Here is a 72,089-nt window from a genome sequence, read left to right as displayed (position 1 = left end):
TCTACTTGTTTTTTCTCTTTACAATAATCTCAACACATACATACACTTCTTCCAAATAAGATCTTACAATTATTTATACAAAACCTATGACCTAACCATTCGGTTGGCTCCCAAAAGATATTATATTTAAATCAATTATAAAATAAATCTTGGTGCAATACAATATGCCGACCTGAATACAACTACACATTATCCAATCAATAAATCATTTCTAAAACGTGTCGTGCTAATTTGGAACATGTTTTCTTATGCTGGTTAATAAGCTAGACCTGTCTGTTGGTCAAGGCAAATACGTGAACCAAATCAATCCAATATGAAAAACACCAAATGCAAACATCCAATCCATGTCTTAGACATAGCAAAATAATCTCTAGATGATAGAAAGTCATCATCAACTTCCTGAGGTGCTGGTGAAACATATACCGGTAATTGTTCATAAGCCAATATCCATACCGGGACCACAATGTATGGATTCATGAACAAACCAATATAACTAGAGTGTGAAATCAGCAATGTAGACCTCCAAAAAGATAAGTGTTGACATCAATGATAAAACCAATGCAACACATGATGAAGTCATCCATAATACCAACACTTGATGGCAAAACCAAGCCATTATTGATCAAAAATCACCTAGATGCTCAAACTAAAATCATGCCAAAGCTAGAATACCAACCAAATGCTAATTAGAAACCAAATGTGTCACTAATGCAATGATACAATGTTTTTCAATGAAATCAATGATGCCACAATGATTCCATAAATAAATGATGCGATTATCTCACCATTTTTATCTCAAGGAAAAAGGGCCAAAACAAGTTGATAACAAGAAAAATAATGCTGCAAAGTATGACAACTAGTAGCAAATTACCAAGGAAAGTAGCAAAATGTTGCTTGTGGAGAGTTATGCTCCCCATCAACTTGTTCAATAAATTAGGCGATAACATATTGAGAGATAACTCCCAATATTTCCTTAAATCTTTCAAAGACCACCTTAGGAAAATCCTTTGTAAATATAACTACAACTTATGCTTGTGTAGGAACATACAAAACTTGCACTTCATTAGTCAATACTCTTTCTCGCATCAAATGAAATTTAATGGCTACGTGCTTATTGCGAGAATGCATAGTAGGATTTTAAGAGAGATTGATTGCACTAGTGTTATCACAAAAAATTGAAATAGGCTTAGTAACAGAAACACCCATATTTGAAAGTTGGTAGGACATCCAAATCAATTGGGTATATCATGTTGTAGCTTCTATATACTCTTATTCAACAATAGATTAGGTAACACATTTTATTTTTTTGCTATGCCAAGCCACGAGACAATCACCTAAGAAGAATGCAACACCAGTAGTACTTTTTTTGTCATCTAAATATCCAACGCAACCAGTATTAGTGAACCAACAAGAGTAAAATCACCATTTCAAGGATACCACAAACCAAAGTCTAAGGTACCCTGAATGTATTTTAAGATTCTTTTCACAACATTCAAATGTGATTGTTTAGGTGTAGATTGAAAATACAAAACTAAGCAAACTACTTGCATCAAATCAAGCCTAGATGTTGTCAAACAAAGTAAACTGCCCATAATGGATCTATATTCAGATTGATTTAGCTCGGGTGAATCATTGGATTTGGTTAAGTTGCAACCAGTTATCATCTGAGTACTCACTGGTTTGCAATTAGCCATTTTAAACTTTCTAAGCATTTCTTTTGCATACTTGTTCTAAGATAGAAATATGCATTGCTCAAGTTGTATAACTTCAAGACCAAGAAAGAATGTTAAGTTACCCAACATAGACATTTCAAATTCAGATTCCATAATTTTAGAGAACTTTTCGGACAATGAATCATTGTTACAACCAAAACTAATATCTTCCACATATACCGCAACAAGTAGAATATCATTACCTTCGATTTTGTCATACAAGTTGCTTTCCACTCCACCTCTAATGAATCCAATAACTATAAGGTGAGCATCCAACCTGGAGTACGAAGCTCTAGGAGCTTCTTTAAGGACATAAAGAGCCTTTATTAACCTATAAACATGATCTGGTTTATCTACCAATACAAAGCCTTCCGATTGTTCCATATACACTTCTTCGTCAAGATAGCCATTAAGAAAACAAGTCTTAACATCCATTTGGTAAAATTTAAAAATTTGGTAGCAAGAATAGGCTAGAAAGATTCTGATTGACTCTAATCTAGAAATAAGTGCATATGTTTCACCAAAATCAACACCTTCCTGTTGTGCATTGTTGGCATTTGCATGAAGATTGCATTAATGATATGTTATGTTGTCATTGATGGCAATTCAACTGGTCATGATATTATTGATATTGTTATAGTAAGAATTTGTGGAATGAACCGGTAACTAGTGTAAACCTTATCTATTGATGTAGGCAATAAACCCTAGCTGTTATTTTTGATAAATCCTAACCAATTAAGTTTGGTGAATTGTTTATATTGGTTTATGATCTGATGATGATCGATAATGATTATGACATATAATTATTGTATGAAGACAATTCAAAGATATTTTAGCAAGTTGTTGTAACATTTTTTGTCTAGGGAATGAGAGAATGTATTACATCTAATGCAAAGCGCATGATGAGTTACAAAGTTTGATGAAGCGGTGATCAAGGAGCGATCAAGGTTTTCTTGATTGATGTGCAGAGATTTCTATGTAATCCATTAGTCATACTTAAACTGATTTGTTCATAATCTCTATGAGAATTAGGTTTTTGTTGTGTTACCGACCTGATTAATTTGTATTTAAGGTCGATTAAGTTGTTTAATTTAATGAGTTGGTAAAGAGATAGACACAGTTCAATTGAGTGTGTGGTTTCTGAACAAGATGATGTATCTATAGTTTGAGTAAAGTTAGATAGGTGCATGAAATGGATCTGATCAAGCAAGTGTAGTGCTATTTAGACAAATTAGCAAACTCATGTTGTTTTCTAATAATTACAATAGAATTAAAATCCTCTAACCTGGTAAGCTCTAAAAAACTTGGTGATATTCAAATCCTCTAACAAGGTGGTCCATTACATTGGATTTTCAAATCCTCTACCAAGGTTACTCCTCACAGGGTATTGCTTCTAACAAGGCATTTGTAGTCAATCCCTTAACCGGGTGATTCCTTATAGGATCAGTTCTTAAAAGGAATTTTTATAATGCTTTAACAAGCTAGGCTCCTAACAGGGTGAACTTCAGAAGAATTCAGATAGTTATCTTGTGAGTCTCATCTCATCGTAGTTTTTACCTATTTTGGTTTCCACATCAGAAATATTTGTGTCAAGTGGTAAATTTTTTTGTGGTTATGTTTTCATTGTTGATTTACTTAACTAATTAGCTATTTTTGATAAGTTATGATAACCGGAAGTATTGAGATATGAAGAAGTTATTTACTGTATTTACTATTAAATTTTTGTAACAATCAACAGGTTTATCCTATCAATTTTTATCTTGATAGAGGTATTAATCTAAGTTTACTTTGAGAGATTGATTTTTGAGATTGGTGAAGTTTGTATCAGTTTTTATATCTACTGATTCACCTCCCCCCCCCCTCTCAGTAGTTGACGAGATACTTATTCTTTCATCATACCATCAATTGGTATCAGAGCATTTCAGGTCCTCTAAGGTGTAAGCCTAATAGCTTGAGGTAAAGATTTGAAGATCATTATGAAGAAGGAAGGTCCGAAGTTTCATAGAAAGAACTATAGGATATGGAGTGACAAAATGAAAATTTATATCAAGAGTTTGGGAAGTCAGTATTGGGAACATGATGATACTAAGTATGTTTCACCTACTGGGGTATTGACTGATGATCAGAAGAAAGAGAAATAAGAAAATCATTAGGCATTGGAGGCTATTATTAGTTCTTTGTCTGATGTAGAGTATGTAGATGTTCATGGTCTTGAAACTGCGTATGAGGTATGGAAAAAACTTGAAGAGATTTATAGTGGTGATGAACATGTTAAGATTTATAAAGAAGAGAGTCTAAGAGGAAAATTTGATGACATGCGGATGGTTGAAGGTGAGAATATCTAGTAGTATGATCAAAGGATAAAAGAGATAGTTGGTGAGATTAAGAGTGCAGGAGGTAAAGTGGAAGATTCCATAGTGATGCCAGGAACAATTATGAATACATCTATGAGGAAAAGTAGAGATACTAGTCACAGTTATGAATCCAAATCCAACAGAGAAGCTAATTATGAAGACAATTTAGTTGATCTTGAAGCATTGTTGGCCAAGCGGTTGTCTAGAGGTATAGGTAAATATAAATGGAAATTACCTTTGAAATATTTTGCATGCAACAAGATTGGAGACATTGTTGCTAACTGTCCTAATGGTAATAATGAGCACAAATGAGAGAAATTAAAGAAGCATAAGGGTAAAGGAAAAAGAGATTGTCTTATTATTGTTGATGGTGGTATCAGTGATGAGGAATCTGATGGTGATGCTAATGAAGACATTATGTTTGTATCCATTAAAGAAGAGATGTTAGACCAGAAGGCATTAGTATCTAGGATGGATAACTTTGATGATTGGATAATTGATAGTGGTTGTTCACATCACATGACCGGTGATTGGAGCAAATTCATTTCTCTTAAGGAATTTGATGGTGTAATTGTAAGCTTTGGTAATGACTCACCCTACATGGTTAAAGGTAAGGGAACTATTTCTCTTAATGAAAAGAGTAGTGCAGATGATGTCTACTGGGTTGAAGGTTTAAAGAATAATCTTTTGAGTGTGGCACAAATCAATGATAGAGGATACCCATTGGAGTTTAAAAATGGTATGTGCAAAATCTATGACAACAAAGGTGAACTAATTGCAATCGGGAAGCAAACTAAAGGTAACTTGTTTCACCTTAATCTTAAAGTCAACAACTATTTAATTACAAAGATAGATGATAGTTGGCTTTGGCATAGGATATTTTTTCATATAAACTTTGAAAACATTGTTAAAGTGAGTAATTCCAAGATAGTGAGAGGTTTGCCTCAGTTAGACAAACCGGTTAATGCTCTGTGCAAAGAATGTCAGTTGGGAAAGATGACATCCTCAACTTTCAAGATAAAATCCTTTTCGGTGGAAAATTTCTTAGATTTGGTTCCTACAAATCTTTGTGGACTAATAAGAACAAAAAGTATTCAAGGTGATAGAGATTTTCTGATCTTCACTGATGATTTCTCAAGGTTGATGTGGGTCGCATTCTTCAAGGATTCTAGACTGAAACTTTTGTAAGTTCAAGGCATTCAGGGCCTTAACTGAGAAATAAAGTGGTAAGAAGATAAAGTGTCTAAGGACAGATCAAGGCGGTGAATTTACTTCTGAGTAATTCACTAGGCATTATGAAGAAAATGGTATCAAATGACAACTTTATGCACCAAACACACCATAATAGAATGGTATCATAGAGCGAAACAATCGATCAGTTATTGAAGCTGCTAGGACGATGTTGATACAAGGAGGTGTAGCGAAAAATTTCTGGAGAGAAGTTGTCAACACAACTGTCTACGTCGTGAACAAGATTCTGGTAAAGATAGGTAAGGACAAGACTCCTTATGAATATTGGTATAGTAGATCACCTGATGTTAGTTATTTCAGAATATTTGGAAGCAAATGTTTTATTAAGAGAGGTGATTATATTAGCAAATTAAAGTCCAAAAGTGATGAAGGTATATTTCTTGTATATTCCACCAAGAGTAAGGCCTACAAGTGTTTTAACAACTGGACACGGAGAATTATTGAGAGTGTTGATGTTTGAGTGGTTGAAAATACTGAAGGCTCAAAGGAGACCGGTTCAGAGAAAAAGGATGAAGATCCTTGCATTTTGTTTTTGGAACCAGAAACTGTGAAATCTGAAACCAGCAAAGCAAATATTCATGTACGAGTTCAAGTAGAACAGATAAATTTAGAAGAAGATGATGATAATGAAGAAGTTGAACCTGAAGATAATGATCATGTTATTGCAAGATATGTGAGACTGAATCACAATCCTGAACAGATTATTGGGGATAAGGATGCTGGAGTACTAACAAGAAGAAGAATCAGAGAGAATTCTTGCATGATCTCCACTATTGAACCAAGAACTTCTAAGGAAGCATTTGGTGATGATCATTGGGTGAAAGATATGGAGGAGGAATTAGATCAAATTGAGAAGAACAACACATGGACCCCAATACCCCGACCAGTAAATAAAAATATGATAGGTACTAAGTGGGTTTTCAAGAACAAGTTGAATGAAGATGGTGTTGTAGTTTGTAATAATGCTAGGTTGGTTTGACAAGGATATGAACAAGAGGAAGGAGAAGATTATGGTGAGACTTTTGCACTAGTGGAAAGACTGGAAGGTGTCAAAACTTTACTTGCATTTGCATTACAAAATAAATTCAAGGTATACCAGATGGATGTTAAGTCTGCATTTTTGAATGGATACTTGAAGAAGTATACATTAAGCAGACAGATGGTTATGCTCTGACTGATATGAAAGACATGGTATGCGGATTGGATAAATATTTTTATGGATTAAAGAAGGCACTGAGAGAATAGTGTGAATGGCTTCATACACATCTAATGAATATAGGCTTTCTAAGAACCAATAATGATAGTACCATATAAGGAGATAAAATACTAGCCAGTGAAGTATTTTTTGATGATATCATATTTGGAGGTAATGATGACATGAGAAATAGTTTTGCAGATGAAATTAAAAATGAGTTTGAAATGTCTTTAGTTGGAGAAATAAAAATTTTCATAGGCTTGCAAATACAACAATTGAAGAATGGTATTTTTGTCACATAGTCTAAATATGTGAAAGAGGTCTTGAAGACATTTGGCATGAGTGACTATAAACCAGTTGGGACACCTATGGTTATAGGTTGTAAGTTACCTAAGGAAGATGAGTCCAAATCTGTTGATGAGAAGGAATATAGGTCAATGATTGGAAAATTGCACTATGTTGTTCACAGCAGACCATACATAGTTCATGCAGGTGGCATAGTTGCTAGATTCCAGAAGAATCCTAAGGAAACACATCTAATAGAAACCAAAAAAATTTTGAGATATTTGAAAGGTACTGTTGATTATGGGTTATGGTATCCAAATGGAGGAAATTTTGACTTGAAGGTGTATATAGATGCAGATTGGGCAGGAAATGTTGATGACCGGAAAAGCACAACCAGTGGAGAATTTTTTCTTGGAGGAAGACTCAAGTTTCATGGAGTATTAAGAAGTAGAGTTATACATCACAATCTACTATTGAAGCTAAGAATGTTGTAGCTTACATGAATTGTACATAGGCTATATTGATGAGGCACATTTTGGAAGGTTTTAAGATGAATATTTCAGAACCTATAAAGATTTTATGTGATAATACAAGTGCCATAAATATTTCCAAGAACCCTATTTTGAACACACGAACCAAGCATATTGAATTTAAGTATAATTTCTTGAGGGAAAAAGTACAGAGTAAAGATGTGATCTTGGAGCATGTTTCTACCAAGGAACAACTTGCGCATATTTTTACTAAACCTCTACCTAAGACTACTTTTGAGTATCTTAGAAGTCAGCTAGGGGTTGTCTCTCTTCATGAAGTCAGTTAAGTATGATGTAGATTACATTAGTCCCAGAGCTACTTGCAAAATTATACAAAAGGATTGGGGTAGAAGTGGACCTATTCCACAAGGGGAGCATCATGTTGCAGAATGTTGATGATGCATAGTGAAATTTGGCATTACATGTTTTAATTTCAATTTGGCATTGCTCTCAAAGGGGGAGAAGAATTATGTGATTATGAGAAGGAGAACCAGCAACAAGCTGAAGACATGGAGAGCATGGTGAATACTTGGTAATTTAAACCAGGATTCCTATTCACAATCATAGAGCAATCAATAGTATTTTTTTTTGTATTGCCATCAATTCCAAAAGGGGAGATTGTTGGAATTTGCATGAATATTCCATTAATAATATGTTATGTTGTCATTGATGTCAATTCAACCAGTAATGATATTACTGATATTGTTGTAATATTGTTACTATAACTGGTAGGAAGAATTTTTGGAGTGAACCAGTAACTCATGTAAAACTTATTTATTGATGTAGTCAGTAAACCCTTTCTATGTTTTTCATAAACCCTAACCGATTAAGTTTGGTGAATTGGTTATATTGGTTTATGATCTGATGATGAGTGGTAATGATTATGACACATATGATTATTGTATGAAGATAATTCAAAGAGATTTTGGCGAGTTGTTGTAACATTTTTTGTCTAGGGAATGAGAAAATGTATTACATCTAATGCAAAGTGCGTGATGAGTTACTAAGTTTGGTGCAACGGTGATCAAGGAGCGATCAAGATTTTTTTGATTGATGTGTAAAGATTGCTATGTAATCCAATGGTCATACTCGAACCGATTTGTTTGTAATCTCTAAGAGAATTAGGTTTTTGTTGTGTTACCGACCTGATTGATTTGTATTTAAGGTCGATGAAGTTATTTAGTTTAATGAGTTGGTAAAGAGATAGACATAGTTCAGTTGAGTGTGTGGTTGTCGAACCAGATGATGTAGATGTAGTTTGAGTAAAAGAAGATAGAAGCATGAAATGGATCCGATCAAGTAAATGTAGTCCTATTTAGATAGATCATCAAACTCCTATTGTTTTCTAACAATTACAATAAAATTGAAATACCCTAACTGGGTAAGCTCTAACAAGATTGGTGCTATTCACATCCTCTAACAAGGTGGTCCATTAGATTAAATTTTCAAATCCTCTATCGAGGTTAGTCCTCATAGGGTATTGCTTCTAACAAGGCATTTGTAATCAATCCCTTACCTGGGTGATTCCTAATAGGATCAGTTCTTAACAAGACTTTTTGTAAAGCTTTAATAGGCTGGGCTCTTAACAGGGCAAACTTCAGAAGAGTTCAGAAAGTTATCTTGTAAGTCTCATCTCACCGTCGTTTTTACATATTTTGGTATCCATGTCAAAAATATTTGTGTCAAGTGGTGAATGTTTTTGTGGTTATAATTTCATGGTTGATTTACTTAACTACTTAACTATTTTTGATAAGTCATGATAATCGAAAGTATTGACATATGAAGAAGTTGTTTACTGTTAAATTGTTGTAACAGTCTATCAGTTTATCCTATGATTTTTTATCTTTACACAGGTTTTATTCTAAGTTTACTTTGAGAGATTGATTTTTGAGATTGGTGAAGTTCATATCAGTTTTTCTATCTATTGATTCACCCCCCCCTCTTTGTAGTTGACCGGATACTTATTATTTCATCATACCATCATGAATATCCCTTACAAACAAACTGTGGCTTATTTCTAACAACATTTCTAGATTCATCAAGTTTATTTCTAAACACCCATTTTCATCCTACAACATTTTTATCATCTGATCTAGGTACTAGTTCCCAAGTTTTGTTTTTCTCTATTTGACCAATTTCATCTTTCATTGCATTCAGACAACAATCATGAATTAATTTTTTAGAAATATATTTAGTTTCAAAATTAGTTACGAGGAAATAGTGTTCAACCATTTGATCTTTCTCATTAGCTCTTGCTCTACTTCTGGTAAGAACCCCTGCATCCTTGTCACCAATGATCTAATGTTGTGTATGGTTCTTGATGATAGCTTTGGAGGTTGTCTTTGGAGATGTAATGGCTTTGGAACTTGAACCAACTTTCTCATTTGATGCATATGCTTCAACATATTTGGGAGCTTTGTCAAGTCCCATCGGAGTGTCCTCCTCAACATCCTGCAACCCATCACCTAGAAGCAACTGCTAATCAAATCTTACATTAACTATTTTAACAATTTTTTTCAATCTGTTATTGAAACATCTATAATCTTTACTATGAGTAGAGTATCCTAGTAGAATACCCTCATCAGTTTTAGTTTGAAAACTACCTAGAATTTGTTCATCTCTTTTATTATAGCATTTGCAACCAAAATTTTTGAAGCATTTAATGGAAACAACTTTACCATACTAAAGTTCATAAGGTGTGAATATAGATTTTACCCTAATTTGCACACGATTAAAGATACAAAATGTTGTATGAACAACTTATTTCCAATACTTGTCAAGTAGATTTGCCTCATCGAGCATTGTTCATGCCATCTCCTTGATAGTTCTATTCTTTCTTTCAACCACCCCATCTGTTGAGGTGTTCGCGCAACAGTATATTGCCTTTTAATTTGATTTTTTTTCATAATAATCCACAAATTATTGTGATGTGAACTCACCACCCTTATCAGATCTTAAACATTTTAGTTTCAAATTAGATGCACATTCTACCATCTTTCAGAATATTTAAAATCTCTCAAAAGCTTCATATTTGTGCTTAAAAAAAGTGACCCATACCATTCTAGTATAGTCATCAACAAAAAACATGAAATATTTCTGACCATTGATTGATTGTGTCCTTGTAGGACCACATAAATCTGTATGCACGAGTTGGAATGGTCTTGTGGAAGAGTCTTCTTTGGATTTGAATCACACTTTTGTCTACTTCCCCTTTAGACACTCTTTGCATACTGAATTTGTAGGTTTACTTAGGATAGCCAAAACTCTAACATTATGGTTCTTGTTGATGCAGACCATGTTTTAAAATTTTACATGCCCCAAGCGTTTATACCACAACCAATTTTCTTCAACTTGACCCATAGCAATTGTCTTTCCTTTGCTACTTTTAATAGCACAACCTTGAGAGTTAAAGGACACATTGTATCCACTATCATATATTTGACTTACACTCAGAAGGTTGTGTTTTAAACCTTCAACATAACACACATCATGAATTGGAGAGCAGTCCTTTAAAACAAAAGTGCCTTTGTGTCTAATGTGAATACCTGAATTGTCACCAAAATTCATGAAGCCTTTACCATAATCCTCCAAATGAAGGAAATTATCTTTATCTCCTATCATATTCTGTGAACATCCATTGTCCAATACCCACATTGCTTTCTTATTAGAAAGAAGTACAATTTGCACTAGAATTGACTGCTCTGTGTTGGGTACAAACTTAGGTTTCCATACTTTTTCAACATCTAGCTTTAACTTGCACTAATTAGATGTATGTCCAAAAGTATTACACTTGAAACACTTCACTGTTCTTGGAAAACCATAGGCTTGTTTGTGTCCAAAAATAGGAGTTCTATGCATCAGGATTCTACAAGTCCTGGCCTTGTGGCCAAACTTGTTGCAATAAAAATAATAGCCACTAAATAAGCCTAATCTAAATGGTGTTATGTTACAAACATAGGATTGTTTTTCTGCTATCTTAAAACTCTTCTTTGATATTTTGGTTCTTTCATACTGTTCAACTTGTTTTTGCAAGGAACTCACTTGTTGTTCTAAAGTGTGAACTTTCTTGTCACTATCAGTAAGCAAAGTTTTCAAGTTTTCAATTGTCTACTTTGAATTATTCAATTCAACTTGTAAAATATAATTAAGACTTTCATGTGTAGCGAATAACTTTTTAATCATTTTGACTTCTTGAAGAGCACAAATAAGTTCTCCTTCTAGATCTATTTCACAATTTTTAAGATCAGACAATTTTTCTGCATTGCTAGATTTAGTCTTTTCAGGGAGTCCAATTTCAGTCATAAACAGTGTCTCATCACCTTGACAAGGCGAGTCATCTGATTCATCTTTAGAGTCTTCTTTAGTAAAGAGACTCTTTGTTTTCTTCAAGGTATTAAACTTCTTTTTCAGGATTCCAAGTTTTCTTTTTGTAATTTTTTTAGGTTTGTCCTCCTCAGTGTTTTGCTCACCAACAAGATATTGAGTAGCAAAATGTCCAGCTTTACCATAGTTAAATCATTTTAAGGGTAACATACTAGAAACCCACTGAAATCAGCCAAATAAACCACCAATCAAATCCTTGGAGCTTGTAGAGTAACATACTAGAAACCCACAATGACATTTTGCCACAAAAATGCCCTATACCTGTCACAAGCAATGTCATGGTGGCAAACTGAGCTAGGTTTGTAATATGAAACAAATGAAATATTGTTTACCCTTTTGCTCATATTACATCGAATCAAATAATAATGAAGTGTAATTTGAAGTCCACGACAATGCAAACATATGAATATCGAGTCATCACAAATATCATATGTTGAGTCATCATTATCTACCCAGTCAACATGAAAGCTTGAACCATATCATTACATTGTTAAAGATGCCAAGTATGTGTCAAGTTGTCAATGTGAAGTGTTGAGCATACTTTTTGTTTAGCTCAAGTATTCTAAAGAAGTTTAAAAAATAAAATTATTAACTAGGAGTCGGTATTTGAAAGACCCACAATACATTATAAATGTGCTATAAAATAACCAATATATCCATGCCGACAAGCACTAGTGCTTGATAAAATGTACACACTGATGGCATATTAAGTGCTTATTTAAATCATAGCCAAGGTTATAAATGTCGATAGAAAAGAATTTCTATATATTATGTAAGTGACTATGCACTAAGTGTTAATATGTAAACCAATGTGTATCGTGCAATGAGCTCTCTAGGTGCTATATCACCTAAATAAATGTGATCAAAGCCAATATCATAAAGCCATGTTTATGTGAGCAGAATCACTATTCAATAATACCAAAGTATGTATCATTGCCAAAATATCATTGTGTCTCCCGAAATAATCAATGCAATGTATAAGGAGAAACCACGGTGCAGGGTACACAATATCAATTGAAATAACATGTCATATACCAGAGTAATATGAACCTGTGAATTTGTAGACTTGTGCTAGTGATCAAATAGTCAAGTCACCTCTACACATAACCCAATTCATCAGTAATAAATGAAATCAAATCAAATAAAAGTACCTTAATAAATTATCACAATACCAATGTCACTGCTTGACCAAAGAAGGCCTTTTTGTCATCAAGGATGAACACAAAGGGAAACAACTATGACACTTAGAATCTTGTTAATTTTCCCAAAGGTAGGAATGACATTGGATGAAAGTGGGTATTTAAAATATGTTTGGTGCATACAATCAATTAGATTTGCACAAGGCTAGAGTGGTTCTAAAGGGCTAATCCTACAGTATGCGAGGTGATTTTAGTGAAATGTTCTCTTTTTGCTAATTCCACCTCTATTATTATCCTATTATCTATTATTGTTGTTTTGTATTTTTGAAATTAAGAAGGTCACTATTAAAATTTCTTTCTTATGTGGGGATCTTCAAGAAAAACTTTATATGCAATAACCTATTAGTTGTTTTAGGAGAGGAAACTAACAATTGCTTTGCATGCTAAAATGGTCATTGTATGATATTATGTAGTCAGTCAATATGTGGTAATATAATATTTATGCCTTTGCCTTAAATTTGAGTTATAAATGTAATGCATGCTAGAATTCATCTTAAAGCTATCAATTAGAAACACCAAGGAAATCATGAATCCCTGTCTAATTAACAAATCTAACAAACTAGACAATGAAATAATGCAATCATCAAGCAAAATAGGAATTAAGAATGAAATCAATTCAAATAAAACTCCCTATTCCAAGATGTGCATATTGCTTCCATTGCTCTTCTTCTCTTCATGGTATGATGGCTCTCAGATATTGCACTGGTAACCTGCAAGTGACACAAAGATTCGAAGTTTGTGATTGTTGAAAATGGAGATTGGATGCTCAATTTATAGAAAATTGGAGAAGATTGATTGAAAGGTGGAACAAAATGATCAACAGCTGTAAACTCAGGTGAGCTCAAATGCAATTTGATAGTTGAACTATTGATTGTAGGAGTGGAACTCAATAGATTGAATAGATTAAATTAGTCAACTGATTGATGAAAGAGTTAACTGAAGGAAGAAAAAGAATGATTGGAGGAAATAAAGAGGATGACACAGAGAGCTAAATTTAGAAAAAGCTAACTGAAGGATGGAAATAGAAGTTGGAGAGATAAATGATTTAATTAATTAATTGATTTAATTAATTAATTTAGCATGTGCTTGCATTTAGATTTAAATTATTAATTTAATCTTTGCATGAGATATTATTCAAATAATTGAATTTAATAATTCAATTTAGTGTTTGAATATATTTAGAACTTGACTTTGATTTTCAATTTGATTTTTGAAATCATACACATGTGATGAATTTGGAAGAAATTAGAAGAATATGAAACTAAATGAAATTAGAATTTGGGGATTTGGAATTGGAAGAATTAATTAGCTAATTAAATAATTTAAAGAAAATATTTAATTATTTAGAAATGGAATTTAATTAAATAATAAAGACTATTTAATTTAAAGGATTAAATCACAATTAATTAAATAATAAATGTTTAATTAATATTTAGAAGAGAGTTAATGATTAGATGATTAGAGATAGAAATTGAGAATTAATTTATTTAAAATAATAAAAAATTATTTAAATTGGGAAATTAAACATAATTAATTAGCTAATTAAATAATTTAAAGAAACTATTTAATTATTAGAAATTGAGTTTTATTAAATAATAAAGATTATTTAAATTAAGGGAAATAAATCACAATTAATTAAATAATAAATATTTAATTAATATTTAGAAGAGGGTTGAATGATTAGATGATTAGAGATAGAAATTGAGAATTATTTTATTTAAATAATAAAGATTATTTAAATTGTGGAGTTAATCATAATTAATTAAATAATAAATATTTAATTAATATTTAGAAAATGATTAAAATGATTAAATGATGATAGAATAGGAAATAGAAATTGAGAATTAATTTATTTAAATAATAAAGATTATTTAAATTAGGGAATTAACCATAATTAATTAAATAATAAATATTTAATTAATATTAGAAAATGATTAAAATGATTAAATGATGATAGAAATAGAAATATAATAATTAGAAAGATTATGAGGAAATATGAAATTAGAAGAAATAGATTAATTAACTTAATTAAATAATTAAAGAATTATTTAACTAATTAGACGAATAATTAGTACATGATCAATGAGACATTTTTAGGTGTCTACATTTGCCCCTCTTTGAGACAATGTCAGAATGACGTTGTTTCAAAGAAAACAAAAAAATTTGCCCCAGTATGCGTCGGTGATACTTAGGGTGTAATGCCCCCTCGAGAGATTGTTTATGCATTAAAGATATGAATGATCTCTGCAAAAAAGAAGAATGTGAGATGAAAGATAGAAGAATGGTTAGTATATTAGAGATAGAGATAGGTGATGTGAAGATGATATTAAGATAGAATATGAGAAAATAGATTGATGAAATAGAATAATGTTAGATGATATAAAATGATTAAGAAAGAGATGATGAGAAAAGAATATTTAGAAAGAATACGATTTAGAGAGAAGATGGGAAATCAACAAACTATCAATAAGCAAATGAGATGAGAATGAGAATGAAATTGAATGAATCATGAACCTGTGTCACATATTTTATTACATCAATATATATTCATCACTGAGCCTTATTATTGAACAATGGAGCTTAGCACATCAGGGTATAAGGAACCAAGATGTAAAGATATCTCATTGAAGAAACAAACACATAGCAGACAAGCAACAAACAAAGAAAAAGATAATGCCCATCATGGCTCCTCTAGTCACTTGTGGACATCCTTGAGTAGCATAGGAACATAATCTATCACCAAATGATAAAAAGAGAAAGACTGACCTGGACAAAATTTAGCAGCTATACTGACCTTGTGCCTTCATTCTCAGTTGTTTGATGTGATGGTTGATAATGTCTGATCTCATAAAGTTGTGGACCCCGTTTAAGATTGACCTGCCTGATTTCGAGTGTATCCTCTTCTGTTTAAGACAAGATAATGATCACTTTGATATGGATATGATATGATTCATAAGATAGTTTGATCAGTTGATTGCAGATGTTTGATTGGATAGTCGTATCCTTTGTTAACTTCGTGTGAAGTGTTTGCTAGATATCTGCTAGGGTATTTGTTTCTCACAAGACATGTTATTGCAAGTTTTTTGATTGATTGATTTTCAATTTTTAGATCTTTTCCAAGAGCTTTTTCGATGTTTTCGGATTATGTAGGTAAATTTTTGAATGTTTTTGTTTGATTTTTTTCAGGATTGTATATGGATGTTTTTGGTTGATCTTTTTAGAACTGTATTTGAATGTTTTTGGTATTTTAATTTTTTTCATTATTTTTGGTATATTTTTTCAGGACATTATACGGATGTTTTTGGTTGATTTTGAGGTTTTCAATGTTTTTTTTTTTGGACTTTTTCAGGACTTTATCTGATTTTTTGGATTTTTTCAGGACTTTATCTGATTTTTTGGATTTTTTCAAGACTTTATCTGATTTTTTGGATTTTTTTAGGACTTTATCTGATTTTTTGGATTTTTTTCAAGACTTTATCTAATTTTTTGGATTTTTTCAGTTATGCCCCCAGTGTGCAGACCTGTATGACATAATGATCTACAGAATGTATGTGGAGATAAATGAATTTTTGACATGACCTACGTCAATGCAACATGTAGGATGAAGATGCCTTTCCTATTCAAACAAAGGTTAACTATGTTTGTTTTTGCATTTGTAATACACCAATAGAAATAGAGGTGCAAAACATTTCATAGATAAATGGTCAATTGATCTTTAAAGTCCTTCGGAACATTTATCTCAACACACTTAGTGACTAGGATTTACAAATGGAGACACGGAAAACTTCCCCACTGGTTCTTCAAACTTTGATCTTCTTTTGCCCATGTGTGTGCAGATGAGTTATTTCCCGCTCTTGTGTTCACTAAAGATCCTTAGCATCCTATATGACTAGCTACATGGTTTTTCTAACTTCAAAAGCATCTCAAATAGAGCCTCGCTGCCAGCAAGCCTTGAGAGCTCCGATGAGGTTATAGACTGTAATTTCTCAAATATTGGTCCATTGCCAATAGGCGTTCATAGCCCTGATGGAGTTACTAGCATGTTCCCATAGTCAAGCTTTTTATCGTATTTGTATACATGATATTTTAGTTATATATCATTGCTCTTTCTGCCTTTAGATGGATGTTTGGCATAGCTCTTTTTATTTTTATTTTCTTGCCTTGACTTGTAAGTAATGAAACCTACTTGGGTGTGACAATTACAGTGGCACTGAAGTAGAATATTAGATTTTTCACTAGTCATATGATCAACTAGGTGTCTCGAGTAAATTAGAGATTTATTGTGTTTGAGATATAGCAATTGATAAATTGTAGGTTAACAAGTCTCAAATAGTGAAGCCACTACCCAACCATAAGTAAAGCGTCATCACAGGGTAATGTTGAAAATGAATGATTTTAGGACCTCAAAGACTTCATGTCCGAATATCTAAGAAAGGAGATGACCCTTGCTTCTCTTGAATGCAAACAAATGATAAACTTGAACAATTGCCTTGTTTTATTGATGCTGCTATATGAAAATTTGGAATTTTTGAGAATGTGATGCATTTGAAAAGAAACTATTTGTAATGCAATGTTTTGAATGATATGATATGTAATGCGGAAAGTAAAACCTAAACTACACAACCCTTTAGGTACAATATTTGTGTAGGTAGTTCATTGGTCTTTGTTTGAAGAGTCGGATAAAGATGTCTTTTCCAATAGGATATAAGGACTCAGCTAAGTGTATATGTTTAGCATCTCCAATGTTGATTTTCTTACTTTTTGGATTTTGTGGATCATCATAAGGAAATCTAGCTCTAGAACCCATGAATTTAGCTATAGCCTTATGCTTTTCAATGAAATCCAATTGTGGTAGGTTCTCTTGCCCCTGGTCTTTCAAGTGTGAGTGTATAAGACAAATTGTTTTTGGTTTTAAAGTTGTCACATGAGTGAGTGTTATGTCTATTTTTATTGATGCACTTGAAGAGGATGATGAAACAATTATTGACAAGTTGTTCTGTGTACTATGATCTGGATTAGTGATTTCATTGATAAGGGGTTCATGAACAACTTTTGTAGAGGGATTGGGATCACAAGGAGAAATGGTAAGTTCGTTTGAGAGAGAATCTTGTGAGGAACATGGAGGATTATGACATGGAGATGAAGGGATCGAGGGACCTTGATCAGGATTTGGAGAAATAATAGGATTGTGTTTAGGACATGAAGGTAAAGGTATGATTTCATCTTGGTTTGTAAAGGGATTATTAGGGAGGATGAAAGAGATATCTTGATCTTGTTTAGGAAGTGGATGTTGGATGGGACTTGAAAGGGTGTCATTATGAATGGAATAGAAAAGAGCAAGGGGATCATCATAAGATTCTTGGTCAGTGGGATCTTGATCAAAAATTGGGTTAGATAAAAGTGGTTGTTCTTGATCTTGATTTGTTTCAGGGTCCATTTCTTCTGATTTTGGATCATCATCTTGACATGAGGAAGGAGTTTGGATATTCATGGGAGATTGTTGGAATGTTTCAACCTTTTGATTTGATGAGAAAGGATTTTGAATGAGACTCTCTAAATCATGACTTGGATTGGATTGGTTTTGTACGATGGACTGCCCTTGGGAGTTTGTGTTACTAGATAGAGATGGCATGGATTGGTTTTGTGTGACTTCAAGGGATAACGAAATGGTGGATAGATATGGTTGATTTGGGCTTTGGTTGAAAGGGATTTGATTTTGGGTGAAAGATGTTTGATTTTGGGTGAAAGTTGTTTGATTTTGGTTAAATGAATTTTTATTTGGACTTTGATTGAAAGGGGTTTGATTTTGGTTGAACGAGGTTTGATTTTGGTTGAATGAATTTTGATTTGGACATTGGTTGAACGAGGTCTGATTTTGGTTGAATGAGTTTTGATTTGGACATTGGTTGAAAAGGGTGTGATTTTGGTTGAATGAGGTTTGAATGTTGGGTTGATATGAATTTTGATTTGGAATTTGGTTGAAAAGGGTGTGATTTTGGTTGAACGAGGTTTGAATGTTGGGTTGATGTGATTGGTATGATTGATGTAGTGGGTTGAAAGAAAAAGAAGGTTTGAATGACTCTAATGTTGGTTGAACTGAGGTAGGAATGTTTTTGTTGAAGAATGAAGGTTGGCATGTTTGAATGGTCTCACAAGAACTAGAAGGTTGGTCTGATACTGATCCCCTCATGGCTATCACTTCTCTCATCATGTTTTCTAACCAGCCTCTATGGTTGTCAGGACTAGTCATGTCTGTCACTTGTTGTTGCAAAGTTTTGATTTGTTGAGATAATATTTTTATGGATGGCGATGGAATAGGAATGGAAGGGATGAATCCTCCACCTTCCCTGCAAAATGTATAATTCCAATCCATGATGTTTTCTTGTTTGGTTTGGACCTAGGATCACAACATGTAAAATGTTTTCTCCATTTCTCTGGATGTGATAATGTTTGATTTAACTTGACCAACTTGTTTGAGTTGAGGTTGATTTTGATTGATCCTCTGATTGTGTTTTGGACATTTGGGGTATGATTTTATAGGATGATTGTGCAAATGATGATGAACTAAGATAGACGTATATGAGGTCTAGATGAAGACGTAGATGATAATGTAGGACTATGTAACTAATATGGATGATAATGCAAAAGACTTAGGATGATAATGAGGATGTAAGTGGTACTTATGCAAAAGACATAGGATGATAATGAGGATGTAAGTGGGACTATGCAAAAGACGTAGGACGATAATATGGACATAAATGGGACTATGCAACGACTATGGATGAAGACATGAATGAGAACTATGCAAGGACTTTAAGATGATAATGAGGATGTAAATGAGGACTCTGCAAGGACTTAGGATGATAATGAGGACATAAGTGGGGACTATGCAAAAGATGATGTAAGGGACTGCGTGTGGTCACAAGTATGTAAGGACTTTTGAGGATCGGTTTCAAAATGGACTTTGTTTTTGGTAACCTCGTGTGTAGGACAATGTTTTGCAATTTTCCAAATTTGAGAACAATGGTAGGTATGTATAGCTGACTGACTCAAATTTCATACAATCTCTGGAAAATTCAGAGATATGTGGGATAGGGCTTGAAATAGCCCAAGGGACTGACTCAATACCGGTCTAGTACAACGATACATAAAAAAGCACAGAAAACAATCTTAGGCTGGATATTGGACACCATTCAGTGAGGCCCTTACAATAAAATACCGAAACAAAATGAATAGATAGAGAGTCTGGCAGCACTGGCTCCACTCCATGGCACACACTTCTCAGGCATGCCAGTCTCTCTTACCCCGAAGATCTTTTAGCCGAGGGATTCCTGTATCATAGTGTAAGGTACATGAAGGGTATCTATGGGGTACGATCTACACTCCCAGAACCACTGAATGTAGGATTTTTGGCAACTAATTTGGTTCTTAGTATTAGGTTTCGAGGGATCCCAATCCAACGATGGATTCTCAGAGAAAGCCACTTAAGCCTTTAGTTGAGCTTATCGCTGCAAGGAATGCCCCCACATATGTCAAATTCACTCAACACTCTAGCCACCTGACCAGTATATTTATATAGCAGCTTGAAAAACCTACTCGAGAGTATGCTGGGAGAGATGATATCCCCAATGCATCCCAATTCAAAGTACCTCTATGGGGTGATGAAATCCCTAGTCAAAGATACCCCTCAGTATGTAGAACAAAAAGAAAATTTGGATGTCATTGTCACCTTCCTTCTTTCTCCCATAGGCCTGATGGCAGGTAGAAAGGCAGTTAGTGCAATAGTAGGTCCACCCCAGACACAATAAAAAGTTCTTCTCCCTTAAGAAAATGAAAAATGATTTAATCTAATGTAGCCTGATTCACGTTCTTTTTATAGCCCAAATTTAGGTGTTAGATCCGCATGTGCATGTCATTTTTAAACACCAAATCCAAGAATGAAGGCATACATGTCAATTTTAACCATTTGTTTGGTTTTTAAGCACCAAAAACCAAGTGTGAGATACACGCATGTCAATTTTAGCCCATGTTCATTTTAAGCACCAACAATGAAGTGTGAGATTATCCATGCATGTCAATTTTAATTGTTGTTGATTTTAAGCACTAAAAATTAAAGTGTGAGATGTATCCATGCATGTCAATTTTAACTGTTGTTGATTTTAAGCATTAAAAATTGAATTGTGAGATTTATCCATGCATGTCAATTTTAACTGTTGTGAGATGTGCATGCAAAATTGCTAATCTAATCCTCTCTGTGAATTCGCCACAGGCTATAAATAGAAGATTAGTAGCAAAATAAACCAATAGAAAATAGAAACTGAAAACTTGACAGAGGCGATTGCGTAATACTACCTGAGCGATTGCATGATACTTACTGAGTGAATGCGTGAATCTGACAAAGCGAATGCGTAAATCTGACAGAGTGAATGCGTGACTTTATCTGCTCGATTGTGTATCACTAACAGGTTGATTGCATGATAGAATGTAGACAGTAAAAAAATAAAATAAATTAACCACTAAAGAAAATTAAACTCTATCAGGAATCTGCACAACCAATTGTGAAGCCCTAACCAAATCTCGCATCATCCACTCAATATTGATTAGATCATATTTAACTATATAGGAAAGAACTAGGCTATTATATCTATCTAAGGCCAGTTGTTCTTCTGAATCCTGTATCAATTTTTCTGCTTGGATAAATTTTTGATATCATTTAGCTTCCATCCTTTGTTGTTTCGTCCTTCTCGCACCTAAAATTTTGAATTGAACTTTTCTTGCCATAAACTGTGTTAATCAAATCCTGAAATAAAAAAGTAATTTTGATCCCTGATTAACCAAATTTAAGACAGAATTATACAGAATTAATAACAGACAGAAGAAAAATAAAACAACAATTAACCTTGCAGATGCGTGACCCAGAAAGGGCGATTGCATGATCAGGACAGGGTGATTGCGTGACCCTATCTAGATGAATGTCTAACCCCGAAGGGTCGAATGCATGATTCTGTCTATGTGATTGTGTGACAGAAAATCTTTTCTCGAAATTTGTGCAACCTACAAAAAAAATTAAAAATCCGCACAATCTGCAAAAATACAACATAACACAGAAAAAGGTTAAATTGTTGTTAGTTCACGTCGGGTTCACCAAAATGTAACGCGTGCTAGAATTCATCTTAAAGCTATCAATTAGAAACAACAAGGAAATCATGAATCCCTATCTAATTAACAAATCTAACAAACTAGACAATAAAATAATGTAATCATCAAACAAAACAAGAATTAAGAATGAAATCAATTCAAATAAAACTCCATATTCCAAGATGTGCATATTGCTTCCATTGCTCTTCTTCTCTTCGTGGTATGATGGCTCTTAGATATTGCGTTGGTAACCTGCAAGTGACACAAAGATTCCAAGTTCGTGATTGTTGAAAATGGAGATTGGATGCTCAATTTATAGAAAATTGGAGAAGATTGACTGAAAGGTGGAACAAAATGATCAATAGGTGTAAACTCAGGTGAGCTCAAATGCAATTTGATAGTTGAACTGTTGATTGTAGGAGTGGAACTCAATAGATTGAATAGATTAAAGGAGTCAACTGATTGATGAAAGAGTTAACTAAAGGAAGAAAAAGAATGATTGGAGGAAATAAAGAGGATGAAACAGAGAGCTAAATTTAGAAAAAGCTAACTGAAGGATGGAAATAGAAGTTGGAGAGATAAATGATTTAATTAATTAATTGATTTAATTAATTAATTTAGCATGTGCTTGCATTTAGATTTAAATTATTAATTTAATCTTTGCATGACATATTATTCAAATATTTGAATTTATTAATTCAATTTAGCCTTTGAATATATTTAGAACTTGACTTTGATTTTCAATTTGATTTTTGAAATCATGCACATGTGATGAATTTGGAAGAAATTAGAAGAATATGAAATTAAATGAAATTAGAGTTTGGGGATTTGGAATTGGAAGAATTAATCAGCTAATTAAATAATTTAAAGAAACTATTTAATTATTTAGAAATGGAATTTAATTAAATAATAAAGACTATTTAATTTAAAGGATTAAATCACAATTAATTAAATAATAAATATTTAATTAATATTTAGAAGAGAGTTAATGATTAGATGATTAGAGATAGAAATTGAGAATTAATTTATTTAAATAATAAAAATTATTTAAATTGGGGAATTAAACATAATTAATTAGCTAATTAAATAATTTAAAGAAACTATTTAATTATTAAGAAATTGAATTTAATTAAATAATAAAGATTATTTAAATTAAGGGAAATAAATCACAATTAATTAAATAATAAATATTTAATTAATATTTAGAAGAGGGTTGAATGATTAGATGATTAGAGATAGAAATTGAGAATTATTTTATTTAAATAATAAAGATTATTTAAATTGGGGAATTAATCATAATTAATTAAATAATTAATATTTAATTAATATTTAGCAAATGATTAAAATGATTAAATGATGATAGAATAGGAAATAGAAATTGAGAATTAATTTATTTAAATAATAATGATTATTTTAATTAGGGAATTAACCATAATTAATTAAATATTAAATATTTAATTAATATTAGAAAATGATTAAAATGATTAAATGATGATAGAAATAGAAATAGAATAATTAGAAAGATTATGAGGAAATATGAAATTAGAAGAAATAGATTAATTAACTTAATTAAATAATTAAAGAATTATTTAACTAATTAGATGAATAATTAGTACATGATCAATGAGACATTTTTAGGTGTCTACAATAAATATAGAAGAAAAGAGGATCGTAGTGTTGATATTAAGCTTATTGATGATTAGAAATTAATTATTGTCTTATTTATTGATGACATATTATTTATTTGTAATAGAAAGATAATAATAAAATAGATAAAAATTTAGTTTTTTGACATATTGATATTGAGGAGTTGGGTGCTATTGCATACATTTTTTATATGGAGATAAGTAGTGATTGACTTCACAATTTTTTTTGTTAAGTTAGAATAGTTATGTTGATACCATTTTGTATAGATTTAAAATAAAACAGTATAAGGTAGTAAGTATTTCATTTACAAGTGTTATTAAGTTGATTTTAGAAATGTGTCCTAATTTTGAAGATAATATTGAATCGATGCCTAGTGTTCCTTATGAGAGTATTTTTGCTACCTAAATATATACAATGTTTTGTACTAGATAATATGTAGCCCCAACCAAGGGAGCTCTAAGAAAGTTTATCTCCAAAACAAGTAAAGATAATTGAAATTTTTAAAAATGGTTATTTAGGTACTTGCAAGTTACTTTTTATCACTCTTTCATTTATCATTGTATTTATTAGGTGGATAAGTTATTACATGTATAGGGTTTTATTGATGTAGATTATATAGGTGACTTCAACAAACAAAGGTCCACCAGTGTCCTTTTGTTTACTTTGTTGGATGAGTAAAACACGACCTAGAGTTCTATTTTCCACAACTATAATAGAGTATATGGTTGATACGCATTCCTCTAACAAGATGGTATTACTAGAGATACTTAGAAATAGTATTGGTTTTCAATGTAGGAGAGTGAGGATTAGATGTGACAGTTGGAGTATGATATATTTGGCCAAAAATCACACATATCATGCTCATACTGAGCATGTTAATGTTCAGTATCACATTGTCTAAGGGATTGTTGAGAGTGGATAGCTCTTGATAGAAAAATTTCACACTATGGATAATGTTGTAGATTCTCTCATGAAGCTAGTGACCATTGATAGGTTATCTTCATTTAGGAAGTCCATTGGCATTGATTATTATACTAAATTCTATATTTGTGTGTCACTATGTGGTAATTGATAAATTTTGATGATAAGTGGGATAATGTTAGGACTTAACTGCCTTAAACATTTTAATCCCTTTAATTAATTCTTTCTTTAAAACCATTTGTAATTTACCTAGAAGAGGTGAAACCATTTAACCAATGGTGGTGAAATAACTCATGTAAAGGCAAAGTTAAAGTTATCCTTTTTGTCTTCTATGAAAATAGAAAAAAATTATCAGAATCTAGTTTTGCATCTCCTATTTTGAGGTTCTGGAACACATATTACAAGTTGAACTGATATTAAGACTTTTAAGTGAATGTATGATGGTTATGATAGTTCTCATGAGTCCCTATGATATAATATTTGACAAAATATTACTATAATGGTCTATAGGTCCGAAATTATCTCGATGCCTTATAAAAACTATAAAAGAAATATACAAGAGGATATTTCAAGTTGCTGGCATGGATTTTTCTAAGGTATGTTTCTTCCTGTTATTTTGTGAAATCATTGTTGTATTTAGTCTAAATAGTTATTTATGAAATGGGGCTAATTTGAGCTAGTATTCTCAATCATTTTTTGTTCACCTATGTAGATAATAGAGTGATAATAAATTATATAAACTTATTTAGAGAAGTAATCTATTATTGTATTCGATCATTATATTAGTAAAATGCATTTTTTGATAAAGGAAAAAAAGGCTTTTACAGGGAGCCGAAACCATAAAGTTTACAAACCAGAAGAATAATAAAATAAAGTCCACTAAAATAGGAAAGTTGCGTAACTGACAAAAGGGCGGTAGTGACGAGTCAAAAGACAACAAAAAGCCAAAACAAGACAAACACAACTATCCTTAGGACTTTAAATTTTGAATAATTTCAACTTCAAGGTTATTCATCTCTTGAGACACCTTCTTTAGTTCTTGAATCTCCTAAATCAAGGAATCCACTTTTCTCTTCAAGTTGGCTCTTATCCTCCTTGAGGGGTAGGAATCCTCTTTTTGACATTTGTCCTTATTAGCTTCCAGGTCCACTAATAGGGTTCCCTGTTGGGTTTTTTCCATCTTATCTACCAAGATGCTCATAGAAGTGGCAAAATTCTTCACAATTATGTGGCTTTGCTTCATGATGGTGTTCATTGTATCCCAGATTTTTCCAATTTCCTCTTCTAGATGCTTAACCCTTTTTTCATTTTATTTCTTCATCTTGTCCATGAGCTCAACTATTCTTTGAATGCATTTAGCCATAAACATCTTGTCTTCTTCAGTCCACAAAACTCCAGCTGCATTTTGAAAAACCCCTTTAGTAACAACTTCATCTAGTTTACCAGACACCACCTTGTTCTTAATGTTAAGGTCCTTTATTTCATGAAAGACCCACTTAATAACCCTAAAGAAATACACAACACCATTTCTATTAATTGTTAGAATGTCATCAAGGAATGTCCGGTCTGGTTTGAAGTAGTGATTTTTAGGCCTGAGGTCTAGGGAATCTAGACCTATTTTCTCTATTCGTGGAAGGGTAAGATGTGAATAAGCCATTAGAGGGATCAAGGTGAGCAGGGGAATCCTCTAGTGAACCCTTTGAGTAGGAGACTAGCTTAGTCTTGAGAGGGGCCTTCTCCTTAGTTTTACATTATTTAGAAGAGCCAATAAGGGTTTTTGCAGAGGATTCTTTTTTGACCAAAGGCTTTCTCTAAGGGTTTTTCTTAGACACATTCTTAAATGAAGGGGACTCTTCCTCTTCCCAATTAGTATCCCAATCATCATTACCCTCAGAGGCTGAAGCCGAAATGGGGTTGGAAGGGGCTAGCATATTTTGAAAATTCTCATGGATTAACTGAATGAGGCATGCATGAAAAATGGGTTACTTCCTAGGGTTATTTCAATATTCATAGATACAATGTTTCAGAGAAAAAAATAGGTAAAAGGGGAAAGAAGCCCTAACCTTGTGCCAGAAGTGATTGAGGAGGGCGAAATGGTAGCCATAGACTCTAGTAAATCTACCACCCACCATCATGTATTCCACGATGACTCTAAGAACTTCCCTCCATTACATATTAATCTTTCCAGCCTCACAGTAACTATTTGATATTTTGACAAGCGCCGCCCTTTCCTCGTCAGATTTTGGGAATTTGATGACTGCTTCATCTGAAAAATTTCTTCCACAAATTAATTTCACCCCCTTAGTAGAAAGCCTAGTAACTTTCCTTATAACATTCTCGTCAATTTTAACCAACCTTCCAAAGAGTACAATTCCATCTTCCTTCCAATTTTTGGCAAAATACTTAATATTTTTCGGGTTAGCACCATGAAGTTTCTCTAGGAAAGGACTTAGCCCTCCCCTCTCAATTTGCTTCTAAAATTTAGAGTTTTCCTATGCTACTCACAATTTTTTGGCTCGACTCTCTTTCTGCTTCCCCCATCTTGTCATAGACTTTCCTTCTACGAGTAGCGAAACAAATTAGCTAAGTAGAGTACCAACAAGGATACCAATTCACTCACAATATGTGTCATCTCTCGCCACCCGAAAAAGTAATAAATGTGCCACCACTATATCGAATAATGATATAGTAACAATTTGTAATCTGCTTAATCATTATTAAAAATAGCAAGTTTCCCATGAAGAACATCATAGTCTAATAATGTTCTAACATCAGCTTCTATCTCATTATAGGCTTGCCATGTTTGATAGCCATTGAACTTCACACCCTTATTGGCCAAATAATCAGCCACTACATTAGCTTCCCTATATGCATTGGATATTCTAACTTTATCGAAGTTGGATAAAATATTTTTAGCTTTATCAATCCAAATTTTAATTGTCCATGAAGGGGAAGAGTTACCTAGAAGGCACTTGATAATGTTGTTTGAGTCACTCTCAATCTAGATCAATTACTTGGAAGACTCCTATGGCATTGGCTATGTGATTTTTACCTCAGATGTTTCTCCATGTAAATATGGTGTGATATGTGTTATGATTTTCTCCTTCTTTTATTGATTTTTTTAACCACAAACATAAAGGCTTAATATTTAGATTTTACATTTTTAATTATATTTAAAGATAAAGTTCACATTGCAAGATTTATTCACCTTGTTTTATAAAAAAATAGTCATCGCAAGTAGCAACTTTGGGAGATAGGATATCTAGATACACTCAATCACAAGAAAGAATGAGCGTACCAACAAAAGAATCAATAAAAATAATACTAAATAGAGAAGGTGGAATACAAGGATCAAGAACTAGATCATATGTCAGAATACAAAAGCTCATGTAGCCAAAATTATCTTCAAATTTTAATTGTCAACACCAAAATATGATCATCCTCCACAAGATCAAAGCCACCATTAAGAACAAAATTTTAAAAAGGAATACAAGTGAGATGCATGATCAACCACCCAAATAGAAATAATATATTTAACCTCCATGTCTCTAATTAAAAAAAAATTAGGAGTGAATTGCATAGTTTTCTATATTCCACCATGGGTAATATAATACATAGGAAGATGATTGTTTGAAAAATAAGGTATAAATTATATCATTCAGATATCTATCCCTAATATCTTTAGATCTATTCCCAATTACATGCATATATGTATTATTTCTTATCAGGGAAAGGTGATGTGAAACAAGTCATAAAAGAATGGAATATAGGCTATAAAGATTCATATGATGGTATATTCCTAGATCTAGAAGCCATCAACATAATACATGGCGTATAAATACACAAAGAGATCTTACCTAGTTCTTACAGAATGCAAAAGAAAAAATTTCTTGGTTTTTTCACTTATCAAATATTTTCATTCAAAAGAAGAAGAAGTTAACTTTAAATTTGTAGAAGGAAGAATAATTTGATTCTTATTAGGAATATGTTTTAACTCATCAATGTCCTTATAGAATGGTTTCTATTAATGTACAATATTCTTGTAATATGGTCAAATAGGATTCTCCTTCTTAGATGAATTCTCCTTTGAAGAGGATTTGATTTATACTTCTTATATATGTGGATTGTTCTTCAATTTATTCTATTTTTTACCAGATTAATTATGTTATTTCACTTAACTAACCAAAAAAATACTATATTGTGTTGACTATTTGTAACCCACAAAAATAATCTTCTCTTGAGCATGAATTAAGATATTAGGATAAGATAAAAATTGAAACAGTATATGTGGATCCCATAGATACCATACTAGTATGAAAGCTTGAAACAAAAAGAAACATATTCAAGATCCAGTTTGGTGAATACATGATACATAAATAAAATATCCTTTTTTTGTATTATATTTTTTTTTAATTGTGCTCTTACATCATTAACCCTGGTTATATAATTCTCGATGGTGTAAAAATGATTTGGATTAGGAGTAGTCAAGTTATTATCAATTTGATATCCATTGAATTCATTTATATTATCCTATATTTTTTCATTTCTCCCAAGGTTCAATATAATATTTAAATATTAATACAATTTGAAGCATTAGATCTTGTGAAACAAGGCAATGATGACATTGAAGAGCTTTAGTATGTTCAATCATCCATTTTTTCTTTTTCTCCTAATCTGTAGGTTCATTTACATTTTCCACTATAGATAGATAAATGAAAAAGATTCAAGATGGTATTTCATGCATGTTTATGCCAAGTTTCATATTTATATTTTTGTAGAAAGGGAAATTTTCAATAATCCAAATTTCTAAAAATTGATACCCATATAGCAATATACGATGTTGGAAATTTATGTTTGATGCAATTGCAGGTCCTGGTTACAAATAACTACAAACTAAAATTGATCTTAGTATATGTAGATGCTAAATTTAGTGACAAAATTAAATGAAACTCTCTATGCCTGAATAGGATTAGTAGTGAACATCAATATAAAGTTAAAAAATAAATCATTCACTTTAAATAATGAATCACCAAAAAAATGTTAGAGTAGTCCTAAGTAAAAAACGTTGTCCTAAATTATTTTGAAATGAGAACCACTTTGTAATAGATATAAAAAATTATAATTTTTAAAATTAAAATAAAAAATTTATTGCACCAATAAAAAATGAATGAATTATATGCCCCAAAAGAAAAATCTAAAAACTAAAAGCCTAGATGATTGAGATATGGTGATTTGAAGTTGAACTGAAAAATCAAAATGTTAAACAAAAGAGTGCGGTAGTTTAGAAATATCTATTGATACTAATTTGGCTATCACCTAAATCACAATGTCTTCTATCTCTTATTTTGTCATGAAATTTAATACAACATCCCATTAATGATCATTTGATCATCAAATTTAAGATAGTCATGTACAAACATGCTAAACCATTTTTTCCCATGAATAGATGACATAAAAATAGAAGTTTTTGTTGGCATATGTGCAAAGCTTGATGACACGATGATAATGTATGTTGTCATTGATGTCAATATGATGAAGTATGAACTAGTATGTTGACGCAATTAAATAGGAAAGTGAACCGGTATGTTGAAGTAAGTAAATTGGCAAGTCAACCAGTATATGCAAAGTTTGTATTAGGGTTTTATTTGATATGACTATTGGTTGGCAGTCTTAGCTTCAGGGTTTCCAGCTGATGCATTCCAAGTCTGTGCGATTCAATTGATGACATACTATGATGAGTTAGCATTGAAATGAACATTAGATCGCATTGCCATGTCAGCCTTGTGCATGTGAAGGATTTCCTTGAGGATCTTGCATGATAAGAATGATTCTATCTACCTCGAGAATGTGCAAAATATTAGTAAATGGTGGAGAGAGGGTGATGAGTTATTAGCTTCCAGAAGTGGTGAAGAATGGATGATGTAGAACGTCTTGAGATTTACTCAAGACTATTTTACCCTATGTATTGTGATTAAATGGTCAGGATTGGACCGACTGTATTGTTAACCTAGAAGCTTAGGGTTTTAGGTTTTGGCCACCGACCTTATTGTTGTCTATAAGGTCAATGATGATTTTCATTTGAAGTTGTTGGCAAATGAATGTATGTGAGGTGATTCTTGCTAGATCGGAGAAGTGAGTAGAGATCAACAGAGTGTAATTGCAGATGTAAAGGAATTGAAGTTGATCTGCCTTGGCATTGAGTGTTGTTATCAGATCAGTGTATTACCTGTTGACTTCTAACCGTTTCAGCAATTGGAAAATCCCTTTACTCGGTAGCTTTAACGGGATTTTTGTAAATCCTTTAATAGGGTGACTCAAAATAATTGAGTTCTTCAAATCCTCTTGCGAGGTAACCTTTAATAGTGTTTTAACCTCTAATCGGGTATTTAGCCATCCCTTAATGGGTGATCCCTAGCAGGATCGATTCCTAGCAGAACCTGTTGTAAAGTCTTTAACCGGACTAGGCTCCTAATAGAGTGGACTTCATAAGAGTTCAAGAACAACTTGTGGGTATTCATCCCCGCCGTGGTTTTTCCCAGTTGGGTTTCCACATGAAAAATCATGTTTTATGTGTGATACTTTTTCATGTGATGATTTAGTGTTTTTTGTTAAAGCGGTAATGCATGTTGATCTAATGGTCATTGTATTTCTGATGTGTTACTTTCTTAAGCATATGGGTGAAGTTGAGATGAGATATTAGGTTTTGAGAAGATCTAAGTGTTACTGGTTTATGTCTTTTAAAGTTTTATTGTGTTTTACTGGTATTATCTTGGTTTAGGTTGGTGATGTTGTTTGCCAGTTAGTGCACTCTTTGCAGTTTAAGTTTTCAGAGAAATTTTTGTCTGTACTGATTCACCCCCCCCTCTCAGTACCTATTGAGTATTTATGGTTCATCATTATTCATCAGTTTTTCACATTATAAATTCATTAGAGGGGTCTATAAAGATATATGAAATAAAAAAATAAAAAATTTCAATATAAAACATTGAAAAACCCCCAAATATGCCATTTGTATGACATTCTATTTGCTTCTTGAGGTCCTTATATGATGTGAGAGAAGAGTATAATCAACTTTTGAGGATCCAACAATAATTTCATCCTAGCAATAGGTTATACTTGATTATATCATAGATCTAAGAAGGGTCTTTCAAATTTGAAGCACTAATACTATTTTAGCTTGGCACTAAAGGACTCAACCTCCTAGGATCAACTATAAAGTGAAAAATTACTTCTAAAAGGGAGAAAAAGGTCATAAATTTGTTATAATGGAGACAAAATATGTTAGATCAAATATTATTAATGATATGGATATATCATACATCGAGTAACTAGAAGCAAGTAGGATGGTGACAAGTGTATTAATCATATGTCATCTAACAATTGGTGATAAGATAGGATAAGATCACATGATACGTAATACCTTATAGAAAGATTCATAACTCACTACATAAAGTTAACATATGAACCTATGCAAAATGGTCATAACTAGTTACTAGTTGGATAATGTCCCTTGTTCAAGATATGAATAGAAAAATGGATAAGAAACACCCCCATTCAAATATATAATATAAAATAATGACAATATTGAATCGACTAATATTCAGACTTACAACCTATTCACTGCTAGTGGGACATTCCACCATTACATCACATTTAAATTCTATGGAAAATTGTATTTATATTTTAATACATCATTTCAATGACATTAAGATAATACAATAAGAAATAAAAAGAAAAAATGATAGGATAGAGTTTATCTTCAAGGAAATATTAAAAACTTAGTTCTAATGATTTTTCATTAATAAACTATCAATGGAAAAAAATTATATTGAAGATTTATAGATTTTCATTCTAGTTATTGTTTTTAGGTTTAGTATAAAATTGCTTGCACTAGAATTTTTTTTTATCAGCAATAGATGATTATTTAATTAATAGTAAGTATCAAAAGGTACATTTGCATATAGATACTAGATCGACATTAAACCATATTTGAAAGGTGAAACATACACCCAAGAAACCATAAATACAAATCATAATTGGATCTATACAAAATTCATAGAACCTCATCAAACTATACCCTATACACCACATACAAAATTTGACCATTGGCAAGTATATTGAATGATAGAGACAATGGGAAAAAATTTTAGACTATATTCAACATATTAAACAAAATTTTACAAAAAAAGGAAACCCAAGGGTCTTAGTTCACTTAATTTTCATCCTTGGCTCCAAAGACCTATTTACCCAGTGATCCTCTAGTGCAAATTGTAGGTGTTTCTTTCTATTCCCTGTCACTCATTTTGCACCCTCATTCAACTCCAAGTCTTTCTCCCCAAGGAATTATTTTAGTACCTCCCATCCAATATGTGTCTCCACTCACCACTCATCCTTGTTGGATGTAACACTCCCCTTGATGAAACAAAACATACATGGTTATGGGTCACTATTCAACACCCAATCACTATTAAAAGCCAAAACAAACAACCCCAAGGTTTACCATTTCCAATAGCACATTTATCTTATAAAAAAAATCCTTGCTAACACATTTCTACATCACCCAACCAATGTGCTACTTATTATCGAATTATAGCCCCCACACCATGACAATGTATACTATATTCACATTGGTTCTATTGATGTGTAGTGTTCATGAATTCCTCACCAATGAGGATGTCGATTATCTACATAAAAATGGGTTCATCATATTTAAAAATACTTCACATTCCCTTCTCCGACACGAAGCCCACAAAGACAATAATTCTTTAGGGGTTATCATAGAAAAAATAGACTCCATCCTCCACACACCATTCCCACCCATCACCTTCCTCTATCAAATCTCACTCAATCTATTTCTATGGTATTAAAGAAGCTCCATCTTGGCCATAAATAACACCTCCTAGATATGCACAATTCTTATACATAACCTGACTTAAGTGTCATCAAATTTTGGTATCATGTGATATCCATCTTATCGGACCTCCCACCTCGACGTCCCTTAGAATTCAAGCTTTACATCTTTAAGATCTTCCCAAATATCTCTTGTCATTCCCCTATTAATTATCACTTCCACCTTAATCAAATTTTCCACCATGATATTCTCCCCCCCCCCCCCCCCCTCATCATATGGGACATGGAAATTTTTAAATTTGCAAGGTAATTTCTAATAATTTTAATAAATTTATTATTTTTTCATGCAATTCAATCACCTTTGATAATGGCATTTAAAACCATTAGAGAGTTATTGGGTAAAATCACAATGGTGTGTCACACTTTTATAAATGAAGTGCCCAGCACAACTAAAATTATTTTACTTTAAGCGCATAAAAATCGCATTTCTATATTAAATTTCAAAATGATGTAAATTGATCAAATATAGATATATTAATGAAATTTAAGTGTGCTATTTTTTTTTTCTTTAAAATTGACATTTCTTTATATATTTAAAGATAGATTTTTTATTGCTGAAAAATGGTGAAAATCAAGCGTTCTAGTCGGTGTCATCTAGTGAAAAATATATTTTTAATTTTTTTTAAATATCATGTATTATTTTTTAATTTCTAATCAGCTTCTTTTCGAACTTAAAAAACCTACTCACAATGTTTAATTAATGAAAAGTATTAAAATTAATCAAAATAATAATAAAATTTATATGTCCAGATTCGTGACTTTGAGCTCTACAAAAGGGTATTTTTAATTTTTGTCAAAAAATATTATGCCTGAAGGAAAATTGAGCTGAAGTGAAATGTTTCAAAAATGCAGACAAAATAGGTGATTTCGTTGCCACATCACCTACCACATTCATGAGTTCAGCCAACCTATTTTGAATTATTTTGAAATATTTTAATTTCAGACACTCACAAAAATCAAGATAATGTAACCAATAGTTTGGCCAAAATAAGTTTGGTTGAACTCGGTTTAGCCTAACTCTTAGTGCCATTTAAGCTCCATGCCTACACCACTAGGTACCATGTGGCAGGGGAATAATCCGGCCAGACTTAGTTCAACTAAAATCAATCTGATTGAACTAAGTTCGGTTGGAATGCACCTAGTTAGCCCCAAGTGTGACACATGTTTGTGCTTTTTTCCTATCATATAAATGGAGATTTGAAACTTCTAATTTGTTTGCCATTTTAACCTCCAATAGATCTACCTAGGCTTTAGCTTCATTATTCATGTTCTCTGCCAGCTTCTTGGCATCCATTGCCAAAATAATACCATTCCAATCCCTCACAATATATTGTGCCCCTGATGGACCCATATTACCCTTCAATACCCAATTAAAATTCACCTTGATACATCCCTCTACATACCTCCTCCACTCATCATCCTTCACCCTCTTATCACCAGGATTAACCCAAATAGACCCATTAATAGGATACTTGCACTAATTCTTATCTTATAAATAATCCTTTAATAGGATATATAAATTCCATATCATTATTCATGTAATTAAGAAGCTGATTATAAAAAATTACCAAACTCTAACAATAATTTATGATATTTTTAAGACAATCAATTAAACCCATAGGTTAGGTCCAATTATTAATAATTATATATCATATTATTTTACTCTCAAAAAAATTAATTATTTCATTAAAAAAGAAATAGTTTTATATTTCACGTAGTTAGACTACAGGATTTCCTTAGGTGAGAAATAGACGTACTATTAAAGTTCTGAATAAAGGGCTAAGTTACTAGAGATATAAGGGTATAAATTTGATATTGGTTAAAAATCTATTTACTTTTCAACTTGAATAATTATTAATTAATTTATAGTAGTACATTGATGTATTGCCAAAGTTGGAAAAAGAGTGATATTTGCTTACTTTTAGATTGAATTTGGTAGTAGTACCTACTTAGAGTGTTGTTAAACTTGTATTAGAATCTTTAATGTGCTCAAAACTTTGAAGACAATATGAAGTAGTCAATAATTTTATCTTGATGAAAATGATAAAAAAAATTGTATATTTAATAGGCATTAACAAAAATTATTCTACATATATTTCAATAGAAGAACATATGACTCTTGTTGTAGTACCCCTTTCTCAATCAGACTTTTAGATTCTGTTTGATTTTAGTTGACATTTTCAGTGGATACATTATGGTGATATTTTACCTAGACATTATGCAGTATGGTGATATATGCTTTAATTTGATTTGCAGTATATGTCTTTCATGCAGTATTTCCTTATGGATGTTAAATGTGATTTTTATTGGAATACTATCATAGACTGACACATTTACTTTATACATGCAATGTGTTATATTCATGTTTTGTATATCTAAGTGTATGGGGTGGGAGGGAATAATTTTACTTCACTCACTTCGGTGAGACAAGGAACATCACAATTATTCTTCATCAGTGGGTGTGTTGTGTCTTTTATATATATATGTCTATATGCACATGTGGGTCTTTGATGTAGGACATTGTAGGTACAAGTATCGGGTAGGTACGTGGTATCGACTCCACCTGGTTTCACAGGTATGAGCATTCCTTTTTTGTTCAATGGGAGTGGTGGAGATAGTTGTTAGACCCTAAAATTGATCCGCAGTTACACTCATGTGAGTGTCGTCAGTCGGTCGTCATTTCCCATTTGACCTGTATGCGAGTCATGGTTCTTTGGCCTTTTCATTTTGTGAGTTGTCCTGTGGTTATTTCTCATTTTGTGTGCCTCTATTTAGTTAGAAAAGTTAGTTTGAGTAAATAGTGTTATTTCCTATTGGTATATTTAAATTAAATTAATATGCCTTTGTTATTTCATGTTGGTGTATTTAAATTAAATTAGTATGCCTTTGTTATTTCATTTTGATGTATTTAAATTATATTAATATGCCTTTGTTATTTCATGTTGGTGTATTTAAATTAAATTAATATGCCTTTGTGATTATTGATTTAGTTAAATAAATTCAGTATTAAATTTAAATGGTTAAAGTGCATGCTATCTTTAAAAACAGATAATTGTATTTATTTGAGAAAGGAAATAAAGTTAAAAAGTATTCTTTTAGAATTTTTAATTTCTATGTTGAGTTATTTTAAATTTTAGGAAAAAGAAATGAGAAAAAGAGAATATCTCCATTGACCTTTTGGAGGAGATTAGATTTTAACTTTTTGGGGAAATTTTCTATTGGTTGAATGAAACTTTAACCTAAAAGTTTTTTAGGTAAAATTTTTCATATATTACCTGAGAGTGGGAAGAGAGGAGGAAAATTTTTGGAAGCCAAGTTTTGAAAACGAAATTGGAAATTGGATTTTGGATTGAAGATTTACTGTGTAGGTTGAGGCTCATTTCAATTTTCTTTCCAAGACTGTTTACAGGTTGGATAGAGTTTTTTCTTTCCTTTTGTTGCAAAAATTTAAATTGCTTGAAAACTTCTTGGGTGTGTGTTTGGAAATTATGACATTTTGATTAAAAACTTTAAATTTAATATAAGCTGTAGGAATGGAGGGATTTATTATTGTATTAGTCTTTTCCCAAATCAAATTTGTTGATTGTGAAGAAATTGCTTTTTAAAACCAAAGATTTAATTTGCCTATGTGTATTTCAAGTTGAGCAAATTTTTTTAAATCCTTTCATTTCATGATTGGGAGTAAAAGATTTATTTCCTGTGTGTATAGAGGTTTTCAAATTGTTCAAAATCAAGGGATATGTTAGGGAAATTTTTGAAATTAGACCTCCCTGTGTGTGTTCATGATTATTTTCCTGTGTATGTGAGCAATGAAAATCTGAATTAACCCTCTATATTTTTGTTAAATTTGTCATGAATTTTGCCCAAAATCATTTGATTTGGGTCTTATATGTATCTATTTATAAACAAAATTTTAATTAAGAATTTTCCTTCAAAGAATTTCTTTTTGTTTAAAGTCTATTTATTAGAAGAGTTATGGTTTTTTGTGCAAGAAAGAATTTTATTAAATTTATAAAATATATATATATATATTGACCCACGTGGTAGGGGATCCACCTTCCCCCACCACGTGTGATGGTAGCCGCGCTACCATTGGTAGCAGCGCACTACCATATGGAAAGCTCTACTAGCATATGGTAGTAGAGAGCTACCATTTGGTAGTCTCTACTACCATATGGTAGCAACGCGCTACCATTGGTAGTCTCTGCTACGATATGATAGTAGCACTACCATTCATAGTAGCACTACCAGCTGCCAATACAACACTCCATGTTAATTAAACCACCTTCTAAACATATGCCTCTCTATGCTTTTTGGCAGAATAGAAAAAATAAAAATGTTTCACCCAAATTTATGTTATGCGGATTTATATATTTTATAATATATATATATATATATATATTATTTTAAATGTATTTTTCCTTTATGATTACTATTGGTTATTTTGAGTTATCAGTAATTTAAGTTATTTTTAGATATTATATATATACATAATATGATATGTGTATATAAGTATATATTCATCGAATATATAATTATATACATATATTTATACTATTATATATATAATTAATGTAATTTTTAATATTTTTTTTAGAAATTGTATTATTTGGGAAATTAAATTAAATGATGCTTTTGTGGAAAAAATATTATTTAATATGGGATGTTTTATTCATTAAGCTATTATGGATTTTTTTTATTCAACAAGAAAAGGGGCAATTGGTTATTCGTAATAAGTTTAAATTCTAGATTTATTAGGTTAATGGCGGCTTTGAATTTATTTTTAAAGGAGTGGTTGTGTTTTATAATATCTTAAATGTCGAATTGCAAGTATATAATGATTTTAGTTATTTTTAAAAGATTGTTTGAATTATGATCTTCAATGAATTTGGTATTTCTTAGCAAGAGTTTGATTTTGTTGCAATTCTTGTAAATGTTTAGTCGTCATGTGGTAGTTATTGTTGTACCCTCTTGATCAGTTGTTGTCCTTATAACCTTTTTGTTTTAAACCATGTTGTGTTATGTTCCATATAGTTAACCAAGGGTTAGTAAGATTGTGTTTTCGTCACCTATGTTTGGTAGTGGTTATATGGCTATTAGTATTGCCATAGGGTTCTCGTAGAGAGACCGTGATACTATAATGTCCTATGGGAGAGTGGATTTCGAGTGGGGGACGTGCATGAAGTGGTTGGCTAGATAACCCCTTGAAAATGAGTTAATAAGTGATAACCTAATAATTGATTAGGGGGTGGGTAGTTCTTAACATTATATAAGATATTCTACCCCGCCCATGGTTGAATGCTCATATAGACTCAAGATGTAGTGGGAAGGCTTGGAATGGAAAATTGAACACCTTATCTTCATGAAGGGTTGGTAGGGTCTGCATGAGTCTTGGATGGAACTGGGGTTTTGGAAAAGGTGACCAGGATAACCCAGGTTGGGGTTCGGGACCTATGGAAGACTACCTAGGGTAACCATAACAAGTTATGTAATGATACTCTCTCTTTAGGGTCACTAGTGTATTGTGATGTTGAGATCACTTGGAGTATTCTGGAGTCACACTTGTATTGTCAACCATGTTTTACTTGTTCTTTCTTGAGGGTATTCTGATATCTCCTAGAACTGTGGGGTGATTCTATTTTGGGATCACATGATCGGGTGGTATTGCCACTTCCCATCGGATGTTTATGTTCGTGCCTTGATCTGAGGATTGGCTTCACAGATATTTTTATGGTTCGTGATTCTTGTATCATCTCATTTTGGAGATTTTTGTATTTGAGATCTATGTGATCATTTATATCAGTGGATTATGTTACCTTCGCATTTGGTAAAGACGTAAATTTCTATGTATTATTGGAAGCCATGTAATAGATGATTAATGTAATCTTTGTTTATATTGATATTTGTTATATCAATTATCTTTATTCAGTGTGCAAATATTTTCTTGAAAAGAAATATATTGTAATACTTTTAATCTTCTAATGATGAAATTTGTTTTATGAATATGGTTTATTTGTGTTCAATAAGTAATTGATAGGTAACTGGATTAACCTTAATAATGAGATTTAATCTTTTGAATAATTCCTTGTTGGTAACCCTTTAGGAATTCTTTGTGTTAGACATCCGCTTGTGTAATAAATGTGCAATGTAGTAATTAAAGCACTTTTTGTAGATTAAACTTTTAAAAAAAATTATTTCATCCCTAGTTGGTTAGTTTGTGTGGTTTTCCTGGTGGGGTATTACATTTGGTATCAGAGCCAAGTTTCAACATTAGGTACTCTGGTTTTAAATTGAGCCCATTCAACTTGACCTTTTAATTAGGTCTTGGTGTTTGTGTTTCCCTTGTCAGTATCCTTGTTGTAGATCTAAACCGTGTTCTCTTGTGCAGTGATAGGATCATGGCTAGGAAAGCCAAAGGTGGTGGTCGTGTTGGTGGCCACAATAGAGGTAGAGGTGGGGGATGCAGTCAAGGTATAGGTCATCATACTCCTTTCCCACAACCCACTCATGTTAGTGTAGAGCAGGATCAGTTTTTTCATCAGAATGAGCAACATGCAGTAGAGCAAGTTCCCGAAAGGGAAGAAATGAGACAGATGTTCTAGGAGGTGTTAACTAGACTAGGCCCTAGACCTGAGGCTAAACATCCTATCCATGCTCAAGTGGGAGAATCGCATCATCAAAATCTTGAGGAGAGGGAGAGAGAAAGAGAGAGGTCTCCCAGGAGGAGAGAGGTCCTAGTGGACTAGGAATCAAATACTTTGGGGCACATGAGAGATTTGATGAGATCCCATCCTCCTTCCTTTGGTGGTTTGGATACTGGTCTTGAGGCAGAGACCTAGTTGATTAGTTTAGATCATTTTTTTTCCATGCATCCATATGGAAGTAACACCAAGGCCAGATGTGCCATCATGCATCTCAAGAGTTTTGCTTCTATCTGGTGGCGGTTGGAGAAAGAGAGGATCGGTTTGAACATTAACACCATGTCTTGGAAGATTTTCGAGGAGAGATTTAGGGCACGCTTTCTCTCACCTGAGTAGAGACAGTCTTAGGCAGATGAGTTTTATGCATTATGCCAATTTGGCATGTTTGTGGATCAATTTGAGCATAGGTTTTATGAGCTCAAATAGTATGTTGGTATTGGGAATGATGAGGCGATGCTAGTCCAGCACTTCTTGAGGGGTCTAAATGACTACATCAATGGAGGAGTGAGAGTGTTTGAGCCTATTTCAGTAGAGATAGTCATGGAAAAACCTAGGCTGGTAGAGCAAAATCTTGGCCATCCTCATGATAGTAAGTCTAGAGTGCATATTGGGAGTGTGCCTTACTGTGGTTCCAAAGTTAGAGGGAATCAGCCAAAGGAGAATAGGAAATTTCAGAGGAGTAGGTAAAGTTTCCCAAGGTAGTTCTCTCAGGGTGCATCTCAGGGCCCTAGTAGGGAAAGTTTTGAGCAGTCTAGTGGGCCATCTAGAGGTAGAGGAACTAGTAGGGGAGTTTTACTTCTCCTATGGTCAGTTTTGCCACATAACCTGCTCAGTGCCCTCAGCATTCTCATCGAATAGGTAGTCAGAGGTTAGCAGCTCTTTTAGCTGATAGTGGTGGATGCAAGTAGATCCCATAGTGTTTTTGCAGTGGTTGATGACCGCTAGGCTAAGCATCAGGGTACAGTGATCAAGACTGTAGGTGTGTTGGGTGGTATTCATATCTCTGTAATTTTTTGATTTTGTTGCTTCTGATTCTTTCATTTCTTCCTCCATTATGGAGCGGCGCGGGGTTGCATCTGCTAGATGGGTGGATAGGTGGCAAGTAGAGTTGGCTATCTGATTTGGTGTGTCTGTAGATACCTTCATTCCCAGTTGTGAGTTGGACCTAGGACCCTTAGTTACTTTAGTTGACCTTCGAGTCATTCCTTTGGGGCCTTAGAGAGTTGTGTTGGGGATGGATTGGTTGGCATCTCACAAGGCTCATGTAGACTGTCATCAGAAGATAGTGGAGTGTGTAGATAATCATGATAGGAAAGTGGGGATCATTAAGGTTCAGAGATCAATAACCTTACATATGATTTTCGCTATGCAACTTAAGTGGTGTATGCATTGAGGGTGTTAGCTTTTTGCAGTTCCTCTTAAGGATGTGGATGAGGAAGAGAGACGAGAAATCAATCTTTATGGTCACCCTATTCTTCGAGAGTATGTTGATGTGTTTCCTATGGATATTCCCAGTATGCTTCTGAAGCGGGACATAGATTTTGCATTGACTTGGTTCCTGGTGTGAAACCTATTTCGAGAGCTCCATATCAGATGACTACTCTGGAGTTGAGTAAGTTCAAGTTATAGATGGAGGAATTGATGGCCAAGGGGTTCATTCATCCTAGTGTTTCTCCTTGGGGTGCGCCAATTATCTTCGTTAAGAAGAAGGGTGGTTCTCTTCGATTATACATTGATTACCGATAGTTGAATATGGTAACCATCAGGAATCGATATCCACTACCTCAAATAGATGATCTTTTTGATCAGGTAAAGGGAGCCAAGGTGTTCTCTAAGATTGATCTGAAATCTGGGTATCATCAGTTGCACATTCATGATGCAAACATTCATAGAATGACTTTTCATACCCATTATGGTCACTATGAGTTCACAGTGGTGCCATTTGGGTTAACGAATGTGCCTTCAGTTTTCATGAGCCTCATGAATGGGGTTTTTCACACCTACCTTGATTGTTTTGTCCTTGTGTTGATAGATGACATTTTGATTTCTTCTAGATCTATGGAAGAGCATGAGAGCCACTTGCGATAGGTATTGTAGTGCTTGAGAGAGAATCAACTTTATGCCAATCAAGCAAAGTGTGATTTCTTCCTATTGGAGGTGAACTATCTTGGTCATGTAGTTTTGGGAGAAGGTGTATCCAAGGATCCTTCTAAGATTCAAGCTATTGTAGATTGCCCAGTGCCAACCAAGGTTTCTGAGGTTTGAAGTTTTATGGGTTTGGCCGGATATTACCATCGTTGTATTCAAATTTTTTCCCAGATAGATCACCTGATCACTTCTCTTCAAATGAAAGGGAAGAATTTTATTTGGTTAGAGCAGTGCATGTCATCTTTTCGGACCTTGAAGGAACTCCATATTAGTGGTCCAATTTTGGCACTTCTTGATCCATCTAGAGTTTAATGGCTTGCACAGATGCCTCTTTAGAAGGTATAGGAGCAGTGCTTATGCAGGATGGTCATGTGGTAGCCTCCGAGTCTTGCAAACTCAAGGAACATGAGCTAAAATATCTAGTTCATGACTTGGAGTTGGAAAGTGTAGTTCATGCTCTAGTTAGCTGGCTACATTTTCTATTGGGTCATCGGTTTAAGCTAGATAGTGATCACCATAGTTTGTAGTATATTTTCATGCCACCGAACTTGAATGCTTAATAGCGAAGATGGATGGAATTCCTATATGAGTATGATTTTAAGGTTTTATATATTCAGGGGAAAGAGAATGTAGTGGCTGATGCTTTGAGTTGTAGGCGACATGAAGCTGTAGCATTATCCCTTAGGGTGGACTTGAGAGAGAAAATTCTTGAGATTATTCCTCAGGACACTTAGTATCAGGATGTTAGAGCTTTGATGGAGTCCGGAAGACCATTAGAGGGTAGATATTTTGGATATAACCTTGTGGCAGATGGTCTTCTTCGACATCTTGGATAGATCTATGTACCTCTTTTGGATGATCTTTGTATTTTGATCATGATCGAAGCCCATCATGCACCTTATTCGGCACACCCTGGTGTCAAAAAAAAACACACAAATCTTAGACATATATCATTGGGCTAGTATAAAATGTGACATTTCTGATTTTGTGTTGAAGTTTTTAGAATGTCAGGGAGTTAAGGCAAAGCATCAGCATGCTGAAGGGCTTTTACAGCCTAACTTGGTACCAGATTCAAAATGGGATATCATTTCCATGGATTTGATAGTGGCATTGCCTATTTCTTCGCATCATCATGATGCCATCATGGTCATTGTTGATAGATTGACCAAATTTTCTCATTTTTTTCCTATTTGATCTTCTTATAGAGCAGCAGTGGTGGCATGAGTTTTCTTGAAAGATGTGGTGAGGTTGCATGGGATTCCTAGGCGGATCATTTCTGATAGAGATCTTGTCTTTACTTTAGCATTGTTGACCTCACTTTAGCATGCTTTGGGGACCTAGTTGAACTTCAGTTCATCTTATCACCTAGAGACCGACGGTCAAGCCAAGCGTGTGAATTAGGTCTTGGAGGACATGCTTTGCATGTATGTTATGGACAAACAGTCACGTTGGGAGGAATATCTATGCCTTATTGAGTTTTCTTATAACAATTAATATCACAGCTCCATAGGCATGTCTCCCTTCTAGGAATTGTATGGTCGTCCTTCTCGTACTCCTTTGAGTTGGGATTAGTTAGAGGATAGGGTGCATTTAGGACAAGATATGCATTGAGAGATGGAGTAGTAGGTTGAGCAGATTCATGGGCATTTGGTAGCTTCTCGGGATAGGCAGAAGAAGTATGTCAATGCTCACAAAGTGGATCGTCAGTTTTTTGTTGGCGACTGTGTGTTCTTGAGAGTGCATCCACAGAAGAGTCCGATCCATTATGAAAAGTGTTCTAAGTTGGTGCCTTGTTTTGTTGGCCCTTTTGAGATCCTTGAGAAGATAGGACCTGTTGCCTACCATCTTGCTTTGTTGTCAATTTTATCCCACATCCACGGTGTTTTTCATGATTCTATTCTTAGACCTTATCATCTTGATTTGACCCATGTTCTTGATTGGAACATTTTGCAGGCCGAGCACGAACAACTTTCCATGGAGCCCTTGCACATTCTTCAGCATCGAGATTTGACCCTCAGGGGTCATACCATCGCCCAGGTAAGCATCCTATTGGACCCAAATGATGAGACCTCAGTGACATGGAAGGATGGAGCGAAGATGAGAGAGCTCTATTCTTATCTATTTTAGGCTTCTAGGAGTAACCTTAGTTTTGGGGGGGAGAACGTAGTACCCCTTTCTTGATAAGACTTTTAGACTCATGTTTGACATCAGTTGATGTTTTTCAGTGGATACATTATGGTGATATTTTACTTAGAAATTATGCAGTATGGTGATATGCTTTAATTTGATTTTCAGTATATGTCTTTCATGCAGAATTTCTTTATGGATGTTAAATGTAATTTTTATTGGATTACTGTCATGGACTGCTACATTTACTTTATACATGCAATGCATTATATTCATGTTTCCTGTTTGTAAGTGTATGGGGTGCGAGGGGATGATTTTCCTTCAGTCACACTGGGGAGACAAGCAACATCACGATTCTTCTTCATTGGTGTGCGTGCCATGTCTTTTATATATATATCTATATGCATGTGTGGTTCTTTGATGCAGGACATTACAGGTACAAGTACTGGGTAGGTACAGGGTATCGACTCCACCTGGTTTCACAGGTCTGAGCGTACCTTATTTCTCCGATGGGAGTGGTGGAGATAGTTGGTAGACCTTAAAATTGACCCATGGTTACACTCATGTGCATGTCATCAGTCAGTTGTTATTTCTCGTTTGACCGGTATGCGAGTCATGGTTTTTTTGCATTTTCATTTTGTGAGTCGTCCTGTGGTTATTTCTCATTTTGCGTGCTTCCAGCTAGTTAGAAAAGTTGGTTTGAGTAAATAGTGTTATTTCTTATTGGTGTATTTAAATTAAATTAATATGCCTTTGTTATTTCATGTTGGTGTATTTAAATTAAATTAATATGCCTTTGTGATTATTGATTTAGTTAAATAAATTGAGTATTAAAGTTAAATGGTTAAAGTGCATGTTATATTTTAAAAAAAGATTGTATTTATTTGAGAAACGAAATAAAGTTAAAAAGTATGCTTTTAGAATTTTTAATTTATATGTTGAGTTATTTTGAATTTTAGGAAAAATAAATGAGAAAAAGAAAAAATATCCATTGACCTTTTGGAGAGGATTAGATTTTATTTAAGAATTTTCCTTCAAAGAAAAAAATTATGTTTATAGTCTATTTTTTTAGTAAAGTTATGGTTTTTCGTGCAGGAAAGAATTTTATTAAACTTTTTTTTTTTTTAAATATTATATATTGACCCACATGGTAGGGGACCCACCTTCACCCACCACATGGGATGGTAGCTGCACTACCATTGGTAGTAACGCGCTATCATGTGGTAGGTGCTACTACCATATGATAGTAGAGCTACCATTAGGTAGTCTCTGCTACCATATGGTAGCAGCACTACCAACTGCCAATAAAAAAGTTCTTGTTAATTAAACCTCCTACTAAATATATGTCGCTATGCATTTTGGTAGCATAAAGAAATAACGTTTGCCCAAATTTATGTTATGCGGATTTTATATATCTATATCTATATATATATATATATATATATATATATATATATAAAATTTTAAATGTAATTTTCCTTTATGATTACTATTGGTTATTTCGAGTTATCCGTAATTTAGGTTATTTTTAGATATGATATATAATATCATATATATATATAAGTATATATTCATATATTTGTATTATTATATATATAATTAATGTGATTTTTAATATTTATTTTTAGAAATTGCATTATTTGGGAAAGTAAATTAAATGATGCTTTTGTGGAAAATGTATTATTTAATATGGGATGTTTTATTCATTAAGTTATTATGATTTTTTCTTATTCAAAAATAAAAGGGGGCAATTGGTTATTTGTGGTTAGTTTAAATTCTAGCCTTATGAGATTAATGACAGCTTTGAATTTCTTTTTAAAGGAGTGGATGTGTTTTATTAAATCTTAAATGTTGAATTGCAAGTATATAATGATTTTAATTATTTTCAAAAGATTGTTTGAATTATGATCTTCAATGAATTTGGTATTTCTTAGGAAGAGTTTGATTTCTTGCAATTCTTGTAAATTTTTAGTCGTCATGTGGTAGTTATTGTTGTACCCTCTTTATCAAGTGTTGTCCTTATAACTTTTTTGTTTTAAACATGTTGTGTTATGTTCCATATAGTTAACCAAGGGTTAGTAAGATTATGCTTTTGTCACCTGTATTTTTTATTGGTTATATGGCTACCAATATCACCATAGGTTTCTCGTAGATGTAGAGAGATCATGATTGTATAGTGTTCTATGGGAGAGTGCCTTTCGAGTGGGGGCTGTGCCCGAAGTGGTTGGCTGGATAACCCCTCAAAAGTGAGTTAATAAGTGATAACCTAATAATTGATTAGGGGGTGGGTAGTTCTTAACATTAAATAAGATATTGTACTTCGTGCATGGTTGAGTGCTTGTATAGACTCAAGATGTAGTGGGAAGGACTAGAATGGCAAACCAACCACCTTTTCTCCATGAAGGGTTGGTAGGATCCGCATGAGTTTTGGATGGAATCAGGGGTTCGAGAAAGGTTGCCAAGATAACCTAGGTTGGGGGTTGGGACCTATGGAGGCCTACCTAGGGTAACCATCACAAGATATGAGATGACACTCTCTCTTTAGGGTTAGTAGTGTATTGTGATGTTGAGTTCACATGGAGTATTGAGGAGTCACACTTGTATTGTCGACCATTTTTTTCTTGTGCTTGCCTGGTGGTCTTCTGCTATCTCCTAGCATGGTGGGATGATTCTGTTTTGGGATCACATGGTCAGGTGGTAGTGCCACTTCCCATTGGATGTTTATGTTTGTGCCTTCATGCGAGGATTGACTTTGCAAATATTTTCGTGGTTCGTGATTCTAGTATCATCTCAATTTGGAGATTTTTTTATTTGAGACCTACGTGATCATTTGTATCAGTGGATTATGTCACCTTGGCATTTGGTAAAGATGTAAATTTCATTTGTATTATTGGAAGCCATGTAATAGATGATTAATGTAATCTTTGTTTATATGGATGTTTGTTATATCAGTTATCTTTATTCAATGTGCAAATGTTTTCTTTAAAATAAATATATTGTAATACTTTTAATCTTCCAATGATGAAATCTGTTGTATGAATAATGTTTATTTATGTTTAATAAGTAATTGATGGATAATTGGATTAACCTTAATAATGAGATTTAATCTTTCAAATAATTGTTCATTGGTAACCCTTTAGGAATTCTTTGTGGTAGACTTTCCCATGTGTAAAAAACATGCAATGTAGTACTTAAAGCACTTTATGTGGATTAAACTTTAAAAAAGAAAAAATATTTCACCCCTAGCTGGTTAGTTTGTGTAGTTTTTCTTTGGGGTTCCTGGCAGGGCATTACACTTGCGACAATTGATTAACTCTTGTCGAAATGTTCTACTGTAGTGTCCTAAAATTGTGACACTTGCAATTTCAACTGCATTTGGGTCTTCACGATGGCAGCACAACATTGAACCTGAATGGAGACCCTGAAACCTGTTTACAACACCAAAAACTATATTTTTCTGCACCTTGGCATGATCCCTCCTTGCACCCTGCTGTCCTGAGAGGTGGGACCATGGCGCCCAGTGCCCTGGTCCTTCAGGACTAGGGCACCCAGTGCCCTGGTCCCCTAGGACCATGGCGCTTAGCACCTTGGTCCCTGGCCCTATTTTGGGCCCGGTCTCTTTTGGGCATCGGGTCTTTAAGTTTGCAATTCGGGAAATAATGTTTCCTGGTTGGCCTAAGGTCGAAAAAATCAGTCTATCAGCCCTAATTGACAAGTATATAAACTACATTTCCTCTTCCAAAAAAAAGGGGAGAGGAAGACATATGTGGGCAAGACGCGGAAGCAATATTCAAACATTCAAGCATTCAAGCATTCCTTCAAGCAATTGAGCATTCTAAGTCTCCATTCAAGGCTAGGTGTTGCATTCAAGACAAGGATTCAACCATTGAAGAGGAGATCACATACAACATACAACATACTACATACATTACACCTTTGCATGTAAGAATACAAACATTCTTACAACAAGGTATCAGTACTTGTTTACATTACAAACATTTACATTTACAGCATTCTCATTTCTTGGTTAATTCTAAAACCGGGGTTTGACCTAAAGGCAAACCCCTAATCCCTAACCCCCCAATCGTCCTCTCTTTTCTGTGTGTAGGTTGCAGGTACATGGCTGTAATTGAAGATCTGGAATCCTTGTGTAGAGACAAACAAATCCACCTTCGTTTCGCAGATTTTTTGGAGGACCGTGTGCACACCGGGCACCATTGTCTCGTCAACATTTTAGAACAGCACCGTCTCGATATTTTACTGCTAATTCCAGGTCCACAGCTTCATCGCGCATCCCTATCTCTATTTATAAGCGAATCTTTCCTACTTTACATGCATTCTTAGTTCAATCATCCTACCTACATTCTTTACAAAAGAGGGTATCCTTGCTATCACAACCCTTGAAACTCATTTAGAATCCAATCTTGCATTGCATTGGATTGGATCTTATGGCTTTCAACCCTTCTTTTGAATGTAAAGTCTCTCCTAAGTGAAAACCATCAACCCTAGTGACTCTCCCTTCTCTCTCCTTGGAGTTGGGGAGGGGAGAACAACTAGGGTTCGATTTTTCCGCTTTACATTTTGGTGAACCCGACATGAACATCCTCATTCTGATTATTCATGGTTAGATCTGAAATATTTGCTCCCTTAATTACATTTCCATGTTTGATCTTTTGCAAATTTTAGAGGCTAATTGCATAAAAACCCTAAAATTTTCTTTTTAGTAATTAAACTTGTGAAATGTTTAATTGTTAATGCTTATTTCAGATTTACCCTTCTATTGCAAATTGTCAATTCATATTTGTGCTTTAATTCTGAAAATTAAGTGGTTAAATGTCAAAACCCTAATTTTTAAAACCTTCTTGATTCAACCTTTGACTAATAATTTCACTAATCAAAATACTTCCAAATCGGCTGTAACTTTGGATTCCACAATAAAATCACAATATCTTCTATCCCTGAAAATTTGGAAAAAAGTTGCGAGGACCGTGTGCACCCCGAGCGCCATCATCCGCAACATTTTTTCTGAAATTTTGGGAGCTAGATCTTACTATATTTTTCTGCTAAAATCCAGAATTTTGGCTGATTTTATCAATTTTAACAATTTCAAAATTAAAGTCAAAGTTGGTCTAGCGATTGCTTGGATTGAGGCTTCTAATCATTCAAAAAATTGTTGAAATTAAAATTCATATCAAAATTGTGTTTCTTACTATCCTAAATCTGAAAAGTGTGTTGGCATTCATTCGAAAATTCAGTGCTTTATTCAAATTTTTGCAGTTTGTGACTTTTGAAATTAGGTGTTTAATTGCAACAACCTTGATTTCCACTTTCAAAATTGAATTTTGCGTGAAATTGAGTCAATTTTTAAATTTCAAAGCCTGCATTGCTTTCAGTATTCCCTCTAAAATCATAAAATTCAAAATTTCAGTTTCCCTCTCTTTTTCAAAATTTGAATTTTTCATTTTTCAACAATCTTGGTAGGGTTCAATTTTGAGATTGCAACTTTAATTTGGCCTATCTACAGATCGTAAAATCACTCAATTTTTTTAGATTAGCTTTAAAATCATCATAACTTTCATCCCTGAAAATTTCAAAAAAAGTTACGAGGACCGTGTGCACTCCGTTCACCACGGTCCCAGACATTTATTCCAAAATTTCAGGAGATTGTCCTAATTGCATTTAACAGCTTAAATCTAGGAGATTGGCTGATTTTATTGAAATTTGCTACCTCTAAAATTCAAACTCTTCTCTCTCTCTTTAGTGCATGGGTTTTACAACAATAAGCCTTACTTACACTATTCCCGTTAGACGAAGCCTTAGAATTAAGTCTTTCCAAGGTTTAATTACTGAGGAGATGGAACCTAATTTGAATGGCCTTTTTAACGAGGACATAGGTAATTCCTCTAATCCTCTTAATGATGAAGAAGCTCTCCATGAGGTTTCTGTATAACAACTTTCGAAATTGGATAACCAATTTGATGATTTTCAACAATGGATGTCTCAAGAATACCCTGATAGTGAAGCTCTTTCATTAATTGAGGGTCTAAAACGTATGGTTCAAAGTGATAAGAATGGAATTGATATTTTGCATGGTATTGCACACATTGTGGATTCGAATGTGATGCCTATGAAGAGTTGTGCCAAAACTTTAGGTTATACACAACCTCCTACTCAAGTTAATCATTCTATTCCTTTGACAACTCCTATTGCTAGTGTACCTACTTTTACATCAAACATAATGACTACTTCAATACAAGACATTCCACCTATGATCACCAGTCATGGGGGCAATCCCTCTTCTTCAATCAACCCTCTTCCTTCATTCAATCCAACTTCTTCATTCATTCCTTCAATGAGTGTTCCTATTATATCACCACAAATGAACATGACGCAAGGGGGCAATTCGTTTAATCATTCCATTCCTCGTTGTAGTGTTCCTCCTTTCCAATCATCTCCTATGACTAACTATCATAGTGTCCCACCACCTTACTCTCAATCTATACCTTCTTTCAATAACATAATACCTCCATCACAATCTAACACGTCTAATATGAACTCTTCAACTGAAGCGACCATTAACAATCTTGCACAAACTGTCTCTTCTTTACAGCAACAAATTGCCTCTATGAATCAATCTAAGTTTAGTGTGCCCACATTTGATGTTGCGAGCCCACTTTCTCTTGACATTGTTCGAGCTATCCCCCCTAAACATGTCGAAATCCCGCATTTGGAGCTTTATAATGGTAAGGGTGACCCTCTAACACATGTTAAGACATTTCAAACAATATGTACTAATTTTGCTTATGACCAAAGGTTGCTTGCAAAACTATTTACTAGAACATTAAGAGATAAAGCCCTACAATGGTATTGCTTGTTACCTTCCTATTCTATTACTTCTTTCGAACAACTTGCAAATGCTTTTATTCAACAATTTCAAAACAATATAAGTCCTAAAGTTACTTTGATTGATTTAATGCATTGTAAACAAGGTGTTAAAGAAAAAGTGACTGATTTCATTGGTAGATATAAGCATTTGTATGCTCAAATTTCCTTTCTAGTACCTGACAATGATATTCAAAGAATCTTTATTTCTAATTTACAAAAAGATATTAGAGAAATACTTCTGTTTTCTGAGTTTACTTCTTTCCAACAGTTGTGCGCAACTCTTCACAATTATCAACTGACTGTGAGTCAAATGGAACAAGCAAATCCTATGGCTCTGAGTGATAAGGGTGATAGTAGTCAACAACCATTTGGGAAGTTTAAACCAAACAGAGAGTCCATTAAATTCAATGAAAACATCATTAACAACAATGTGAATGCGGCATCAGGTGTGCCTCCTATTTCTAAGTTTTTGAAGAAAGAAAGAAAGTTTACTCCTTTGAATGAATCATTGCATAGTATTATGAATAAGTTATTGGAAAAAAATGTTCTCACTCTCCCTCCTATAAGGCAAATAGATCCTGCAAAGATTAATTCACCCTATTTTGATAACAAATCTTTTTGTCAATTTCATCGTCAACCTGGCCATGATACTAAAAAATGTTTTGCTTTAAAGGGTAAAATTCAAGATTTGATTGATAATAATACTATCTCTATTTCTAGTGTGAATGATAAAGGTAACACATCTGTAGCTCCTCCTAACCAAAATCTTCAGATTTTTACTGATCCATTGTCTTCTCATACCTCTAATTCGATTGATACTAATGATTCCTCTGTCTCACCTGATGATCTTGTGTCTATGACTCCGAATGTGATTAACTTTGTAGAGCAGCAGAAAATCCCTAAAGAACCTTCCATCACCTTTGATTCTAGTGAAACTATCAGGGCACCTGATGGTCCTTTATATATAGTTGCAAAAGTCAAGAATACACCTTGCCGTGGAGTGCTTATTGATCCCTCTTGTATGGTTAATGTCATTACTGAAGAATTTCTTTTTACTTTGCAATTGAATCAAGTGATCTATGATGAAACAAATGTGGTTGTGAAATTATTTGATGCATTTTCTTCTCCTGCAATTGGTTCTATTACATTACCTATTGAGGTCCATAACAAATCCCTTGATGTGGACTTTGCTATTATTCCATCATCCAAACAATTTCATGTGAAGCTAGGCTATCCTTGGCTATCTTCCATGAAAGCTATCGCTTCTCCTATTCACAAGTGTTTGAAATTTCCCCATAATGGTGAAGTTTTTACTGTCAATCATAGCCTCTTTAAACCAGCTGAAAGAACTTCTAGCGTTCCTATTGATTACTTTTGGCCTAAACAATTCCAATCTCTTCCTCTGCGAAGTGATCATCTTTTTAAATCTTATCAAAAGTGGAAAAAAGATATGATCCTATCTCTAAGTGAACCTAGAACACCCAAACTTTACATTCCTATCGTTCTTGAGAAGGACGTTCTTCCTTTGAAAGATAAAACTGATGTCTTTCCTCAAGAAGATTCCCAACCCATCCCTATGAATGTGACTATGCCTATGACTAATAAAATTCCTAAAAGTAGACCTATACCTCCTCGTCATGATGGACTTGGTCTCCTTCCTAAACCAAATATTCCTCCCTTATATGGAGCAGTTCCTCCTCCTTCCTCTTATGGAGAGAAGAGACCTTCCTCTTCTCCTATTATTCAACCTAAGAGACCACAACCTAAACACCCAAGTGATAAGGATGAGAACATTCTTCCTCCTCAATCTTCTCAACTTCCTACTAAGACTAGACGAAATCGTTCTGCACGTGAACGCCGATGAAAGTGTCATCTTAGAGCTCAGGCAGCTGCTTCTCAAACTTTGCAATCTCCAAAAACACCTTCAGCCAGTATTATTCCATTTTCTCCTCAGCCGAAGATTGAGCCGAAATCTCCTAAACATAAGATGCATGATGGTCTTGATCCTGTGCGATTTAAAGATCCGATTTTTGTAAATCTTGATGATGATATAGATGAAAATGTTATTCATGATGAAAATGTTACTTCTATTCATTCTGATAGTGAATATGAATATGTTGATGTTGATAACCATTTATCTAACAAATTTTCTAAAGCACTTATCCTAGCTCCTAGACAAGAACAACGTGGCTCGGAACATGAACATAGCCCTTGTTTGGATCTTGTGATAGCTCCATCTGCTATGTTGGATGTTCCTCCTCTAGAATGTTTCCTACCTTCCCGAAATATTGATCAGCAAGATCGGGGGGTAGATGACGTGCTAGACTAGTTTCATTAGCATAGCAGACTCTCTCCTCCTCTCTTGATCTCTTTTGTTACTTCTTCTATGTGTTATTCTCATTCTTCTATTTGTTGTCCTTAGTGTTGTCTACTTGAGGACGATGCAAAACATTGAGATCTCTTTTGGTCTCTCTCATGTTAACTCAAAAGACACGTGTTCCCTTCTTCTAGGTGACCTTCCTTGATTGGGGAATGAAGAACAATTATGCATACATACATATGATATACATGAATTATCATACAGCATACTGACCTCGAGGAAAGCGAAGTCACCTCATGCTTTGTGTTTTGTGTCTATTATCCTTAGGCTTATCTCACACTTGGGGGCTAAATCCTTGTGATAACGTGCTCCTTTCTCATTTCCTATATGTATCACTACCTTAAAGCAATCACCCCCGATGAGGCATGTGCGATCGCTTTAACGTAGGGGGGCATACATCCCATTCATATCTTTTCAAGATACTTGAAAAGTTCTTGACAAATTTAGCTTTGCCTTGAAAATTTTTGATATCTTTCTTGCATGACTCATAGTGAGGGAACCTTACTATTGACAGTCATGGTTCTCCCTCGGGATCTTCCATTTTACTTTGTCAATCGAAGTCATAAGATCCTTAGTCCACTGGGGGCTTGGTGTATCTTGCCTCCTTGACGTGGTGAAAGTTTTTCAATGTTGTTTCCTTGTACTTTACCGGAAGTATCAGCGTACGCTTATACTCCCGCTAAAGTGGGGGCTAAATGTAGCGTCCTAAAATTGCGACACTTGCAATTTCGACTGCATTTGGGTCTTCACGATGGCGGCGCAACATTGAACCTGAATGGAGACCCCGAAACCTGTTTACAACACCAAAAACTGCATTTTTCTACACCTTGGCATGATCCCTCCTTGCACCCTGCTGTCCCAGGAGGTGGGACCATGGCGCCCAGCGCCCTGGTCCCTGGCCCTATTTTGGGCCTGGTCTCTTTTGGGCATCGGGTCTTTAAGTTTGCAATTCGGGAAATAATGTTTCCTGGTCGGCCTAAGATCAAAAAAATCAGTTTATCAGCCCTAATTGACAAGTATATAAACTACATTTCCTCTTCCAAAAAAGGGGAGAGGAAGACATATGTGGGCAAGACGCAAAAGCAATATTCAAACATTCAAGCATTCAAGCATTCCTTCAAGCAATTGAGCATTCTAAGTCTCCATTCAAGGCTAGGTGTTGCATTCAAGACAAGGATTCAACCATTGAAGAGGAGATCACATACAACATACAACATACTACATACATTACACCTTCGCATGTAAGAATACAAACATTCTTACAACAAGGTATCGGTACTTGTTTACATTACAAACATTTACATTTACAACATTCTCATTTCTTGGTTAATTCTAAAACCGGGGTTTGACCTAAAGGCAAACCCCTAATCCCTAACCCCCCAATCGTCCTCTCTTTTCTGTGTGTAGGTTGCAGGTACGCGGTTGTAATTGAAGATCTGGAAACCTTGTGCAGAGACGAACAGATCCACCTTCGTTTCGCAGATTTTTCGGAGGACCGTGTGCACGCCGGGCGCCATCGTCCCGTCAACATTTTAGAACAGCACCGTCTCGACATTTTACTACTAATTCCAGGTCCGCAGCTTCATCCCGTATCCCTATCTCTGTTTATAAGCGAATCTTTCCTACTTTACATGCATTCTTAGTTCAATCATCCTACCTACATTCTTTACAAAAGAGGGTATCCTTGCTATCACAACCCTTGAAACTCATTTAGAATTCAATCTTGCATTGCGTGGGATTGGATCTTGTGGGTTTCAACCCTTCTTTTGAATGTAAAGTCTCTCCTACGTGAAAACCATCAACCCTAGTGACTCTCCCTTGTCTCTCCTTGGAGTTGGGGAGGGGAGAACAACTAGAGTTCGATTTTTCCGCTTTACATCTACTTCTGCCTTAATTATTACGAAAAAAATTTAATAAAAATAAATCAACATTAATTTCCACAATTAATATTATAAGTGCTTATTAATAATCATCTATACTTAAACAATTACCCAAGTAGAATATGAAAACCGCAATTTATAAATCATCGAATAGTGCACTATGACTGATATTTATTAGCCAAAAAAATTAATCTGAAAGACGCGTAATAGCTCTTAAAAACAGCAAAGGTTTCTTTTGACGACTAGATTTGAAACTTCCATAGCTCAAAAGCAGATTTGCAGACAAGCCATGCATTTGCTAACTCGAGCAACCCATACATAATTTCGATTGTTTTAAGCTTAATTACGTTCGTTCGATAACAATCCAAAAGTTGAAGCGGCAAGCCTTATATACCTCTTGAATCTCCATTCGTCCACTTCGAATGATAGATAAAGAGGGTAGAGAACTCCACAGAAATATCATCTCTCTTACAACTAGAACTAGTATCATCACTGTACCAGTATTGAGGCAAAGCCAAAACATGGCCGAAGAGCAGATCTTATATGAAATGGAGCAGAGGCAGGAGGAAGAGGAAAACATTGTACAGTCACTTCACCAGCGTTTGGAAGATCTTAGCGACCGTGTGCTTGCCTTAAAACAAGAGTCAACCAAATTAGAAATTGAATTTCGCCATTTACGTAACCACATACTGCAAAATGCCTCCATATCACCTCGTACAAAGAGTAGGTTTAATCAGCCATTAGATAAAATCTGCGACAACCTGGACGATTTACGTCTTTTATTGAGGAAACGGCAATGGTCACAACCTGCGCGTACATTGCCAAGGTCGTCAATTTCAGTTGTTTATGTTAATAAGAAAGAGTTTGAGTTGCCATTACGTTTTAGTAATGAACATGAAGATCGAAGCAATCAATATGTTAACAGGACTTACCCTAACGCAAAAACTACATCATTCGTACCGCCTGAATCTCGTAGGGGTAGAAGAAGTGGATAATGGGTAACGGAAAAGAAGAGGATCTCCTCTGACTGCAACCACAGAGAGCATAGGTACAAGGAAGAGTTTGAGTTGCCAATACATTGTAGTGATGAATGTGAATATCCGAACGATAGATATGTTAATCAAGATACTAACAGGAGCTATCATAATGTAGAAACTAGAAGACCATTCATACCACCTGAATATCGTAGATGTAGAAGAGGTGGATCAAGGAATACAGCAAAGAAGAGGATCTGCTGTCACTGCAACCACAGAGAGGATACCTATAAAATATTTGAATAATGTATTGATTGTATTGTTTTAACTGTGAATAGTGTCATGCACATGTAATCATGTCAATGGTAATCAAACAATCAATTATGCTTAAGAGATCAATAATGTTACAAGAAAATGTCATTATAAATACCTATAAATACCTAAATAGTTGAAATGATGTGAAATTAAGGCTTAGAGATTTCGGCCCCACTACTCTTTAACCAATCGAATTTAAAATAAGTAAATAAAGAATGCAAGGACTCATATGGAATTCTTGTGGACAATCTTGCAAGCTGTTTTCTCTAGTCTCTCTAAGATTAATGAGGACAAATAATCCATTTCGACTATACTTTACTTCTTTAAAATAATAGTTTTGGAAGTTAAAAATACTCTGAAATTATGGATTTGGCATTTTGGGTATCCCTTGTTTTTGGTAAATCTGATTAAAATCAACACATCTATAATAAATAGAGCAGTTATATTCCTTTCTTTGAGTTGAATTTTGATATGAAAAATATATGTTAATCTGTGATTATCTACAATATAAATCTTTGAACCTAAAGCTATCACAAATATCTTTGTATACCTATCGTCGAGAGGATAGTTTTATCATTTTAAAATAATGGTCTTGTTTGCACACATAATGTGTACAACTTTATATCCCATCACATATCTTCAAACATGACTGATCTTGAGTACATTACTTTCTTCTCTTTGCCAATATAAATTTCATTTGATTTGCTAGGCTCTTTTACATACTTTCATTTGAATATTGCTTATGAATGATGCAGAAGAGAGACTTTCCTATTAAACCTTTAAAAGAAATCAATGTAGTCTTACACGTATCTAATTATCCTTTAATCAATTTAGTTTTATCAGGTTATAGTTAGGATAATAGTGTCTTTCATTTTCTGAATTTTGTGATTTATCAATTAAAGAATGATCTAAATTTATTAATTTTAAGAAATAAATGATTAAAAAATTAATGATAGTGTAAAATAAAAATTTACTGATTTCAATTTTACATTATAGTTCAATTTCTTTTTAAACTATTTTATTGAAAAGATTTATAATATTTATTCATTTTAGAAAATTGCTTATTGTAATTTTTTTATTTTTCTTAACATTTATTGTCAATATTTTTTTTATCATATATTGCTAAAAAATAAAATAAGATCATTAGTTTTGAACATAGATCTTTTGACAGTTAAAAGATCTATATTTAATCTTTCATTTAATTTCTATATTAATTCTTATACACTTCCACTTGATATATATATTTACCTTTTAGAATGCATGGTTGATTCCATTTGATGAAAAATTTCTTTATTTGTAATCATATTCTTTTTTTAATTGTCTTTTGAATTAGGAAATTGATATGTAGCTTAAATGAATTGTATTTTTATATTTTTTAATATATCATTTATTATTACTTTTAGTGATAAAAATATCCCAAAAAAAAAAATTAAGTCAAAATGAGGAGTAATGAAATCATGGATTTGTGTGTTGGATTTGCAATTTAGAGGGTTTATTATTATGTGATTCAGTCTTGTTTTGTTAAAGTGGATAAGATTTATGTATAGGTAATTTTAAAGTATACTGTAGTAATTATGCACAATGGTTGTAATTGAAAATCACACAATGTTCTGTTTAATATGCAGGTCGCTAATGTGTACACAAAATGTCGACTGCTGTGAAAACAATAATATCGCCTGCTGTAAGTGCAATGATGTCAACTGCTGTAAGTGCAATGAGATCGGTTGCAGTAAGCTTTCACCATGATATCGACTGCACCTGTTGTTATCACGACTCCGTCTATCGCGCATCAAATGAAATAGGGCCAAGATATATAGACATTCTTGGTGGTCCACATAGAGTAACAGCTCTATGTGGAATCAACATGATTCCACATAGAATCGTGACTTATGTGGAGGAAAGACCCTTGCTAAACATACGCAATGTATACACAATTACTAATTGCTAAATTAGTGACCGATACTATGTCTCAACAACAACTATTAATCATAACTCTTTGACAATCGAGCACTAACTATAATATAGTAATAATTATTATCTAATCAATTTAATAATAATAATAATAAATAACATAATGATATATATTATTATTAAATGTTGAAGGTCTTAAGACCAATTTAACATTTAATTTTATCTGACTAAAGCTATAAATCATCAACACTCCCTCTTAGCTAGTGAGGATAAAAGATATTGGGAGCAATATTCATAAATAGTATGATGCTTATCTTGGGACCATAGTTTCAAGATGTGAATTGCCTCTATCGGCGATTCTATTCACAAAATTTTGAGTGGATTACCTCTATCAGCGATTCTATCCATAAGCTCTTGTGTGGATTGCCTCAGTCGGCGATTCTATCCACAAGCTTTTCTATGGATTGCCTCAATCGGTGATTCTATCCATAAGCTCTTGTGTGGATTGCCTCAGTCAATGATTCTATCCACAAGCTTTTGTGTGGATTGCCTCAGTCGGCGATTCTATCCATGAGCTCTCACGTGGATTGCCTCAGTCGGTGATTCTATCCATGAGCACTTGTGTGGATTGCCTCAGTCGGTGATTCTATCCACAAGCTCTTACGTGGATTGCCTCATTCGATGATTCTATCCATGAGCTCTTGTGTGTGGATTTCCTCTGTCGGCGATTCTATCCACAAGCTTTTGTGTGGATTGCCTCAGTTGGTGATTCTATCCACAATCTTGAGTTATTGTAAGATCGTCACCTTCCAATAACCTCAAAAATACAAGTGGAAATCATTTGGAAGTCATCACTTCCTTATGATTTACACAGGGCCCATAAAATAATTATTAGTATTAATAATAATAATCAATATTTACAATTTTACCTCAGAAGTGCTCAATCTTTATTAGTAAGCTCCCTCTCAATCACAAGGTATCTAGATTTTCTTCTAGAGAACATATTTTTCTGAACATACGTCTGAATTTCTGACTTTAGCAGGGGACACTTGTAGTTTAAATTTGAGAGGACAAGTTCTTGCAATGTGGCCATATTCACCACATATGGAACATTGTACTTTAGAGGAGTCTCTAGGCTTCTTGAATGATCAATTACCATATGTCTTTTTGTCCTTTTTCCTTTTCAAACTAGAGACTAGAACTTGAACATCTTCATCAATGGGTTTCATGATTCCTCTTGATATTAGGTTACACTCTTCTTTAATGCAGTCAGCTTTTAGTCTATCAAATTTGGGAACTTTTTATCGAGCACTAACTCCTTGTCTAAAGTTTTCCCATGAGATAGGGAGCCCATTTAGAGTTATCATAGTTAGCTCCTTATTATCATAAATGTCACCAATTGATGAGAGCTAATTCCTTAATTTTGTTATCCTCATAAAATATGAAGTGATAGTCTCTTCTTTACTCATTTTAATGTTATAAAGTTGATTTTTAAGTGTGAGGATTCTCCTTGTGTTGTTAATCTCAAACATGTCTTTCAAGGCTTTGAACATGTCATATACAGAATATAACCTTGTAATGATAGGTAGTAGATGACTTTTTACTCCATCTACTAATAACTTCATTGCTTTAATATTGTTCTTTTTCCACTGACTTTGTTCATTGTTTCCATCAGGTTTAGAAGGGTTCTCTATTATTGTTTTTAACTCATTCTTCCTTAGTACCAACATCATTCGTAGTTTCCATGAATCATAGTTTAAGGCACCTTCAAGTCTGTCTTCGAATCTGATTCCATTCATCATTTTAAAATACAAACTTTCTAGGAGATATCAAACTTTCTGGCTGAAGCTATAAATCATCATTAGGTTTCCTTTCTTTTTCTTATTTCCATAGAGTTATGACTATCTAAAATTTTTAAAATTTGTATCTAAATGTAATAGCATTTTATTTTTTTTACTTTTTATCCTTTTTCTAATTAAAAAAATATTAAATGTGTATTATGTTATCTTATAGATAGCCATTCTTTATTATTTAAAGATTCTATAGAAATTCTACTACTAGACTCTAGTTTTAATTCACTAATGTAATTCCTCTTACCTATTATAATATTGGAAAATATAATCTATACAAATAGTTTTAACTTATACTCATTATTCACATGGTCGTTTTACATATTTAGATATTCTATAGAAAGTGTATTTCTAAACTCTAGTTTTAATTCTGTAATATAATTCCTCTTACCTATTATAATATCATAAAATATATTTGTATATAAATATTTTTTCTATAAATTCTAATTTATATTTATTTTAATTTCCAATTTTATCATTTATTTTAAACCAATTTTAAGTCCTTATAGGCTATTGTTTAACTCTTTTTTAAAGATATATTTAAACATTTCAACATATTTCAAGAATGAACAAGTAGAAAAACTTTTCATGTTTTTTTATAAAACACAGAAGTACTCGCAATTCTAATACAAAGAAATTGTAATTTTAAAATTGTGAACTAAAATTTCCTATGCTCATTAAAATGTAAAATATCCTATGGAACCCTAGTCAAAAGTGCTTCTCATAGATCATAAATTTCGTATTCCATTTGACACAATCATTTGTCATATACCGAATCATTTCTACTACTTTCTCTTATGTGAAAGACTTTATTTTTAATCTTTGTTACTTATTCTTTTTATGTTCACTTATACAATATACATTTATGATGAATTGACATGTTTAGCCATCCTTTGTTCTTTCTTATATTTTTGTTCTTATTTTCTTAATATCTCCCAAATTAATTAATTTACACTATTATTAATACATATTGCACATATATTATTTTTAAGCTTTCTATTTTATTTTATTTTTTATTTTTTATTACTTTTGTTTCTAATTTCATATTAACTAGAACTTGCTTCAAAAGGAGGTGTAATGTTTATGTCAATAGTAAAGTATGTGTTAAGTGATATATTGGAGGGTGTGAATTGAAGAATGTGAGAACTGAATCTATGGTGTTTTGATACTAGTATCTCCTACAGATGGCCAATTTTATATGACCTTGAGATCACTTGATTGTATGGAGCAATAACATACAAATAGCCATTGCAAGGTTTTTGACATTTTCATAATATTAATTAGCATTGATATGCTCTTCAAATAGTCTTGGAGTTATGCTTAAACTTAGGAGAAAAATATATATTAAAGAGAAAATGACAAATATCAAATAACAAATAACAAATTAAAAGTCTTTTATATTTTAAATTATATTAAAATGAAATATATGTTTCTAAAGATATCTACCAACATTTTTAATATAGATTATTCATAGAATTAGTTGTAATAGGATAGTCAAAATGTAAAAATTAACTGAAAAATAAAATAAATTAATCTTTTAGGAGTTTTTTAATTTAAATTATTATAAATGAGAAATCTATTAGTAGCTCATAATATTCTTTCATTTCATTTATAACCACTACTAGCAATCTTGGATTTTAGGTGACATAAAATATTAAAGAATACGTTGATCTATCAAAAACAATATGTTAAATTGCAATTAAGATAACGTAAAACATAATTATTTCAAGTGAAATAAATTACATAGAAGAATTTTAAAACTATAATAAAAATCAACAATTATCTTAAAATCCATCTAAAAATAAATTTAAAAAATAAATAATAAAAGCCAAAATTTCTCTTCATATCCATTCCAAATTTGAATGTTGTTACACGTAAAAATCAATTTGATTGAAATATCTATTTATAAAATTTGTCCAATCTTTTTATAAAAATTACTTTTTAAAAGTCGATTTCCCACCATTAAGAGACACTTACTTTTTCTGAACAGATTACAACTTTTGTTAAATAGTGCAAATTTTGAAGAAGAATCAGTTCATGTGTTTTTCTTCATGATCTTCGGATTCATATGATATTATTTTTGAGGGTCATGTTTCTGAATGGTAGATTGAGTAATCAATACTTTTGCACACATAAACTCAAGATAAATTTGATTAACTATTGTTATTTGAACTAAAAAACCTTACCCAAAGACAACATTTTATTAAAAAAAAAAACTTTCTAACCTACCAACTTTATTTATTGCACTTGACTAGTATACATGGAGGTGAGGCCATATGCGGAGTTGTATATACGGTGGCTTGTAGTTTTATATGGGACTATGGTAGTAATTGGGAGGAAAAATGAAACTGCCAGAGAGCTAAGTTGTTAGATGGCAATGCGAACACATTATTGAGGGGGAAAGAGAGTGAAGTAGGGTGGTAACTTGTAACATGCTTGTAAATAGGTAGTGGTTGCTCATGGTTGTAACATTTTTTGTGTGGGTCTTGTTTAAATCTCGTTGATTAGTCATGTCTTTTACAAATATTTTAGCTTTTTCACTGTCTTTATCGACATAGATAGAAGAGCCTCTACAATTTGCTTTTCTTGGAATGAATGCATGAGCAGCAAGAGATGAGGATGTATTGATAACATGGGGTGTTGAATTTTGCTTTCTTATTTCAATGAAAAGTTTAAGTGATCTTTTTTTAGGGTGAAAAAAGAACTATGTGTTCTCATTATTGAATCTCTATTTGGGTTAAAAGTGTTGAAATTTATAGTCTGAGCCACCAAGTCTGCCCCCACATAAACTTTACTTACCTGGAGGAAGATTGTGTTGGGATCTTCATCCCAATCGGTCCTGGCATGAATAATAAGATTGCAGAGGAGTTAATGTGGTATGCAATTTTGAATTTGAATTTGGGGGGAATTTTTATGGAGACAACAAATAGATAAAAAGGGAGAATGTTCTCAAGAATGTGTAGCAAAAGAAGAAGCAACAAAAAGATAATGTGCATAAGCTAGGCAACAAGTCAAGTAGAGAAGAAGAATTTTGTAAACAACAACAGGTTGTAGGTGTGCATGTGTTTTTTCAATAGAGAAAGATAGCTCCTAACTGTGTGCACCCCCAAGTGAGCATTAGTTTGAAGTAAGCTCTGAGAAGCTCTATTTTGTATGGTTGAATGCAACTCCTGATCATTGCTCGCAGATTAGAAATCAACAATTATTTCTTAGTTTTGAATTTTGTAATCATTTTATTTCTAGTTTAATAGAAAGCAAATGAAATTGCATGTCACCTAGTTTTATTGTTCAAATTTTGTTGATTTGCATTCCTAGTTGATTTGGGAATAGTGTTGCTGTCTCTGTGGTTTGTCTTTTAAGCTTGAAAGAGATTTTGGTCTCTCTAAATGGTATCAGAGCTATAGATCCTAATTCCTAGTGAGTAGGGCATTTTTTTTTTGTTGTTTGAGTTTTGTGTGTAGGAGACATGGCTAGAGAGAGTTAACAGTATCCAGCATGCTTTAACAGATAAAATTATGATGTTTGGGCCAAGAAGATGAAAACAACCATGGTTCCAATTTATTTGTGGGAACTTTGTGTCATTGGGTTTGTGGATACAATTGACCCAGCTTAGTATGTTGCCCTCATTAACAATCAAAAGAGCTAGTTGAGGGAGACAAGGAGGAAAGCTGCTAAGGCATTAAGTTTGATTTAAGTAGCCTTGACAGAGGTGATATTTCCTAGAATAGTAGAAGCTATGTATGCTAAGGATGCATGGTAAATCCTCCAAACTAGTTACAAGGGGACTCGTAAAGTTAGATCAGTGAAACTCCAAATGCTTAGAAGATATTTTGAGACTCTTCAAATGAAGGACATTGAATCCATTTCATAATTTCATACAAGAGTCATTGGTTTATTGAACCATCTAAGGATAAATGGAGAAACCATTGAGGAGTAGAGGATTGTTGATAAAATCCTTTGAAGTTTTCCTTCAAAGTTTAATGCAATAGTGATGCAATACTGATTTGGTTGGCCTCATGCAAACCATATCTATTGGTAGCAACCAATATTTTATGACTTTTATTGATGATTACAATCATAGAACATGGGTCTATTTTTTGAAGCATAAATCTAAATATTTGCATAATTTTTTGTTGTCTAAAGCCCAAGCTGGAAAGGAGAGTGGGCCTTGCATAAAGGTCGTAAGGTTAGATCATGGAGGAGAGTATACCTCCAATGATTTTATATTTTTTTGTAAGCAAAATGGCATCAAGAAGGAGCTAATAGATTCTTATACTCTACAACAAAATGGAATGGATAAGAGGAAGAATAGGACCATCATGGAGATGGCAAGGAGCATACTCAAAGAAAAAGGACTCCCAAATGAATATTGGGGAGAAGTTGTAGCAACAAAAGTATATTTGATGAATAGAAGTCCAACCAAGGCGGTTCGTGACAAGATTCCACAAGAGGCGTGGTCTAGGTGCAAGTGGAAGGTTGAGAACCTTAGAGTATTTGGGTGTGTGGCATATGCTCATGTGCCAAAGGAGAAGAGGTAAAAGTTAGATGACAAGGGTGAGAAACGCATTTTCATGGGCTATAGTGTTGAGTCCAAGACATATAGATTGTACAACCCCATCAATAAGAGGATCACCATTAGTAGAGATGTTGAGTTCTCTAAGAATGATTCATGGGATGGCTCGATGGATATCTCTTCATCCACCTCACAAAATATGCCCATCGATGATGATGATGTGTATGATGACCAGCAAGATGTTGTAACTCTCGATAGCTCCAGATAGCTCCTGATAGATCCTGATGGAGATAAGAAGTCAAACAAAGTGTCAGAGAATTATCAAAAATTTGTTACAGTGAGCTCTCGATAGGTCTAGATAGATCCTAAAAACTCATGATAGCTTCAAATAGATCCTAGTCCAAAAATAAGCAGAGAAGCAAGCAGCCAGAGATAGCCAGAGAATCAGCTCCTGAAAGCCCTCGATGACACATATCAAAGTCTGCACAGTAGAGAAGTAGTAGTAGAGAGACTTTAAACCCTACTCTCACCTCCCTAATATAAAATAAGACCAAGAGTCTAAGGGAAATCTACCAAGGTCAAAGCTATGGAGAAGATTTTGATGAAAATGTGAACTTTGCATTATTTTCTCAAACCAATCCAATTTATTTTTAAGGATTCTATTAAAGAAAATAAATGGTGTGAGGCCATTGATGAGGAAATAGATTCAATAGAGAGGAATGATACATGGGAGCTAACTTATTTTCCTCCCAACAAGTAATTTATTGGTGTTAAATGGGTCTATAAGACCAAAAGTAATGTTGAAGGAAGAATAAAGCACCATAAGGCAAGATTGGTTGTCAAGGGGTACAAATAGTAGTTTGGGAGAGACTAACAAGACACATATTCTCCCATTGCAAAGATTGATACCATGAAAGTAGTCATAGCTATTGCAGCCTAGTACAAATGGATGGTGTTTCAAATAGATGTTAAGTTCACCTTCCTTAATAGAGTGTTAAAAGAAGAGGTTTATATGGAGCAGCCACTTGGTTGTGAAGTTCTAGGTCATGACAATAAGGTATATAGGCTGAAGAAGGCTCCTTATGGGCTGAAAAAATCTCCACGGGAATGGTACAACAAGATTGACTCATATTTGATGAACAATGGGTTTGGAAAAAGTGATGTTGAGCCCACTTTTTACATCAAGACAACTGATGGTAACATTCTTATTATTGTGTTGTATGTTGATGATTTAGGTTTTACTAGGGATGATCATTTCCTTATTGTTGATTTTAAAGAGGTCATGAAAAGAGAGTTTGAAATGATAGATTTAGGTCTCTTAAGGTATTTTCTAGGCTTAGAAGTGAAACAAATGCATGATGGTATATTAATATCTCAAGAAAGGTATGCTAGTGATATATTCAAGAGATTTAAAATGTATGGTAGCAATACTACACCAATACCAATAACCATAGGTCTTAAGTTGAGCAAGAAATATTGTAGCAACAATGTTGATGTGACTAGCTTTAAGGGTTTGGTTGGAAGTTTGATGTATATAACAACAACTAGACCTGATGTAATGCATGCAGTGAGTTTGATTTCCAAATTTATGGAAACTTCAAAGGACAGTAATTGTGAAGCGGGTAAAAGAATCCTAAGGTATGTGAATGGCACCAAGGGAATATGAAATTTTGTATAATCTTGCAAATGATTTTAGGCTGGTTGGTTACACAAATAGTGATAAGGTGGGAAGTGTAGATGATAGGAAGAGCACATCAAGCTATGTGTTTTATCTAGGTTTGGGTGAAATCTCACGGGTTTCTAAGAAGCAACTCATTATTTCCCTATCAACATTTGAGGTTGAGTATATAGTAGTGAATGCAACAACATGTCAAGCTAATTGGCTTAGAAGAATCTTGGCTAAGAAGAAGGAAGAACAAAATGATGGAACAACAATCTTTTGTAACAATGTTTCACCAATTGCATTTAGCAAAAACCTTGTGCTTCATGGAAGAAGAAAGAAAATTGAAATTAGTTATCACTTCATTATAAGTTTAGTTGATAATGGTGAAATAAGAATGGAGTTTTGTAGGTTTGAGCAACAACTAGCAGACATTTTCACCAAGCCATTGAGTAGAGACTTTCATGCATGTAAGGAGAAATTTGGGCATAGTTGATTTGGATCATGGTTCACCTTGTTTGTTGACTCATGCCAAAGTGTGAATGTTAAAATTTATTGTCTGGCCACCAAGTATTACCCCACATAAAATCCACCTACCTATTAGGAGTGCTACAATAGAAACAGTCTACAGGAAGATTTTGTTCGGATATTCATCCTAACAACTCTTGACATAAACAAAAAGACTATAGAGGATTTAATATGGTAAGTAATTTTGAATTTGAATTTGGGGGGAATTTTTGTGAAGATAATAAGTATAAAAAAAGGGATAATATTCTCTACGATGCATAGCAGAAGAAGAAACAACACAAAGAGAATGTGCAGAAGCTAGACTGTAGTTTGAGCTGAGAAGAAGAATTTTGTAAATAACAACAACCTGTAGGTGTGCATGTGATTTAGTAGAGAAAGATAGCTCCTAACTGTGTGCAACTCCAAGTGAGAATTAGTTTGTAGTGAGCTCTGAGAAGCTCTATTTAGTATGGTTGAATACAACTCCTAATTGATACTTGCAGATTAGTAATCAATAGTTATTTTTGAATTTTGTATTTTATAATAGTTTCATTTCTATTTTAATAGAAAGAAAATGAAATTGCATGTATCCTAGTTTTATTGTTTAGATTTTTTTGATTTGCAATCCCAACTAATTGGGAAATAGAGTTGTAGTCTCTGCGGTTTGGCTTTTGAGCTTGAATGCTCCGGCTTGAGAGATTTTGTTCTATCTACAAAAAGTCTAAAATTTGCTTGTACAATTCAAAAAAATTGGCAAATTTTTGTGAAGATTTTATAATTTCAACAACTGCAAGTTCGAAGTTTTACGCATTTTGAGAAAATTTTGAGATTTCAATAGTTGTAAACTCAAAGCTCTAAAATTTTTGACAATCTCATGATTTTAGAGACTTGATGTTCAAATCTCTAAGAATTTGTTGGATTTTGTTTAAGATAGCTAAATGTAGGTGAAATTATCAACGAACTTTGTAAAGGTGGACGAAATAAAGGTTTTCACCTTGGATAAGTTAAGTTGGCTTTTGCCTCTAGGATTAGCTCAAAATACTTATGGTAGGACAATTAGTCATTAAAGTACAAGGACAAGTGAGAAGAAATGTCATGGTTTTTTAGAATGTGGGAATTTTTTTTTGCTATTTTATTAGTTGTGATTATGTTTCCTTCGCAATAGTCATGGTCACAAGCAAAGGCAATTTGATCTTCTCATTTTGATTTTCAGTGGGACAATTTTCAGTATGCATCATATTCGTTCTATCTGTTTTGAAAGTGATCGCCAAAATTTGTTGGTGTAACTGCTTTGAAAATTATCGACAAATCTATTTTTGGTGTGAAATTTCATGGTGTGAGACTTTTCAGGTGTGAGTTCCTCCCATAAAATAGCCAATCGACTAACAAGAATTATTATTATTTTTCTTATGTCCTACATTTAATGTTGTAGAGTCAATTATCATCAAATAGTGTTTTGATTAATAAAAGCAAGATAGGCTCGTATCATTAGATATCCACAAAGAAACACCAAGAGTGCATGAGGGATGCACAACCAGCAAAAAAACCCCACTAAAGCACAATAAAAATCAAGTAGAGCAAATAGAGAGACAACAACTAAACTAAATGACCAACAAATAGAAAAAATCAAAAACACCAAAAAAAAAAACTACCACCTTGCACAAACACAAAGATACTATCTACTACATGGGGGTGCTCTTTTCCTACCAATCTTGCCACAAATGAATCACTGTATTGGAGAATCGGTTCTTTTAACTTGAACCAATCTCAGACCCAGAGGAGGCCAATACAGAGTCAGGGGTGACCTTTACCATTAATGATGTGGGGCCAAATCCTAGGGTTAAGAACTCCATGCATCTTCTTTTCTTTTCCCTTTTTGTTTCCGTCTCATCATAAATATCTTTAAGGGAGGCACTATTCTTATTGACCACATTATTGTAGGCAAAATTGACCTCCTCAATTTGCTTTTTAAGGGTCTCCTCGACTTTCCTGAGCTCAAGCTTGTTAACTACCATCTTGATCTTGGAGTCCATATCATTAATCTTTCCACCCATCATTTCCTACCGCTCCATCAAATAGTGTTATTTTAACTATTTAATTCTCTTTTTTTATCTTTCTCTTTAATTTCTATATTATTATCGTATATTTCATCATATCTTTATAGTTTATGAACCATGAAAGGTGTCAAAAATATGAAATAATATCATCAGAACCACTGAGATGATTAGTTCTACCCCAATCTGATTGGTAGTTCAATTCTCCTATCCAATAGTTGCTCTCAAAGATTCACGAATTATTGTAATCAATTTATAAGAAGTCTTTAGTTATTAACCCAATGATATGTGCATCTAAATCTCTTATTTTATAATTTTGAATTACTTAGTCATATTTATATTTATTTTTATACCTTTTCAATTTGTGAATCAAGGTTTCTTATTTTCCTCATCAATTATATCTCATATATTTGATATAATTAGTTTATATTATGAATTTTTATTCAATTTCTACATGTTCCATTACTTGGTATAATTTACTTACTTAAGAAAGGGATTTCAATTTGTTTTCCTTTCATGTAATTACCTAATTCATATATTACATGTTTTATTTTTAATGTGTAATTGTATTGACTTTCCAAAAAATTTCTCTTTATTAAAATTCCTAATTATTTTAAATTTTAACTTCTATACTTTATTTCTATTAATCCTTAGTCTTGGGTGATATATTAAAGTACACTTATTACCATCCCTATATTTTATATATATTATGGATCCCTTCTCACCCTCATTTATCCATACCTATTTTACTGATCTCATTTTAACAACAACCTCTTCTCTACCAAGACTCACCTCCTCATCCATATAATTTTGTTGCAACACCTAACTCCTACTTTCGTATTCTATAATTTCCGCTTTCCTCACAAAACAATTTAATATACTTTATTACTCAGCCACTATGGTAATGATATTACTAACATAATGAAAAAATCTCATGTTTCCATTAATGATCTATATTTTGATTACATAAATTATTAGTTCCCTACTAAAAGTTTAATCCACATCCCATATGATTATTAGTCCACCCCTAAGTTTCTATTCATCCTATTTCCTACTAGTCCTTTATTTCTTAAAACTTCTACTTCTCTTATACATAACATTAAATTTGAACAAAAAAAGAAGAAGTCAAAAGGTAGGGAGGTGGAAGAAAGGTCGCCTCTCATGTCTGATTTGAAGCAGAAGAGCTTCATGGAGGAGGACACAACAACGAAAGATGATCTAAACACTGAGGAGAGAGAGGTTAGTCTGGAGGTCAATCTTAATACCATGGATGTCAAGAACCAGGGAGAGCATCAATTGGACATAGTCCTGTGTATAAATAATGTGACGAAGAACTTCAAACAAGTGCTCAACTAGATTCAAAGGAAATAGAGGGCATAAAAGTCAGAAAATCCCATGAAGCTAGGAAAATCAAAACCTTAGTAGGTTCCAGAAAATTCAACTCCCTCTCAGATTGTCTTAGTGAGCTAACCAAGGCAATTGGCAATGCGAAGGACATTATAGATGCCAACTGCAACAATTTTACTTGCCTGGAAAACAGAGCAGATTCTACAGATCACAGATTGGATGGTATTGAAAACACACTTAAAAAAATTGGGGAGCAGAGACAAGGGATCCTGAAGGCTGCCTTGGCGAGCATGAAAACCCTCATCTGCAAGCTGGAGAAATACCAAGGGGACAAGGCTGTGGAGGGTATTATTGAGGTCAAAGAAGATACCCCTAAGGATAAGGAAACTAGACTTCGAAGAAGAACTAGAGCTATTACTAAAAGGATGCAGAAGAAGAGCAAAGAAATAGAGGACATCAAGTAGGCTGCAGAAACTATGGATCAGTTGGAGCTGGAAGCGGTGAAGATGCTTCAAAATTTGACCTAATTCCGATCTTTTGTCGGTCATTTTTGGTTTTTATTCAGTTTTGATCTTTTTCTTGCTAGTGTTTTGTATGCTAGTTGTCTTTTCTTTAGCTATTGTCTTTTGTTTAGCTGTGCGTTAATGCTTATCTTTTGATCTTCCTTATGTACTGGGTTTCAAGGACCCATCAAAACCTGTTTTCCCTTAATCAAAAATATTAACTTTGAGCAACCTAATTCATTTGAATACTCTATAAGATAATTTTAAGCCAATCCATTATATAGATGGCATACTAACTTTGACACCTCTACCTTCTTCCTACTCCAATCATTCCTACCCTTTTTTCCCATCTTAACCATATTGATTTACTTTTATAATCAATATAGATATTCTCTTTTCCAATGTGTTAGATTTAGCTTCTAATCTTATCCTTACTTCATCTCTTATGCCACTACTTCTTATCACATTATATTCTTCCATCCAAACTTACAATTATTCATTGCATTTTTTATTTTCTTTCTATGAGTCATTGTCTCAATCATCTAATCAGAGGGATTATATGTTGTTACTTATTTCACCGACTAAAAGGATCAAACCTTTCCATATCATCCTTCCTGAGTAATTACACTATATTTTAACTCAATATGAGCATTTCTAATTTAACTTGGTCAACACATTTAAAACTACTAAAGAATTCACTAATAGAATATTAGATTCATAGTATAAGAAATATTTTAAAATTCATTTTCCTTTTGATAATGATTTGCTCTTTCATGTATTTTCTTATTACTTTTTTAAATATATGATAT

Source organism: Cryptomeria japonica, chromosome 1 (assembly GCF_030272615.1).
Source record: "Cryptomeria japonica chromosome 1, Sugi_1.0, whole genome shotgun sequence".
Classification (NCBI taxonomy): Eukaryota; Viridiplantae; Streptophyta; class Pinopsida; order Cupressales; family Cupressaceae; genus Cryptomeria; species Cryptomeria japonica.
The sequence above is the reverse complement of the archived record's forward strand: the minus strand, read 5'-3'. Positions refer to the sequence as shown.